Source organism: Callithrix jacchus, chromosome 4 (genome assembly GCF_049354715.1).
Source record: "Callithrix jacchus isolate 240 chromosome 4, calJac240_pri, whole genome shotgun sequence".
Lineage (NCBI taxonomy): Eukaryota > Metazoa > Chordata > Mammalia > Primates > Cebidae > Callithrix > Callithrix jacchus.
The window spans coordinates 59,574,296-59,635,243 of NC_133505.1; the positions used below are offsets into that span (position 1 = coordinate 59,574,296).

The window sequence follows — 60,948 nt, forward strand, 5'->3', positions numbered from 1 at the left end:
TTCTTTTTTTTTTAATTTTTTGATGGAGTCTTGCTCTGTTGCCAGGCTAGAGTGTAGTGGTGTGATCTCAGATCACTGCAACCTCCACCTCCCAGGTTCAAGTGATTCTCCTGCCTCAGCCTCCCTAGTAGCTGGAACTACCAATGTGCACCACCATGCCCAGCTAATTTTTGTATTTTTAGTAAAGATGGGGTTTCACTATGTTGGCCAGGATAGTCTTGATTGAACTCTTGACCTCGTGATTCACCCACCTCAGTCTCCTGAAGTGCTGAGATTACGGGCGTGTGCCACCATGCCCAGCCATTTATGTGCCTTCTATAAAAGGGGCAGTCGCTATGTGGCCCTTACCAATTTTACTGTGAAGAAATTTGAGCACAATCTTGCCTTGATTTCTGTGATTCAAGAAAAGCTAGAAATCTGATGAAGTATTGAGATTTTCTCGTTTTTATTGTGTGAGCCAAAAAGCAAAAAAATTAAAATGTGAAACAAAACAAAACTGGCTCTTGTGAGTTACGGTCTTCTGGCTTCTGGCTAGTTATTTCCACTCTCCTCTCCAATTCAATTCCCAAGCATCTGCTTGTGCCATACCTGTTTTCTGCCCCACCATACATGCTCACTGCATTCATCTCTGGAAACACTTCTTAACAGCTCCTTTTGCCTCCACATTACTTCCTGAATGCCTTTTTTAACACATTGATTCAGTCACATCATTTCCTTCTTTAAATCCTTGGGTGACTATCTGTTTCTCTCAGGAGGAAGACCAAACATACAACATGTTCTACAAAGCCTGCCCAACTGACCCAAGCCCCTCACTTTGTACTCTAGAAATGCTGCTTCATTTCCAGCATATGAAGTGCCCTTTTCCTTCCTGTTTCATATACTTTGCACATACTAATTCTAAGAATGCTGCTTATTCCCTGTACTGGGTTAAATAATGTCCTTCCTCAAATTTATATTCATTCAGAAACTGAATGTGACCTTATTTGGAAATAAAGTCTTTGCAGATATAATCAAGTTAAAATAAGGTCTGACTGAGTAGGGATTAGGGTCCTAAATTTAATGACTGGTATCTTTATAGGAAAAGGGATATTTGGACACAAAGACACACACAACTAGAATCTCATGTGATGATAGAGGCAGAGATTAGAGTTATGTGCCACAAACTAAGGAACACCAAAGATTGCCTGCAACCACCTGAAGCCAGGAGAGAGGCATGGAACAGATTTTTTCTCTAAGCCTTCAAAAGGAACCAGCCCTGCTTACATATTGATTTTAGAGTATTGGCCTTTAGAACTGTGAGATAATAAGTTTCCATGGTTTTAAGCCTTCAAGTTGTAGCAAATTTTTATGGCAGCCACAGGAATCTCATACCCTCTCCCCATGTGTCCATATCCTTCACTTCTCTGCTCATTTCCTCAGAGAAACATTTTTAGATTCTCACTTAGATTATGTGTAAGTTTCATACAATTGGTGAGGCAAAATTATAGAGTGATAGGCAATATATTTATTTATATTTATCTGGAACATTTTATTACTATTTGTCTCAATGGTTATCAGATTTGAACTCCAAATGGCAGGCAACAATCTCTCCTTTTTTGTCCTGCTTTTATTCCCCTGACCATTAAATGAGATGAACAAATGAATAAAATGGATGGCTATGGATGATTTAAGAAGAATCAAAATTCTTATTCTTCTTATTAATAGTTAATTTCCCACTTACAGTTTTTTAATTATTGTATATCTTTGAACAAGTCACTTTATCTCTCTAGGAATCTGTTTTCTCACTTATGAAGCAAGACAAGTGGACTAGATTATTTCTGAGCCTTGGTTCAACTCTGACATTCTATGGGTCTGTTGAGTTCTTCTGCTAAAAATTCTTCCAGAGACAATGGTCACATGGTTGGGCTCGTGCACCTGTGGAAAATAGGTCAGTTTTAAGTCTATTTTATATAATTTTACCATCCCTAGTAATGCATCATTTACTGTGACTTGAATGTGATGAACAATAAAAAATGTTTACATGCTGTATTTCCGAAGTCTAGCATTGTGCCTGGTAATTTTAGGCACTCAAAAACATTTGTTGCAATAATTAATTAAGGCAAGAACTAAATGTGCGCTTGGAATGGAGACTCTCTGGAACGCCACAATGTACTCAAATTCTACCATCACTGTTCTCTCTTACCCCAAATAGTGGTGACTGAAACCAATATGAGTTTAGAAGATCAATATTTTTCATTTTTTTTTATTATTCTGATCTTCTAAATGCCTTTATCATTGAAAAGGCCACAGGGGAAAAAAATCAAGAAAAGTTAAGACGTAAAACCAGATATCTGAGGTAATTAGATTCATTTCGCTTTACCTCCATCATCAGCTTGGTCCTTGGAGTCTGTCAACAAAGAGAATCTAGAAAGAAAAATGGAGATTTTTTTAAAAAGTTACTTGACTTCATGTAGAATTTTGAAAGCAACCACTTTGGGGCTTTTTATTTTCTTTTTTTCCCTGCCTGGTCAAGTCCTGAATCTTCATCCAACATGCTGTGATGCTGGTAATTTGTTAAATATCGTGCAGATCCTCAGTGCTGAGTGAGGCTTTATATGCTTTATATTTTGCACATGTTGGGTAGTAATTGGGGATTTGTATTTTCCATGGGGAAATTTATCTGAGTAGTGAAGTTTGTTTCTTTTTTATAAAAAGGTTACTTTTTTCCCCCCATGGCTTGGCTGTTGTGATCTCAGATTTTTTTTTTTTTTTAAGGATGACCTATGCCACCCCAGTATGGTGATTATGATTTCTAATGCTGATTATTTATTGCCTCAGGCAAGGGATACCAGGGTCCCATTCTGTAGAGAGAAGCATCTCAGGAAGTGAAATGCTGGCTTTTACATACCCCCAAACTGAAATAAATTGACTGATCTTCTTTGTAATATTTATTAGAAGAAATATATTAAATATTTATATAATTATTTGTGTCATGGTTATCTTTCTTGCTGAAATTTTAAATCCTTGAAAGAACCATGAATTTTTAAGAATGCTGTATGTGATCAGATACTTGGAGAAAGAAAGAATACCTATCTCATTCTTGGTTCAAATTTAGGCATTCTTGCTTTGGGTATGGGAGGCTCTCAAAGAGGGGAGTTCTTAGCCCACCTTACCCCCAAAAGCAGAGCCAGAACTAAAGGGTTATATGCAGAATGATTATTTCAAAATTGGCACCAGAGAGCAGGATTGAAAAACAGGGAAAGAGTAGAATCAGGGAAGGAAGAAAACCCAACATAAGGATTCAATATTGAGTTGATCATTCTTGTGGATATCTGGTGCACATTGCCACTGGGGCCTCCTGAGTGGTATGGAACACATTTCACATTTGTCTGCCCAGGTTCAAATGGATAAAGCATTTGCCACTTGCTATCATCTGTTGGTGGATAGTTGCCCCAAGTTCAAGTGTCTTATAATTTAGAATTGTGCCATATGAAATGCCAAGTGGGCTCTAACAAACATCCACACTGTGATGTCTAAGTAGCACTAGGATAGGAGAATCACTCTGTGCCAGAGATAGGCACTACCAGTGTGCATCTGGTAAAAGTTTGTACAGACCCATTGAGATTGAAAGGATGTGAGGTAGTGCCCAAGAACTTGCTTGATGACAATAGTAACTCTCCTCATCCAACAAGTGTCATGTTGACATAGAAGCTAGACCATACATAATCTGTAAGTTAGTTCTCATGTCTTTATGGTACACATTAAGTTAACCTGCTACTCTATTTGACAAAAATTACTAACAAAGTATTAATTCAATCTAGTAATTCAGCTTGTTAAGATTGTCTTGTCAGCCATCCGTGGGACTGGAATTTTGGTTTTATAAATTCCATGCACTCCAAAAGTAAAAAGATGGTGTCCAGTGATGTGCTGATAAATACTTTCCAACAAACGACCTAGAAGAAAAATAAAGCCTTGATTTCTACTTTGAAAATTTGTACAATACAAATATTCCCACCATGGCCAGTTTCAAGCAACCAGTGTTACGGCGCTTAATCCAAAGTTGGGAAAAGAGTGCACAATTTACTCTTGCGAGCTAGTATTAGTCAACTCCAGCGCACCAATGGAGGTGCCATAGGTACACAATTAATTAGAGCAAGAGGTTCTATAGCAAGACCATAGGATTTAATATCTGAATGCCAAAGTTTAAATTCTAACTTTGTTACTTGTACAACTTTGTCAAATTTCCTACCTCCTCTATGTCACAATTTTCCTACTCTAAAGTGAGTGTAATGAAAGTACCATCTGATAGGGTTGCTGTGAAAATTGAGATTATCCATGCAAAGCATTATCCATTTATTATATGGTATCTGGCATATGATAAGTGCAGGAGGGTGAGCCAGGTGGTGAAAGAGGCAATGCTGGGTATATATGAGTTGGGAAGTAATAAAAGGAGTTCAACTGAAATTTTGTACTTTAAAATATGTACTAAAAGCAATTGTGAGTAGCTTAGGAATATGGGAACTCTCATCCATTCTAACTGCATTGAACATATAATGTCAATTTAGAAAATGATTCTTATATTGTAAAGAAGCAAATAAAGCTCTTAGTCAATTGATGGGAATATTAATAGTAGAGAATATGATATCATCAAATCAAAATATACTTTTTCTATGAGCCCTCTTCAAGTTACCTGGATATTATTTTGTTATGAGGAAATTTAGTAAGGATTTTAGGATGTGTCAGCAAAATTTTGTCAAGAAAACCAAATAAAGAAAGAAAGCAAAAATAAAAAAGCTAATTTAGTAGTAAAACTATTTGGTGGCCACATTTCCATTTAAACAGTAGATTTACTAATTTTAACATGCATAATTACTAATATTTTTCTAAGAATCCTTAATACAGATTAAGAGCCTAGTACTTACCACCTGTTTTACTATATGAACTTGGATTAATGAGATTCTATTTTCTTCAAAATATTCTTCTCTGTCGAAACTTTCTTGTGATTCAGAATGGCCTCGCCATATACTAGTGCTTCTAATTATGGCAAATTAATGAGGTCTATGTATTTGACATATGGTATATGTCAGAAAAGGGATAATACATCCATTCTTATAATTGAGTAATCTTTTTACAAAAATAATTCAAAAATGATTTCAGCCCTGACAGTCTATTATCTCTGTCATATAAACGTGGAGCCCCAATTCAATGTTTGATTTTTCCCTCACCCTCCACAGTTAATCTCTATAACCAATTAAGTTGATATTAAATATTACTTGCGCCATAAGCTTGTTGTAAGTATTAGACTAAAAATACATATAGGGGTTTGTATTATATTTATATCAGGGTTTACAATGCCTGGCCCATTGTAAGCTAATTTGCTCTTTATCTACCTCATCTATCCATCCATCCATCTGTCCATCCATTCATCCATCTCTATTATTATAATTGTAACATTATAATGCCTCTTGCATGCAGCTCTTTTTGTGCTTTCAAAGAGCTTCAGCCCTTCACTTTTCAGTCTGAAGTACTTCATGAACCTTACAGTTAACACCTGGCTACAATTCTTCTCCTTCTCCAGGCTTTGAGTGAAATATAAGAATTCACCATTTTCTGCAATCTAGCCCCAAAGTGACATTTTGGCCCATCTCCCATGATGTGACTTGTCAACTAATTCTCAAGATCATTACTCTCAGCTTTTGTATTTTTTTCTCTGAGTAGTTTTAACATGATACCACAAAAACAAGATAGAGGAAATGTACAGATTAACCAGAGAGGGAGAAAATAAAGACCAAAGAAACAATAAAGAATGTGACATTTTTAGTCCTTAAAGTTCACTTTGATGAACTGTTGTGAAATATCGAGGGGAATCTGATATCTATGGGAACTTATGTTTTTTCTGTTGAAACTTTTTTCAAGATATGTGGCATGCTGTACATTAGGGAAAGAAAAGCAAACTTGTGCACTGATTGGAGCAAGGACCTGGAAGTCCAAATGCCAGATTTCCCTGCCTCATCATCTATTCCAAATGCAGGAAAGGAGACTGGAAAAATGAGTTGCCATCAGTTGAAAATTTTTGGTTATATTTGATAATCAAATGCAAGCTTATTTGGTACATTTACTTACCCAAAAATAAGGATTTAGCAAAGATTCAAAAGGATGCCTAATTGAAAAGAAGAAGAAGAAGAAGAAAAGATTGAGTGTTGCTTTGAGTCATTCTTTACCTAATAGCAGTGCATTCCAATGTTTTGAAGTGGTATAGGCTTCAATATTGTACCAGAAAAAAAAGTAAGTAAGCCAGCATATCATTACTCTGTATAAGATAAACAAACCTTCTGCTATTCTCAACATAACAAGTTATGCAAATTTTTGAAAGGGAATTGGAGTGACCTTACTCCTTGTTATGTAAATTCTATATAGATAATTATACCTTATAAAAATAGTGTTGAATGTGCCTAAATTTTGAGGCTGGCTGAGAAATTTAGTGAATGCACTTAAATGCTTAGAAATTTTTGAGTAGAGTAAAAATAATGTTATGAAGACACTAAGGAACAGCTATATATACATAGACTAATTTCTTAGTCTATATATGTGTATGTGTGTATGTGTATGTGTCTGTGTGTATATATAGACTAAGAAATTGGAGAAATGGATAGGATTATTTAGATTCATAGGAATTTACATATTACAGTGGGTTTTCTGGTTTTCTAAGAGAAAAAAAAATGTTTCTTTTACTCATGTATAGGGGAGCATTTTGGGTTTTGGTAGCAGGCACTTGGGATTTGGTTAGTCCCAGTTTCTGCTCCAGAGTAAAACCACATTGAGTGAGATGACCCTCCTACCTTAAAGGTTACTATTGCTTAACAGTTTGCAGATTTTTAACCTGGGGCCACAGCATGAGCTGGAAGAAGGATTTCAGAACCCATGCCCAACAACACAATCAGTTCCATTATGTGACTTGTTTCAAGTTACATTCATGCTTTATTTAGTCCTGCTTCTGACACATTTCTTTTAAAGGGGTTTGTGTGTTTGCTGCTTTATTCCCTCTCAGAGGTTGTGTAAGTTTCTGAGAAATCGTTGGTTTTCATCCTCACTTTTGAAAACATAGACCAATTTGGAGAAGTTTGTTTTGTGGGTATCATCATAGTATAATAGTAATTTTGAATTGCTGAAGTACAAATAGATAGAGTTCATAATATTTAAAAACTACGGGTCTAACGAGCCATTCTTGGTTTAGGAAAGGAGGTAGGTGCTTTGGGATAAGGATGGAACTGGTATAATTGACGAAGAGAGGTTTGCTCATAAGTCTATGCGAACACTTATGTCACGATATTAATTATCTGCTTATGTGCCTGTCTCCTGCATCTGACTATGAACTCCTTTCCAGTAGAATCCACTTATTATTCATCTTTGTATCCTGAGGACTGAGGATACAGGACCTCACCTGGTACATACTTGGTCCTCAATAAATGTGTGACAGGATAAGATAAATTTAAATGACTTGACTATTCCTTTGAGCTCTCAGGAGTATGCAGCACATGTGTTCATAGGTGGAATCCTTTCATATTTAACTACATCCACTCCAATGTTATGGCAAGAGTTTTATCTCTAAGCAAGGCTCCCTTTTATAGGCATTAACAGGTAAGTCCCAAGCCTTTGAGCACAAAAAACCTTGCAGAAGCTAAAGCCCATAATGCTTTAAGAACAGGGTATGTGGCATCGTAGAAAATGTCACCACTGTCTTGCTAAGAATGTAAGCTAGGAACAAAGCGAGGCAGTCTCACCACAAGGCACATCTAATCCACATCTAGTGTAAGAGATGATCTAAGGCTACTTGGGTGGGTGCCTGCAAGTTATTTGAGAAGTAACTATTTATTTACTCATTCATGGAACAAATGAGTCCATACTGCGTACTAGGCATTGTACTAGAAACTGGAAAAATAAAGAAAAATAAAGATGTAGTCCCTGCCCTCAGGAGGTCCACAGTTTTGTATAACACATAATAATACTTTGGTTCCACCAATGTTATAAAATAATATTAACGTTATTGTTAATACAGGTTAGGTATGACACATAATGTGCATGGAGTTTGTATCAAGTTTTTAAACATTTGGTGTTTGTATATGCTCTTTTATTCAGTATCTGTGATGCACTTGGCACTGTGGGTATAAAAATGAAGATGTGATATCTTCCTGAAAGTACTTTTGTTCCCTGTTGTTAGAGGAACACATTGAAGTATGCCTAATGCCAATATGGAAAGTTGTCTGAGTACAGAGACTGTGGACACAAGGAATGAGTGGACACAAAAGAAGTGGACACAAGGAATGAGACTTTCTAAAATACTATGGGCCAAGTATTTCTACTGGTTTGATGTGGTTCCTAAACAAAGAAAAAAAATAATTTTTTGTTCAAATGATGCTACGTTTGGGAAGAGAAAACTGTTTCAACATTATCAGTCACTGGCTGTATGATCTTGGATAAAATCACCTGAGCCTCAGATTTTTTTTCACTTGAGCTAGAGAAGCTCTAAGGCATCTTAGAATTCTAATAATAGTCAAATGTATTAGTCAGGGTTCTCCAGAGAAACAGAAGCAATAGGATATATATGGATATAGAAGAGGTGGTTTTTGATGAGAGTTGGCTCACAATATGTCACCTACCAGGTGGAGAGGCCAGAAATCTGGTGGGGTAATTCAGCCTGAATACAAAGGCCTGAGAATCAGGAAAGCCGCAGGTTTAAGTCCCAGAGTTTGGTGACCCAAGAACCAGGAATTCTGATGTCCAAAGGCAGGAGGAGATGGATGTACCACCTCCAGAAGAGAGTAAATTTACCTTTCCTCTGATGTTTTGTTCCATCAAGGCCCTCTACAGATTAGATAATGCTGGCACACATGTGTGGGCAGATCTTTACTCAGTCTAATGATTCAAATGCCAATCTCTTTCAAAACACAGACACACCTGGAAATAATGTTTTACTAACTCTGTGGCCAATCAAATTGATAAATAAAATTAACCATCACAGCTACTATAAAGGTACACACCGTAAAATAACTCTAGCACCATACAGAACAAAATATAATCAAATCTTAGAGTGGAGCTCATCTCCTATAGTGAAGCCAGACTCAGAATCTCAGAGTACATTTCTGATGTAAGGCAAGTTGAACTTTAAATCCCAAAAGAACAATTCAAGTGTATTACTCGTTGCAATTTCCTGATAACATGCCATTCAGAGAAAACATAGGTAATGTGAGGATATCACATTTTGCAAATTTTCTTCAGCTATAAATCAACATTTAGTGATTTCCATTGAGAAGTTTTAGAAAGCATGAGAATATGAACATCACTAAATCGTGTGGGGAATCATATTTTGTACACACATGCCCTCTTATCTCTTTTATAGTCATAACCTGGTGAACTGTTACTGTCATGCATTAATCTGTAGGTAACTGACCTACTGGGTAAAGGCAGTCAGCAGTGCCAAGCCTAAGGCATGTTTCTTTGCTGATAATTGTCTGTTACCCTCTTGCTCATTCCATGTTGTTTGGGGTTTTTTTCCCTTTGCTTTCAGCAAGGAAGATTTGGTGTATTAATACAAAAGAAGTTTGAACATTCTAAATAACCTCTACGGTATCGAACCCCACATCACAAATAAAGAGTCCTATACTAGGTCCTTATTTTGCTATCTGGTGGCTTCTTGGGTTACTATCAATCACTAAAAAAAAAGTTTAATCTACTCTCAGCCTTTCTACTGTAAACCCTCTCTATCCTTCACTTCAAAGAATAAGAAAAAACATGTAGTAAATTTTTATTTCAGCAAGGTATATGAAAATATTTCCCACATTTTCCTGTCCTAACAACACTAACTTAGCCTGGTAACTGTCTCAGAGGACACTGAGGTTGATTGGGTAGTATCTGCACTTGATAAAACTCTGCTTACTTGCATTTCTTTAATTACTTGCGCTGGAATTTTGCCAATGATTAAGGTAAATTGACTACTTTCACTCTCCAGAATAATATTTATCTTCTTTGTAAAAACTGGGTCAATACATGGCCATTTCTAGGTTATGAGTATCACAGCTATAGAATTTTTATATGATTCACAAATATTTTTAGGCCTTGAAATAGAAATTACAGTGTTTGGACACTGTCACTTAGGCTCTAAATGTTAGAAGGGGAGTGTGAAAAGTGCCTGTAGTTGATAATTGGCAAATTTAGTGCTTGGCTTTGGGCACCTTTCCTCACACTGAGCCTGGGCCCTCATTTTCTTCCTCTCCTTTACTCACTCTCTTCTCACCTCCCACTCCATTGTGCATGTGTCTGATGAAAATTACTCACCTTCCAAATTTCTGCTTAAGCATCCTCTTTTTACTTATTACAAGGATAAGTTGCCCAATCCACCACATATGCCTTACTATGTGCTACATATTGGCAGCATAGAACAGTTAACATCTTTTCAGTCCAGTTTGCTTACATGTCTAATGCCTTACCCCACTGCCAAGCTCACAATGTGTATGAACTTGATGAAGGCAGCAAATTGTGTCTTCCTAAAGTCCCTTTTCTCTACTGAGAGCTACAGTTTCTAACACATAGGGACAATAAAACTTATTGGAAGAAATAGAATTCAGCCTCAACCTTCATGCCCCAAAGATTCAGAAAATACTGATATAGATGCTCTTTGTTCCTTCTTTCTCTTTGCCTTAGTATAGAATTAATGTAACTTTCTAAAGGTGATAGAGAGATAAATTATATAATTTCTGAGATCTGACAATAAATTAATGAGGTTGCATTTTAAATCATGGCAGGATATTTGCCCAGATGAACACTGTCTGCTTCCACACAGTCATCTTGGAAGGTTAAATATTTGGCATGAAGTTGCTGTCACTCAAAACAACAGTTTTGTAACTTCTTTACAAAATTGCTTCTCCAGTCCTTTTTGAATATCTTCCACTTGGCAAATCTCTACTTTCTAAGGTTGAATTAGATTTCTTAAAACAGCCAAACTTTTTGGGAGCCAAGGTTGGCAGAAGTGAACGCTTAAACTGTATAATGTCATTTTTGGCTATTTTGGTACACGATGCCTCAGGAGAATGGTGCCTTATATAATTGTAAATTGCCTCCATTGGGAGAATAATGAGAATAATAATGCAACAGCTGGCCTGCTTCCTCTTATCCTCAGAGTTCCACCTTGTGTGGTCTGCTGTGCGTTGACCTATTTCTACACAGTTAATAAACAATTGCTTTCTTTTTTTATTAATGATTAGAATGTACACACACACACACACATATACACACCTACTGATTTTTTAATGATCAGAACATATACACACATACACACACACACACACACACACACACACACACACAGCCTCTTCAGGTCTTATTTGCCTAAATATGCTTTTCATAATGTCCAGCATAAAATACTAGAAAGAGCCTTGTTCATAATTTATGAGGGTGGACTCTGGAATATGTCCAGCATAATGTCCAGCACAAAATACTAGAAAGAGCCTTGTTCTTGTAAGTCATGAGGGTGGACTCTGAAACCAGCTTAGCCATTTAAAAGCTGTGAGCCTTTGAACAAGTGACCGAGTCTTATTCTTCCTATCTGTAGAATACACATCATTATATCAGGCCTACACCCTCAGAGAAAGGTTGGAAGGTTTTATGAGAAAGTGAATGTGAAGGTACTTCCTTTTAGGCACCCACTTTACTACATACATTGTTCCAACATAGTGTCCTTAGCCATATATGGCATTAGGTTTGTTTGCTTGTTTTCTTTCTCTCCCTCCCCTGACAAGGAGTTTGAGCTCCTTGAGATAAAGAAACATAGTAGACTTGCATCAGTGTTCCCTGCTCAGATTTTGGCAACTAGTAAGCACTCAATAAGAGGATTTTATACATAAATTTAGAAATGTATTAACTCTTTGATTTCTGTGGAATGAAAATTTCAATTCCAAGGGAATATACCCATTACCACTTTGCCATGTTTATTCTTAGGAATTTTAACATGTGTGGAAGAGATGCTATGTGTCCCCCATTGTCCTTTCTTCTTTGCTTCCCTTTAGTTATAGAAACCTATTAGATTTAGCAAGGCATGAGTCCAGTTAACTACAGACTATTAAGTGATAGGTGTAACCATATCACTACAATATGGTTAGTGATGTGTGAGCAGAAGTGATATGTTCAATGTCTTTAAAAGAAAGTAGCTTTCCCCTGGATAGGATAATTTTGAACCAGCTTTCAACATGTGGATGAGGGCTGCAGCCAGGTGCTGTAGTAACAAGACAGAGTCCCTGAATCTCTGAATGACCTCACAGAGCACAGCAATCTACCTCCCTAAACTTCCTGCCTACATCTAGGCTCTTATGAAAGAGAGAAATAGACTTGTGTCTTACCAAAAACCACTGTGTTTTTGGTAATATTTCTTATTGCAGTAGCATAAATTATACTGTGATAAATATTTTCAGACTATATAAAATCCATTTGTAGATTTCCTCAAATACATCGGTCACCTGTTCTTTTGACTTACTGCTTTTATCATTCTTTCCCTCACTGTACCTTAGATGGCCTTTGTCTCAGTCTCCCCCTTATTCTTATTGGCAATGATAAGTACATCAGATTCTAAGCCCTTATCTTCAGAATCTTTTCTATAACCACACAATTTTTTGACTGCATCTAACCATCTAATCTATTGGCACTGCTAATTTCTTCTTATCAATTCTTCTTCTGATTCTCACTAACTTACTTATCTCGATAAGATTTCATGTCTATCTCTAAAATCACTTCCTCATAGATACTTTTGCCCAGCAAATCTGAAATTTTGATGCATCCCAACACTCCACATCCTATACATATATGGATGGACATTGCTGGAGGAAGGAACAAGACTGAAAGACTAGGCTTATGCTGTTTCATATCCCCCCTTTTCTTTCGTTGGCTTTCTTAACTGCCATGCCACAACCCTTAGATAGAAACATTTCTTTTGAATTCATTTAGAAAAAGAAACTAACATATCACTTATCTGTCCTTTTTTGAAGCCAGCAATATGTCTGTGTCTCTACCCAAATGCTACTCTTTGCTACAAATAAGGTGTGCCTGTATCCATCAGAAGCCAACCCCATTCCTGTGCTTAGAGTCTCACCCCATCTTACAGTCTCAGGGCCTGCCTTCTTGTAATAATTATCAGTTTCTCTTCCACTCTACTATATTTTATGTATCAGCAAACAAGCTTGCTATTTTATCTCTGATATAGTTTGGCTGTGTCCCCACTCAAAATTTATCTTGAATTCCCACATGATGTGGGAGGCACCCAGTGGGAGGTAATTGAATTATGGGGATAGGTCTTCCCTGTGCTGTTCTCATGATAGTAAATAAGTCTCATGAGATTGGATGGTTTCATAAACTTGTGTTTCCCTGCACAAGCTCTCTCTTCGTCTGCTGCCATCCATGTAAGATGTGACTTACTCTTCCTTGCCTTCTGCCATGATTGTGAGGCTTCCCTCGCCACTTGAATCTATGAGTCCATTAAGGCTCTTTCTTTTGTAAATTGCACAGTCTTGGGTATGTCTTCATTAGCAGCTTAAAAATGGACTAACACAATCTTCAACCTAAAAAACTATCTCGACGTCTATTTCTCCTCCAAACCACCTCTCATTTTTTTACTTTTCACTAGTACAAAACTTAGTGGGAAAATTATCAAGGTCACCACACATACTTCCTTACATCATATTTTCTTCTCAATTCACTTAAATTGGACTTCCTTCTCTACATTTTCGTTGAGGCTAAGCATATGTATCAGGGTCATGGATGACATCTCTGTTGCCAAATCCAATAGCTTCTCTTTTTTGCTCCATCCCAGCAGCTTTCTAATAGTTAACTTTCCTTCTTTTTTGATGCGTTTTATTTTCTTTGAATCTGTAACATAATACTTTCCTAATTGTGCTGTTGTTTCATTGGCTACTCCATTTTTAATTTTTAAAATTTTCTGTTTTCATAAGTTTTTGAGAAACAGATGGTATTTAGTTACATGAGTAAGTTCTTTAGAGGTGATTTGTGAGATTTTGGTGCACCCATCATCTGAGTGGTATACACTGAAACTTCTGGCTACTGCATTTTTAACTCCTTTGTTGCTTCCTCCTTCTATCCTCACTTTCTAAATATTGGCATACTCTAGGTTGTGACCTGAGCTTTAATTTTTCTAAACTCTTCAGGAATCTTATCTTTTTGTCCTCTGTTACATCCCCAATACCTAAAACAGTGTATGTCACATAGTAGGACGTCAGTAAATATTTTTAGAGTGAATGTATATATTACCTAGCTCCTTGGAAAAAGTTAAAATAAATAATATCCCTCTCTTTTTATCCAAACATCCATTTTGGCATGTTTCTGGACTTTGGTCTATTTATGTCTTCCTCATTTGTTGGAGTCTAATAATTTCTCCGTGAGTGTGGGATGACTCAGCAACTGCTTTTAGATGAGCTTATGGAATTATGCAAACAATAAACTTAATGAACTACTGGCTTATGCACATATAGACAAAAACAATGGAGTATTAAACAATTACCATGTGAATTTGCTTTAACTAGACAATTAATATAGATAACTCAGATTTTAGTTTCATTTTCCTTAGCACAGTTTTTTTTCTTTTATATTATAACTTAACTTATACAAGCAACAATTCCAATTCTAAGGTTTCTCTAAAAAAACTGTAAATTCCAGCTTGCATTTTACTATGTTGTGCTCCACCCTTTCCATCTTTACAAAATGGAGAAAGCATTTTGTTTGCAACATGCTTTGAGTTCAGGAATGAAAGATCTGGTAAGTCCATGGTATTATGAGTACAATGTGTTTAAGGTGGCCTAAGCCATTCGCACAGGAAAATAACACGTTCTAATCCATTTAAGGGCCTTTGTAAGTAGTCAGGTCTCTAAACTTTAATCAACTTCATTATACCTAGGTAGTAAAGCATAGAGGTTTTTAGATTCCTACAATTACTGGCTGATAAGGTACAGTGACTATCAAAAGATGTATTAGGCAATGATATTCCTAAAGAAAGCACTTACAGCCTGTGACCACATGACATAGAGAAGTTTGGGTTGGGCTGAGTGTATGCTGAGGTAGCACATCTTCTTATATAACCTGGTCTAAATTTGTCTAAAATATATATTAGACCAAGCTCCCTGGTAAGGGTTGGTAATCACCATCTTCTTTGAGAGCTAGTGTCAGGCATTACTGATCCCTCCAGAAACTTAGGCCATAAATTGAGTATTCCTAGGTGGTAGTCACACATCTAGTAAGCTGATTTTTCTCACATTTATAACCCCCAGGTAATTGCACCAAATATTTTAGGTCCAAGGCATAACTCCCTGGTTTTTAGCACTCATTCTTATAGGTTCTACCTAATTAAAAAATAAAGCTCTGTTGATGACATCCTGCCACAAGAGGTATTTTGCTTCGTATCTGATTATTAAGCTGGGATTGTGGTCAGCAACTCCACAGTAACAGTTCCACCTGGATGCATCTGGAGTACAGACATGCAATGAAACAAGCTCAGCTCTCTATGTCCCCCACTTTCCTGGACTTTCCATCTAAATACATGAACTGTGCTTTTCCTTTATAAACTGACAAACCAGGTAAACAGGAAATCTTCAGATTTAGCTACTCTATTATGGGCCTATAATATTATCCCTTTGCAAGCAAAGAAATCTATCAAAAAAATATAAATTGTTTACTGGTCTTCTTGACATTTTCCTTTGTGTTTCACTTTGGGAAATAATTTGTTATAGCCTAATCTGCATGATGTCAGTGGTCAGTATAGAATCCTGGCTACTTTTTTAAGAAATAAATATTTGAAGATATTCATTAAAACTTTATTTAGTAGTCAAATATGGTTATCCAATATTTATTAGCTGTTTATTTTTCCTCATATATGTCACGGAATATTACTCATATTTAACTATCAGACTTGACTAAAGTTAGGATTAAATTTCTCCATGTCTTGGAATCTGAGGAAAGAATGAGTAAATTCTGTACTATATTATTTTGTTACAAATAGAAATTTGTAAGACCTTGTGAATTGTTTTATTGATTTGGTATCTCTTATAATTCAACATTTCTGATTCTGAAGTTTCCATTTTTTATATTTTCCACCTTTTAAGTGTTTTCTTATCAAAACGGGTATATAAATAAGATTATAGGTAAATTAATATTGATAATTATGATGTGGTTGTCTATTGGTTACCCTGGGCTTTGGAATGTCACTTCTTGGGAGGTAAAGAACGCTTAATTTAAGCTCCTCTGTCTTATGTATTTGAATGCAATGCAACACAACACAACATAATGCACACTTTTTATTAAATCAAACTAACTTTCCTCCTCTCTATACATGCATGTCATAGGAACAGACTTAAAGACTTTGATGCTGCAACAGCTGCTCAGGCATAGTCACCTAGTATATTCAAGTCCTCAAGACTGGAGGTAAAGGGGATTTCAGGTGAGAGTGTAAGGAAAACAACAAAGTATTTTTTGTGTCATTTAGTAGCTTTCTATTGGTGTTTTAAAAATCCTTCCAGCAAAGGCTGCAGCCTGGTGAAGCTGAATTTGAAAGTATTTTCTGGTTTTTGCCTATACCTCCTAGAAGCTGATAATCCACATAAAAGAGATTTTCTCAGCTCTTAAAACTTCCCATCCTTGCTCTTGGGGCATCTCATCCTTGTAAGGTAGGTACACTCTTACACGTAAGAATGTAAATGGGTAGTGCAATTGGATATGTTAGTATTCCACTCCATCTTTAGGAGGCTTTTTTCTACTCCACCACATGTTTCAAGGCTCTCATATATACTTATACTTTTCCATGCTTGTCAGGAGCCTCCCTAGAGACAAAGTTAATGCAAGAATTGCCATTTGCTCCAAATTCTGTATTTCTCATTTCTATCAAAATGTCTGCTTACTGTTAAGAAAATTCATAATCACATCCAAGCAAATGTTAAGAAGTTCTATGCAGTGATACTCCTCCTCCTCTTCCTGATAATGTATAGATTAACAAGGACCTTATCGAGACAATGATAGAAGATTCACATAGCTTGGCACCTGGTAAAAGAAACCTATTTGATCACTCCAGTCTCATGGTAGCTCTCATTGCACATCATAAAGGAGTGAGATACCACAGTTTAAAAGCTGGCTTGCGAAAAGTCACTATTCTGTCCTAAATAAGTGTGATTAGAAGAGAGCTGGCTTACAGAAGGAGTGGAATAGTGGGACATAAGTGGAACCAGACACTGACTCCTAGATCCTGGCAATTGTATTCATCTTGGACAAAGTAGACTGGACTTGTTGCCACATTCAATATAGAAAGCAAGGTGACACATTAATAGGAGAAGGTTCAGCAAAAATTGAGGGGGATGGATTAGGAGATGGTTGTAGTTAGGAATTTAATCAATGCAAGCCATGGTAAGAAAGCACAGTATTGCCTGTCCCAAAATTTATATTTTCTTATTTTTTTCACAACTTCTGTCTTAATTTTTATTATATCTTTGCATAGATTCTTCTGTGCCGCTAAAGAGATGTTAGAGGACTATATGCTTATGTTCTGCTTCCTGGTAATTTATATTTTTATAAGAACTTTCTGTAGGCAATCGTGTAACTGCAATAAGTGACTCTCATGGTAATTTTTTTGCTTTTGTTTTTGAGACAAACTCTCCTTCTGTTCCCCAGGCTGGAGTGCAGTGGTGCCTTCTTGGCTCACTGCAGCCTCTGCCTCCTGGATTTAGGCAATCCTCCTGCCTCAGCCTCCTGAGTAGCTGGGATTACAGACACATGCCACCATGCCCAGCTAACTTTTGTATTTTTAATAGAGACCAAGCTTCACCATGTTGGTGAGGCTGGTCTCAAACCCCTGACCTCAGGATATCCACCTGTCTTGGCCTCCCAAAGTGCTGGGATTACAAGCATGAGCTATGACTCCTGGCCTCATGGTAAAACTTTTATGAACATAGGAGGCTGGTAAAAGAGATATATTGGACAGGTCAGAGTCTTATATTACCCCTCATCATGTAGGAGTGGAACATTTGAGTTTGCTAGTAGGCTTGGGAAAAGTCCGTACCCTGTCTCAGGTGAGTCAGTTTGCAGCAGAGAGGACTTACACAGAGCACAGGTACATATCTACAAGCACACTCTTGTAGATAGAGGTGATTACACACAATGAAGCTAAAATGGCCAATAACATCAATCAGTGCGACATAGAGGTTTGGCAAGAACTTGGAGTCAAATGAGTGATGGATATTACTGGCAATCTGGGCAATGCAAGTCGTGTCTTGAATTCAGGTCAAGCTGGATAATCATGGAAGGACAGTGAGATGACCTGTTATTTGGAACATGTGATTGGGAGGTTACTGAGTCTACTGAGTCAGGCTAATCCTGTGGAGCCACTGCACACCTTTAGGAATAGCCAGGGTATGTACAGTTCTGGTGACCAAGTTGGTACACAGCTTTATCAAATAGGTGGTTACTGCAGTGAATTTGGTCAGCCCAAAACCTAACCTATGAAAAGCCAATATACAGGCAAAAAGGAAACAGACATCCGTCAACTTAATGGAGAACACCAATGAACTACTTTTATTCACTAGACTTTACTGTAGTAAGGTAGTGTTGGCAAAGTACTAATACTTGAATGAATAAATAAATGCAAAAGTCCAGATCACTCTTATTAGCAAAGTTTTCCACTTTCAATCTGTAATGTGAAGTGGTCTTAATTATGTTAAGCAGAGTTATTTTGAAATTTTTTTTCTCCAATATTATTGCCATTTCAATTTATAGTACATTTAGCACAAATGATTATGTTATAAAAGGGAGCTACACTTTTTTTTAGCTATTGTCCTATGCTTAATTATCCTTTAAGTAGGCTGGAAACCACCATAATATTCTTAGTGCAATTAAAATGATATTAAGTAGAATGTTGAAAGTCTATGTATTCAAATATATAAAATATTTCAGGTAGGATTTTCATGTTGTATTTTCTGCATGAAGTATACTTTAGGGTACATCTAAGATTGTGTAGATAGTGAAGTCGTTGCTGTTCGTATTTTCTTACTGCTCACATTTTCTTTGTGCTGATGGTTTTCACCTCCAAAGTATGTGTTACCTGACTCATTTTTACAGATCTGAATTATATCTCTAAAAGAAAAGGAAAAGAAAAAAGGAAATGTGGCTGTTCCACCAAGCTTGTAATATCATCAGAAAAATTACATTCCTATATTAAGAAAATTTAAAATAAACTCAAATATTTATTAAAATCAATGGTTGAATATAATATGTGATACTTTTAAGCCAATGAGCTCAGCATACAAAGTTAAAGAAAATAGAAAAAATGAAGGTCATGTCACTTCTGCTTGAGATTTTTTTTTACATTAAACTTCAAAGTGTCTCCAGTACTTCCTAGTTTGTGTGTTTTTTAAAACTTGATTTACTGTCATTTCAAATATTTGAAAAATTATGTTATGGTATGGCCACTTTGATCAATATCACTTATCTAGCATACATTATTTATTGAATTTGAAAATTGTTTTAAATCCTCTACAATTTTATAATGTTTTCCAAAAATCTTTAAGAACCCAGTTTTCCCTAAATTGAGAAACAGGAATATATAAAATGACTTAAGGGACTTATAGTTTGATTAATATTTTTATTCACTTAGGGTAATGGGAAGAATGTTTTATGAATGACAAAGTAGAATTTTTTGGAAGGTTTATCAAAGTTAAAACTAATATGTTCTTTTTTTGTAAATTTTAAAATTATCTGAAAATACACACATTTCTGGAGGTGGTTGTAAAATTATAAATCTGCTATTAAAAACAAATTGACATCTAGAATTGTTAAAGATATCTGTATTATTACAACCTCCCCAAATTATTCCACTTCAAATTATACACACACGTGCACGCGCACACACACACACAGTGTATATATATTATTATAGAAAACATATATAACTTGAAGTGGAATATATAAAACCTACAGTGATTTTTCTCAAATCTTAATGGTCATCCAAATCACTTGGAGATCTTGTTAAAATTACAATTCTAATTCAATAAGTGTGAGATGGAGTCTGAAATTCTCTATTTCTGCCAATCTTCTAGGTGATAAATATGAGGTTGGTTTATCTAAACAGGTTAATCAATTTATTTAGTTGATTGGGTAAATACATTTTAATTATTTATACAATGAAATGCTATACAGCAATGGAAATAAACAAATGACAGTTACCTACAAAAATACTGATAAAGCTTGTGAACAGTATTGAATATACAAAGTAAAACAAAGAATATATATATACATGTATATACATAAAGAATATATGTGTGTGTGTGTGTGTGTGTGTGTATATATATATACATGTTTGTATGGGTGTATATATATAAAATTTAACCTAGATAAACTTTTAAAACAGTTAACATATTTTTAGAAACTCCTACATCAGTAGTAAAATTATAAAGTGAAAAAGTGGTAATCATAAAGTCACCTCTATTTAAAAGATCACCCCCATTTAAAGTGAAGGGTTGTAATGTTACAGTGGGGGAAACCTGGGGGATCCTGGAGGAATGATCTGAGTAGTGGTTATATTGGCAGTTATATGAATCATTGCTTGGAACTTATTCATCCACTATTAATGTATGTTTTATGTCACTTTAAAAGTTGCAAAAATATAAGAGAATAATAAAGCACATTTCCACCAGATCTATTTTATAATGATGTTTTTCTTTGTTAGTAACTGATGAATTACTCTTAAGAGAATTACTTTGATGTCCACAAAAAGTTATTTCTGAAACAAACAGAAATTCAGTCTAGTGTCTCACAGCATAGTAGCTTTAAGATAGAATATTTATGGATGAGCAAACTTATCTATAACATTTTACTATACAGTATATATTGTTTGATAGTGACTAATCACAATAATAGAGATAGCTTTATTTTCCTATGTAACTATATTCTTGGTTTCAAAAAACAGGAAACTGGAGTACAATTTACCTATCACGGTAGATATATGATATTTGCCTACATTGCTTCTCTTCCTTTCATGAGCTGTGCTGTTCTGTTAGGTGGCTCTAATGGGACTCTCACTCACATGCCAGCCTGCCCTTAACACCAAAGAGGTCATATGGTCCAGGCCTGGCCAACCATGGTACCCTCTATTTCTGTTCACAATGTTAAGTCTCAAAGCAGGGTTAGCCCTTCTGTTAGATGTGCTATAAAGAGTCTGGAAGTGAAGGGTTCTAAGTCTCAAGGAGAATTATTTTGGGGACCACGAGAGACTGAATACCTAGTAACCATTTTTCCTCTACTTGGTGAGAAAGGGTTTGAAAATACAACAAAGAACACAAAGTGGAATCCTGTTGGAAAAAGGATGACAAAATTTTTTGAGCACCTGGATCAAGTGAATGGGCCAATAAATTATTGTTAATTTTTGTTTTGTGTTATTGCCTGAGCTACTTTGAGTTTCTAATAGCACTGAAAGTCCTGGTTAATTTATAAACACGGTCTAATATATTTTCAGTATTCACAGTCTAAACTTTCTAATTTCTTTGTGTATTTTATCTTTTTAATCAATTTTTTAGAATAAGTACTTACCATTAATTGGTAATGAATGTCCTAAAATGTGAAAGAAAACACGTTTATGGATAACTGATCATCACAAAACTTTGCTATATTCCTCTGGTTAAAGGGATTGCTTTCTTAATGTGAATATAGAACTTGTAAAAGACTAAAATAAAAAAAGGTTGCTGCTAATAAAATGAGGTGATGTGCTGATCAGGATTCCATCTTCCACTCTCATTCCATAACTATTGAAATTTTGACTTCTCAGTTTCACAGCCTCGCTAAAAGACTCATACATGACACAGGAAATGTATACGCTTAGTTCATGGGTAAGATCTAAGTGAGAGTACTAGTGTCTAGAGATTTCAGGCATACTGTCAGGAAAGTTTCACCAAAAAGGGCTGTAAAGCAGTAGCTACACCTTGAATCTCCTGAGGAGCTTTATAAAGCTACTGATTGAATTCGTCTGGGACATGGCCAAGGTATCAGGATTTTAAAAACCTCATCAAAGCGATTTTATTGTGTAGCCAAATTTAAGAAATGTGGCATAAAGTAGCCACTGAGCCTATACAATTCCTTAGCTTTAGTCCCAATGCAGAGGTTTTCCATGGTCCCAACTCCTAGGTTTTGAAGGACATGGACTAGTTAGCGCCAGCGAAGGTGGCATATGGAAGAGCAGATAGCCCTGTCTTCTGGGAAGACCTGGGGTTATTCTCAGACTTGACTACACCACCCTGCCCTCGGGCTACTTATTGTTACTCACCTGAACCTTGTTTCTTGTAAGTTCCCCCGGGATTTCTCAGCTGAAAAATAGGGAATCACTCCTGGGCCTACTCTCATTTATAGCTTGCATCTGAAATCATTCTCCATAGATTTCAACTGCCTTCCAACTCTGAAGGAGCTTTGCTTTCCGTCAGGGCTCCTTCTTCCTCTCTCCTTATTAGAATAACCACAGTGAAAACAGCAACACAAAAGCAGAAACAAAGAAAAAACTACAAGGTAATGTTCTTAACCAAAGATTCGGAACCCCAATGGACAGAAATGATTACTTTGGAGTAAGTAAGCAAGGCTCACCTGTAAAGATTTTTTATTTTTAAATACCACCCTGTCTGCTTTCCTCTTGACCTAATCTCTATTGCAGGGGTGTCCAATCTTTTGGCTTCCCTGGGCCATGTACGAAGAAAGAGAATTGTCTTGGGCCACACATAAAATACACTAAAACTAATCATAGGTAATGAGCTAAAAAAAAATTAAAATAATCTTAAAATGTTTTAAGAAAGTGTACAAATTTGTGTTGGGGTGCATTCAAAGCTGTCCTGGGCCTCATGTGGCCTGCAGGCTATGGGATGGACAGGCTTGATCTGTTGCTTCAAACTCAGGTAAGTTTCACAGGTAATTCTGATAAGCATATCTGGTATAATTATTCATTGCTAAGTTGGCCCCTGGATACGTTTTAAGAATTCCATGGATTCTCCCTCCTGCAAATGATAAGCAATACTTTATGCTTGTTCCTTTTGTTTGTATACACAAATAGATTATTTAAAAAATTAAATTAGGAAGTGGACCTATTTAAAATCACTTCAATACATTGGAAGTGTAAATTCTCACTGGAAGATACTCACTTTTCTCATAAAAAGACAGTTATTCTCCTAGCTGTTATAAATAAGACTTTGTAACAAGACTTTCTACCTAGATGAAACTTGAAATTTACCTTTTTGAAAAGGTTACTTCAGTTCAGTTATTAAACACTGGTTAATACTAATCATTAGTCACATACTTTTCTATGGTCCTTCGAAGACAAGGCTATCATGCTCTGCAGGATATGTTTAGTACTGTGAGAGGATTGTAAGTTTACTTCAATGTAATCATAATTCCTTCATCGTTTTATTAGAATCTCTAGTTTTTTTTAATTATAAAAAAGTATACTGGTAAAATAATGTAAATATAGTTGATATAATTTGGATATTTGTCTCCCCCAAACCTCATGCTGAAATTTGATCTATAATGTGGAGGAGGGGCCTAATGGGAGGTGTTTGGGTCATGGGGTGGATCTCTCATGAAGACCTTAGTGCCATCTTTGGGGTAATAAGTGAGTTCTCTATTAGTTCCTCTGTAAGCTGACTGTTAAAAAGAACCTCCCCGCCTCACCTTCTCTCTCACTATCTGATCTGCACATGCTGGCTCCCATTCACCTTCCACCATTAGTGGAAACTTCCTGAGCCCTCACCTGATGCAGACGTTGACACCATGCTTCTGGCATAGTTTATTGAACCGTGAGCCAAACAAACCTTTTTTTCTTTATAAATTACCCAGGCTTAGGTATTCCTTTATTCCTTTAGATGGCCAATATGAAAGTTTCCAATATATCAGGCAAGTGCAAATACATACTCTGTGTGTGTGTGTGTGTGTGTGTGTGTGTGATTTTAAAAATTCAACCAGATAATTTAATTGGCTTTTATCACTGAATAACATATCTTAAATATTTTTCCAGGATACAAAACTGCTTTTGAGAGTGTATACAGTTTTATTTTCTGAAAGCATCAGGATCTCTTGTAATGAGCATGCTTTCTAAAATGGAAATAGCCTTGTTATATCGAAGTCAATTGTTTTTATCAAAAGCCAGTATTCTCTTCTCTCCTGGCTCCTTCACCTGCACATGCTCTATAGATAGTCCTCCACCCTCTATCTCCCTTCATTCACTGCAGGAGAGGATCGTGCCCTGTTCTCATTCAATTTGTGCAGTCTTTCAGAAGACATCTGCAAGGTTCTGAGGTTGCTTCATACATAGGTTTGCTTCTAATACAGACTTCATTCAGAAACTATTCTGTCAAGTGAGCTTGCATGCATGTTTTCCATTGTGAGCAAAGAAAAATAGATTAACACTAAAATGTACCATCTGTGTCAGTGTGTGTCAATATGTGATGGCATAGATTTAAATCTGAGCACATTTGTTAGTTTTAATCCTAAGGCATCCAGGGCTGTAGCCATTGTTTTCCCAGCCTTCTGAAGAAAGATCTTCCTGAGATCATCAAATCCTTTCTTAGAAGTTGGGTCAAAATTCTACTGAAAAGGGTCTCTTTTGGATAGGAGCTACCCAAAACCTTCCTGCCTGACCTGCTCACTGAGTCCTTTTACACCTACAATGGCACTGTGTAAAAGGCTACTGAGAACAGAGTTAAAAGTGAGATCTTTTTATCTCCCATACCACAAATCCTTTCTCTTTTGCTTTATGCTTTATATCATGCTTTGCTGTAACACAAACATTTAAGATTAGTTTTTTACCTCCAACATGCCCCCTTCATTGAAAAGATTCTTCCTAGTTAGAGCCAGTATATCAGGAATGTGGAAAAGCCAGTGAAGTTTTAATTGGATTAAACTCTGTGTGTCCCTCCACCCCATAACCTCCTCACTGGCAACTTTCTTGACAGCTTAACTAATAAGATAATATGCAACAAAGAGATGTGGCATTCACCAAGGCCTCCTGCCTTACCTGGGGGGAATACACCTGGGCCAGCTGTGAGTAGCAACAGGATAACGGGTAACTGACAACAACCCCTACTCTGATACTGTCACCAACTCTCAGGCTTTATACATTTCTAAAATGAAATTCAAACCTGAAATTTTAGCTGTTCAAAGTGATCGGATTCAGCAGGCATCTCCTGAACTTGCAGTGGAAGCGCCAGCGGGGGGCAAAGCCACTTCCCTGGTCTTTAATTCCCTTGGCCAAGAAAAATCAAAATCTGTCCACTTGGCACCTTTGAGAGGAAAAAGGGCAATACAAATTTTCCTTAATAAAATAATGCTGGCTATTAAAGAGCAGTCTTGCTGATGTCATTTGACGCCCCTCTCTCACAGGGCTGGCGGGCATGAGGCCAGGGTGTGAGGAAGTGCAATTGGAGACATTAGTTACAGCACCTTAGGTACGGTAGCAAAATAATATTTGATAAATGAAAATAAATCCAGGCAGATACAATTTCCAAATAGTTTTTAGAATTACCTGTCACTTCCAGACTGGCTTCTTAAGCGTAACCTTTAGTAAGCGAATCCATTTTACCGCTTCTTCTGGGCAGAAAATTTGTGTGCCCTAAAAGAATTCAGTATTTCTAGAAGGAGATTGACAGCCACATCTTCATGAGGATAGGAAACTCTGCAAAAGCTCATTCCAGATAGTTTTCATCTAAAACTGGAGTTATTGAATGGCTGTACTTTCATTCTAAAAGGCTTGGGAGGAATCAAGTGATCCCCAAAAATGTTGATCCCCACAAACAGAAGTGAAGTATCTCAAATGTCTTTCACAGGAAGACACCCATTTTACGTCATGAGAAGGCATTTGAGGTGTCTAATGTGTAGACACTATATTTTCCCACTTAATCCCTGTAACAACCCTATCACATTGGTATAATTAGCAGGATACAAATAAGTGAATTAAGGCTCACAGAGGTTAAGCAACTTGTCCCATGTAACATAACTAGCAAATAACAGAGTTGAAATGCACGTCACAGTCTGTATGACTTCAAAGTTCAAGCTCTTAACTACTATTCTGTGGCAGTAGAATGATTTATATTAGATTGTAAAGTACCCTACAGTTTTGCTTATCCCTAGTTTATTTTAAAAGATGTTCAACTGTTTGGTTTGAAAGGATGTTCCCTAAATAGAAACTGCCTGCATATTCCAATTACTGCAAGGAATGAATACTCCTATGTCTCTAAATGGCAAGTTACAAACATAGATACTGAAAGATAAGAGACACATGAATGAAGTAGCTAGGGGGTATTGTGAAATATGGCTGTATATTACTATTTTTTTTATTGTACTTTAAGTTCGAGGGTACATGTGCAGAATGTGCATATTTGTTACATAGCTATACACATACCATGGTGGTTTGCTGAGCTCATCAACCCATCCTCTATATTAGGTATTTCTCCTAATGCTATCCCTTCCCTTGCCCCCTACCACCAGACAGGCCCCAATATGTGATGTTCCCCTCCCTGTGTCCATGTGTTCTTATTGTTCAACTCCCACTTATGAATGAGAACATGTGGTGTTTGATTTTCTGCTCCTGTGTTAGTTTGCTGAGAATGATGATTTCCAGCTTCATCCATGTCATGCAAAGGACAGGAATGCATCTCTTTTTATGGCTGCATAGTATTCCATGGTGTATATGTGCCACATTTTCTTTATCCATTCTAACATTGATAAGACTTTGGGTTGGTTTCAAGTATTTGCTATTGTGAATAGTGCTGCAATAAACATATGTGTGCATGTGTCTTTATAGTAGAATGATTTATAATCCTTTGGGTATATAGCCAGTAATGGGATTGCTGGGTCAAATGGTGTTTCTAGTTTTAGATCCTTGAGGAATTGCCACACTATCTTCCACAATGGTTAAATGAATTTATACTTCCCCCAACAGTGTAAAAGCATTTCTATTTCTCCACATCCTCTCTAGCATCTGTTGTTTTCTGACTTTTTAATGATTGCCATTCTAACTTGTGTGAGATAGTATCTCATTGGGGTTTTGATTAGCATTTCTCTAATGACCAGTGATGATGAACATTTTTCATATGTTTTTTGGCCACATAAATGTCTTTTTTTGAGGAGTGTCTCTTCATATCCTTTGCCCACTTTTTGAAATGGTTGTTTTTTTCTTATAAATTTGTTTATGTTCGTTATAAATTCTGGATATTAGACTTTTATCACATGGGTAGATTGTAATAATTTTCTCCCATTCTGTATGTAGATTGCTTGTTAGCTCTGATGATGTTTCTTTTGCTGTGCAGAGGCTCTTTAGTTTAATTAGGTCACATTTGTCAATGTTGGCTTTTGTTGCCATTGCTTTTGGAGTTTTAATCATAAAGTCTTTGCCTATGCCTATGTACTGAGTGGTATTGCCTAGGTATTCTTCTGGGGTTTTTATGGTTTTAGATCTTATGTTTAAGTCTTTAATCCATCTCGAGTTAATTTTCATGTAAGGTATAAGAAAGGGATCCAGTTTCAGATTTCTGCATATGGCTAGCCAGTTTTTTCAACACCATTTGTTAAATAAGGAATCCTATTCCCATTGCTTGTTTTTGTCAGTTTTTTCAGAGATCAGATGGTTGTAGACGTGCAGTGTTATTTCTGAGGCCTCTATTCTGTTCTGTTGGTCTATATATTTGTTTTGGTACCAGGCCATATTGTTTTTGTTACTGTAGCCTTGTAGTACAGTTTGAAGTCAGGTAGTATGATGCCTGCAGCTACTTGCTTTTTGCTTAGGATTGTTTTGGCGATATGGGATCTTTCTTGGTTTCATATAAAATTTAAAGTAGTTTTTTTCTAATTCTGTGAAGAAAGTCAATGGTAGCTTGGTGGAGATAGCATTTAATCTATAAATTACTTTGCACAGTATGGCCATTTTCACTATATTAATTCTTCCTATCCATGAGCATGGAATATTTTTCCATTTGTTTTTATACTCTCTTATTTCCTTGAGCAGTGGTTTATCATTCTCCTTGAAGAGGTCTTTTACATCCCTTCTAAGTTGTATTCCAAGTATGCTATTCTCTTTGTAGCAATTATGAACAGAAGTTTACTTGTGATTTAATTATCTATCTGTTATTGATGTATAAAAATGCTTGTGATTTTTGCACATTTACTTGCATTCTGAGAATTGGCTGAAGTACCTTATCAGCTTAAGGAGATTTTGGGCTGAGATGATGAGGTCTTCTAACTACCCAATTATGTCATTTGCAAGCAGAGACCATTTGACTTCCTCTCTTTCTATTTGAATACCTTTATTTCTTTCTCTTGCCTGATTGCCCTGGTCAGAACTTCCAATACTTTATTGAATAGGAGTGGTGAGAGAGGGCATCCTTGTCCTGTGCCAGTTTTCAAAAGAAAGGCTTCCAGTTTTTGCCCATTCAGTATGATATTGACTGTGGGCTTGTCACAAATAGCTCTTATTATTTTAAGATATGTTCAATCAATACCTAGTTTATTAAGAGTATTTTGTATGAAAGGGTGTTGAATTAATGATTATCTCAATGGATGTAAAAAAAGGCCTTCAATAAAACTAAACACCCTTCAGGCATGTATATTATTTAAAAATTTGTTATTCATGTAAATTTATGGCATACATATTCTCTAAATTAAAAAAATTAGTTATCTAAAACATTAGTTATCCATGTAACTAATGTTTTAAAATACATCCATGTAGCCAATATTTCATGGATATATTGCATAGTGGTGAAGTCAAGGCTCTTAATGTCTCCATCACTAATTTTTGACAATGTTGACAAAAACACTCTTTTCAATAGATTTTGCTAGAACATTGGGATCACGATATGCAAAAGAATGAAACCTGACCCCTATCTCTCACCATATACAAAAATAAACCAAGGTGGATTAGAGACTGGAATATATGACCAGAAACTATAAAAACACTAGAAGAAAATCTAGGGAAATTTCTTCTGGACATTGGTCCAGACAAAGAGTTTCTGACTAAGACCTCAAAAGCATAGGCAACAAAACCAAAAATAGCCAATGGGACCTGCTTAAACTAAAAAGCTTCTTCATAGTGTAAATGATGTTTTTTGTATTAGTTAGGATCACAGTTAACAATTAACAGAATATGTGAAAGACTACATCTTAAATAAATGAGGACTTTGATTTTCATACTTTAGAAGTATATATGTGAGCCATCCATGGCCAGTGTGGTGGGCCAGCCTCCTTCTGTCTTTGCCGTTTGCCATCCTTAGCCTATTCTGTCTTCATATTCATATAACAATGGCTGCACCTCTGGCTGTTGTTCTCATGTTCCAAGAGGAAAGGGCAAAGAACAAATAGAGAACTGGAACCACAGCAGCCAGGTCTGCCCTGCTGCCAGTCACACAGCCATTTCTAGCTGTAAGGGAAACTGGGGAGATGAGTATTGTTCCTGAGCACTTAACATTGTAAACAAAGATGAGGCTATGCCAGTAAGGATGAAGAAGTGTATAGTTATTGGGCAATGGCTACAGAAGCAGCAACAGTTCACAAAGGGAAATAGCCTCAAGGCAATTCAGGGGAAGCTCACATTTCTCTAGATGCAGGTCAGTGTTGTCACTCTAGCTACCTCACTCCATGACACAAACCCTGGGGTATAACATAGCTGGGGACTGTGTAATGTACAACCCCAGGTTTCTGTTGTGTGCTGTCCCAGTTACAAAGAACTCACTAAGAAACTGGGCTCAATGCTATACAACTGAAAAAGCATGGGCTTGGATTCAGAAGACCAGAGTTCAAGTCTTCCATCTGCCATTTACCACCAGTGTGACTTTTGGCAAGTCATCAACCTCTAGTTCTTCATGTGTAAAGTGTAGATGATAACACTGTCTTAGGAAATGGGGTTTCTGGGAGGTTTAAATGAGATGATGTTTATAAAAACACCTTATGGGAATTTGAGTATAAATATTACTATGATTATGATGATTTTTAATGGAGCCCTCGATTTGTTCATATATTTTGTTATGGAAGTCACTTCATTTTAATAATAGTATATCAAGCCTTTGTTCTATCTACACCAGGGGTGTCCAATCTTTTGGCTTCACAGGCTGGGAGTTGGACAGGTTTGCTCTACACAAAGCATCATGCTATGCAGTGATGCAATAGAAAATATATGGAGAGGTTTAGATAGCATCATTAGGGTGCTCACATCTTACAATGCCTTTCTCCCTTTCAGATATGCCCTTCCCCATCTTCTTCTGCAGAATAATTTCTCTTTGAAACTCAGCACTCAGCTCAGAAGCATCTTCATGGCCTTCCCCAAGTTCTCTGTGACCCTTTGGCTTCCAAAACATTGCACTTTCCTGGTTCTTCTCAAAGTGCTGTCTTTTGTTATTGCTTTTTCCTCTTGTCTCTTTTGTATTTGGACTACAGATACTCTCAGGTTCACTGTGCCTCAGTCATGAGTCTTCTTAATTTGGTTAACCTATGGGTTAACCTCAGCTACATTCATGTTTTCTTCTATTTCAGTGTGCTGATGACTATCTAATCTGTATAAGTGATTCAGACCTGTGTCCCAAGCTTTGGAACCATACCTCTGGCAGTTTGCTAGACATTGCCAGCAGATATCCCAAACCACTGCAAGTGCAAAATGTTAAAAAGTAAACTCTTCCTCATCCCGTGGACTCTGATCCCAATTCTGTATTCTCTGTTTCAGTTAGCCTTACTTTCTCCTACTTACCTGAGCTAGAACACTGTGAGTAAATCCTCATCCTGTTTTCTGTTCCATATCCAATCATTTATGAAATTTTTTCTTAGCTCTAACGTTTTCTTCTCTTCTTTTCATTACCACCACTGTTGATTTGAAAACTTCAATTACCCCCTGTATGAAGGATCTTAACAACATCCTGTCTCACTCCAATGCCATCCTACTGGTTACAGCTGCCGGCATGAGTGACTTCACCAAAACAAAACTGACCAAATCGCTCCACTTCAAAGCCATTGGCAGCTCCCCATGGTGTCTCCCACTGAGCATTTCTACTGCTCACTCTCCAAGACAAAGATTTTTACCCAGGATATCCCTGAGTTGCCTGAGGACTCATCCAGCATGGGGACCTCTCTATTTTGGAGGGTCTATATGGGATGGAGACCTCCAAAATAGAGGAACCCACATTCCTTAGTCAAGAGCTGAATTTGCTGGACTCCACTCAGTATTCTATATATATTTTTGTGGTATGGTTTACATTGACTATACTGATATTAGCAGTGAAAAAATTGGAAACACTTTTAACTCTTAAATGAACTGCACTTAAATCTAGGTGTATCAAGGGTAGGTCTTTTTTGCCATTATATTCTGTAAACCCTGTGTAACATTCCCAAGTGGAACCAAGGAAGAATGTGACAGTTGGAAAATTGATCAGAACTCCTAAGCAGTTACTTGGACTCCATCTAGATTTTTTTCCCCCTCACTGCTGTAACAGAGTTCATTAATATAGAAGAACTTGAATAGTCAAAATTAAGTCTGCAGGTAGGAGAAGCATGTCCTTCGATGTAAGCCTTCCTGCCATGCTTAGATTCTCTAACTACAGGCATGGTGATGTCACCCCTTTGTGTTTGGGTGAATGAGCTAGATTAAGGAGATTAAAAAAGGAGTGGGTCAGAGGTAAATGTGGTTGAATGGCAATGGAGGGGGTGGGGCAGCAAATCCTCCCCATCTTAACAGTTTTCATTCATGTCTTTACATGTATTTGGAAGCAGAGCAGTAGGTAGATTTTTGAATCACATTCTCTGCTCTGGACTCTGTTCAGTTTTTAGCTTTGGCTCTAGCAAATGAAGGATAAGGCTCATTACTACACACATTAGGTTTTGTTTGCTTTTCAATCAAAGAGGAAGAAGTATTAGGTCCTTCTCACAAGATGACACAAAAAGCTTATTGAAATGCCTTTGCAGATAGTGAGGGGAAATGTTGCTATCTAAATTTAATGATTAAGTGCATGACATATTAAACCACCCTCCTCTGGGACTTACATGCTAATGAATAGTTCCAGCATTCATTTTAGGTTTTTAGGTACCTAAGGCAAAATGATACATACTCTACAGTGTATATAAGAATGTCAGCTTTACATATTATGTTTTCTAATTTTTAAAGAAGTTATCCAAATGTACAGACATTCCTTTCCTCACTAGTAATGTTCCTGTCTAGTTCATTAGTGCTGCCAATATGACTTGTCAAAAAATGCAAATCTATCCATAGCATTTTCTGGTTTGAAACCTATCAACATAAGATATATTCCAAGCCTCAAGTATGAAATCCTTTACCTTCTGGGCTCTGAGTGCATCCTTCCATACTTACTTTCTGTTCTCTCCAATTTCCTTATTTATACCACATGCAAGTAATATATACACACATGTACAAAGGCACAGGCACACAAGCACATGCACATGGGCACACACCTCACACAAGTACACAAATCTGTTTGCACATTCACAGCTTGTACATGTATACAAGGATGCATATATACAAATGGGCAAACATATAAGACATATAGGCACATATAAAAGAGAATGCATACAAATGTGCATATAGGCACATGCATAGAGTTGCCGACACACATGGGTGCATATACACAAGGGTGCATATACACAAGCATTTATGCATCTACCCACATGGGCACACATACATGTATATACACACATACACATGGGTATGTATTGACAGGCATACATGTAAGAAAACACACAGGTGTGCATATGCACATACACTCATGGAGCTATGTAGAAGGACACACAAAGGGACCTTCACACATACACACATACAGACATCCAAGGACACACAACCTGTACTCCACTTTATGCAGATTAATTCATGTTTCTTCTCTGATTTCACTCCCAGCAAGGTAGTATAGCCTTTTATTCAGTTCATGAACTAACCAGGCTTCTTGCTTTTCCCAAGAGAACATTAATGCTACTCTCATTTTAGCTGAATGCTAAAACACCTGGCTCTTTCCCTCACCATGCACATAGAAGTACTCATCATAGAAATTTGTCAGGGAGCATCATTTGAATTCACCATTGTTCAGAAATAGGCCTTTATAGAGGATCCTACAATCATGTGCAGCCCAAACATTCTCCTAGACCACAAATGTTCAACAGAAATATGAGAGCCACAGATGTGAGAGGTACACATGAACTTTAAAGTGTTCTAGTAGCCACATTGAAAACAAACAAGAAGAAACAAATAACCTAAATTTTAATAATGTAAAGACTGCAAAATTCTCTCTGGATCAAATCAAATCAATAAAGAATTAAGCACTGAAGACTTGGAAGCTTAGAGAGAAATGTGTGGTTCATCTCTGGCAAAGGTTTGTATGGAACTTGAAGCAGGTCTTTTATAAACTTACTTAGCATCAGATTTATTCATTTTGCTCTTTTTATTTTTCCTTTGCCTAATTTTTAAGTTGTTTTTTTATGTGTTTTGCCTTGATATATTATATCCATTTTCTGGCCGGGTACTGTGGCTCATGCCTGTCATCCCAGCAATTTAGGAGTTCTAGTAGGGCAGATCACTTAAGGTCAGGAGTTTGAGACCAGCCTGGCCAACATGGTGAAACCTTGCCACTACTAAAAATACAAAAATTAGCCAGGCATGGTGGTATACACCTGTATTCCCAACTAATCTGGAGGCTGAGGCAGGAGAATCTCTTGAATCCAGGAGGTACAGTTTGCAGTGAGCTGAGACTGCACCACTGCACTCCATCCTGGACAACAGGGTAAGATCATGTCTTTAAATATATAAATAAAGCATTTTACAAGCCATTTTAAGTCCTTTTTTGTTGTCTGGTTTTATAGCAAGGCAAGTTAAAAAGAATGAAAATAAAAGAAGATACTCATTTTTTAAATATTTCCATTATTATCCATGTTCACCTCTTTGGGAAGCCATTTCTGGAGCATTCTCCCCTTTCCAGAGTGAACAGCTCCTTTGTTCTATTCACTCGAGGGGCTTATAGTACAGTTCGGTCTACTGAAATAATTATATTATGTGTTGCTAAAAACCGCTGTGTTATACAAAATCAAGCAATAAAAACCTCAGGACTTATGGGAAAAATTGGATTGAGGCACAACATTTTAAAACTTTGTTAGTGACACATTAGCACGAAGAAGATAGAAACCTAATAAAAACAACAGCAGTTTCACACATATGAAATGGTTAAGAAACACATAAATATTATAATCGCAAAAACCACAATCACTTTTGCATTGACCTAATATTGGCTAGTGGAAGTGGGCATCTGACAGGTTCAGCTTGAGAGTTACAATAAAGAGATGGAAAGAGAATTATCTGAAATCAGATGGAAAGTTGAAACACTATATGAGAATAGGTGTGTCTCATAAGTCATAAGGTGAGTTGAGGAAGCTGATGCATGTTCAGATGTATGCATGTGTGCATTTTTGCAAACCCACATGCTGCTCAATTCATCTGGGTTCAGTTTTCAGTGTTCATCAAGTGTTCCTTACATATGCAAAATTCATTTATGCTCACGTTCCCTACTTTAACTGTCCTTGGAACAAATTTGTGTTTAAAAATGAGCAGTGTAACCTAACTGACTGCAGTTATTTCTATTAGGACCATATTTATATCTATTTTTGGGTGCTTTCATGTTGTTCTCCTTTTTCTGATCTAGATTGTAGATCCCTTGGAGGTAAGAATCACATATCATCCTTGAATCATAAAGACACATGTACACATATGTTTATTGCAGCACTATTCACAATAGCAAAGACCTGGAACCAACTCAAAGTTCCATCAATGTTAGAATGGATAAAGAAAATGTGGCACATATACACCATGGAATACTATGCAGCCACAAAAAAGGATGAGTTCCTGTCCTTTTCAGGACACATGTAACAACCCTATCACATTGGTATAATTAGCAGGATACAAATAAGTGAATTAGGGCTCACAGAGGTTAAGCAATTTGGCCCAGGTAACATGACTAGCAAATAACAGAGTTGAAATGCATGTTACAGTCTGTATGAGTTCAAAGTTTAAGCTCTTAACTACTATTCTGTGGCAGTAGAATAATTTATGTTAGATTGTAAAGTATCCTACAGTTTTGCTTATCCCTAGTTTATTTTAAAAGATATTTAACTGTTTGGTTTGAAAGGATGTTCCCTAAATATAAACTGCCAGCATATTCCAATGACTGCAAAGAATGAATACTCCTATGTCTCTAAATGGCGAGTTACAAACATAAATACTGAAAGATAAGAGACATATGAATGAAGTAGCTAGGTGGAACTGTGAAATATGGCATGTATATTACTATTTTTTATTGTACTTTAAGTTTGAGGGTACATGTACAGAATGTGCAGGTTTGGTTCATAGGTATACACATGCCATGGTGATGAGCTTTGTTTCATATGTTTGTTGGCTGCATAAATGTCTTCTTTTGAAGTGTCTGTTCATATCCTTTACCCACTTTTTGATGAGGTTGTTTTTTTTTTCTCAAAAAATTGTTTAAGTTCCTTGTAGATTCTGGATATTAGCCCTATGTCAGATGGATAGATTGCAAAAAATTTCTTTCATTCTGTAGGTTGCCTGTTCACTCTGATGACAGGTTCTTTTGCTGTGCAGAAGCTCTTTAGTTTAATTAGATCCCATTTGTCCATTTTGGCTTTTGTTGCAATTGCTTTCTGTGGTTTAGTCATGAAATCTTTGCCCGTGCCTATGTCCTGAATGGTATTACCTAGGTTTTCTTCTAGGATTTTTATGGTTTTAGGTCTTACATTTAAGTCTTTAATCCAACTTGAGTTAATTTTTGTATAAGGTATAAGAAAGGGGTCCAGTTTCAGTTTTCTGCATATGGCTAGCCAGTTTTCCAACACCATTTATTAAATAGGGAATCCTTTCCCCATTGCTTGTTTTGTCAGGTTTGTCAAAGAAGAAATGTTCGTAGGTATGTGGTTTTATTTCCAAGGCCTCTGTTCTGCTCCATTAGTCTATATATCTGTTTTGACACCAGGGCCATGCTGTTTTGGTTACTGTAGCCTTGCAGTATAGTTTGAAGTCAGGTAGCATGATGCCTTCAGCTTTGTGTTTTTTGCTTAGAATTATTTTGGCTATATGGGATCTTTTTTGGTTCCATATAAAGTTTAAATTTTTAAAATTTAAAGTAGTTTTTTCTAATTCTGTGAAGAAAGTCAATTATAGTTTCATGAGAATAGTTTTGAATCTATAAATTACTTTGGACAGTATGGCCATTTTCACAGTATTGATTCTTCCTATCAATCAGCATGGAATGTTTTCCATCTGTTTGCATCCTCTCTTATTTTTTTAAACAATGGTTTATAGTTCTCCTTGAAGAGGTCCTTTACATCCCATATAAAGTGTATTCTTCATTATTTTATTATTTTTGTAGCTATTGTGAATGGGAGTTTTCTCATGATTTGGCTGTTTGTCTATTATTGGTGTATAAGAATGCTTGTGATTTTTGCACATTGATTTTGTATCCTGAGATTTGCTGAAGCTGCTTATCAGCTTAAAGAGCTTTTTTGCTGATACAATGGGGTCTTCTAAATACACAATATGTCATCTGCAAACAGAGACAATTTGACTTCCTCTCTTCCTATTTGATTACTTTTTATTTCTTTCTCTTGCCTGGTTGCCCTAGCCAGAACTCTCAATACTATAGGAGAGGAGTGGTGGAGAGGACATCCTTGTCTTGTGCCAGTTTTCAAAGGGAATGCTTCCAGCTTTTACTCATTCAGTATGATATTGGCTGTGGGCTTGTCATAAATAGCTCTTATTATTTTGAGATACATTTCATCAATATCTAGTTTACTGAGTGTTTTTAGCATGAAGGGGTGTTGAATTTTATCAAAAGCCCTTTCTGCATCTATTGAGATAATGATATGGTTTTTGTCATTGGTTCTGTTTATGTGATTGATTCTATTTATTTATTTGCATGTGTTGAACTAGCCTTGCATCCCAGAGATGAAGCCAACTTTATGGTGATGGGTAAGCTTTTTAATGTTCTTCTGTATTTGGTTTGCCAGTATTTTATTGAGAATTTTTGCATTGATGTTCATCAAGGATATTGGCCTGAAATTTTTTGTTGTTGTTGTATTTCTGCCAGGTTTTGGTATCACGATGATGCTTGCCTCATAAAATCAGTTAAGGGGGAGTCCCTCTTTTTCTGTTGTTTGAAATAGTTTTATAAGAAATGGTACCAGCTCCTCTCTGTACCTCTGCTAGCATTCAGCTGTGAGTCTGTCTGGTCCTGAGCTTTTTTTTCCATTGGTAGGCTATTAATTACTGCCTCAACTTCAGAACTCATTATTGGTCTATTCAAGGCTTGACTTTTTCCTGGTTTAGTCTTGGGAGGCTGTTTGTGTTCAGGAATTTATCCATTTCTTTTAGATTTTCTAGTTTATCTGCATAGAGGTGTTTATAGTATTCTCTGATGGTAGTTCGTATTTCTGTGAAATCAGGGGTGATGTCCCCTTTATCATATTTTATTGTGTCTATTTGATTTTTCTCTCTTTTATTATTAGTCTGGCTAGTGGTCTATTATTTTGTTAATCTTTTCAAAAAAACAGCTCTTGGATTCATTTATTTTTTGAAGGGTTTTTCATGTCTCTAACACCTTCAGTTCTGCTCTGATCTTAGTTATTTCTCCACTTCTGCTAGCTTTAAATTTGTTTGCTTTTGCTTCTCTAATTCTTTTAATTATGATGTTATGGTGTTGATTTTAGATCTTTCCCACTTTCTCCTGTGAGCTTTCAGTGCTATAAATTTCCCTCTAAACACTGCTTTTTCTGTGTCCAGTGATTCTGGTACTTTGTGTATTTGTTCTCATTGGTTTCAAAGAAATTATATCCACCTTCATTTTGTTATTTACTCAGTAGTCATACAGAAGCAGGTTGTTCAGTTTCCATATAGTTGTGCAGTTTTGAGTGAGTTTCTTAATCCTGAATTCTAATTTGATTGCACTGTGGTCTGAGAGAGTGTGTATTATGATTTCTGTTCTTTTGCATTTGCTGAGGAGTATTTTACTTCCAGTTTTGTGGTTGATTTTAGAGTAAGTGTGATTTGTTGCTGAGAAGAATGTATATTCTGTTGATTTGGGGTGGAGAGTTCTGTAGATGTGCATTTGGTCTGCTTGGACCGGAGCTAAGTTTAAGTCCTGGACATCCTTGTTAATTTTCTGTCTGGTTGATCTGTCTAATATTGACAGTGGAGTATTAAAATCTCCACTATTATTGTGTGAGAGTCTAAGTCTCTTTGTAGGTCTCTAAGAACTTGCTTTATGAACCTGGGTGCTCTGTATTGGGTGCATATATATTTAGGATAGTTAGCTCTTCTTGTAGCATTGATCACTTTACCATTATGTAATTCCCTTTTTTGTCTTTTTTATCTTTGTTGGTTTAAAATCTGTTTTATCAGAGACTGGGATAACAATCCCTGTTGTGTGTGTGTGTGTGCGCGTCCGTGTGTGTGTGTGTGTGTGTGTGTGTGTGTGTGTGTTCCATTTGCTTGGTAAATCTTTCTCTATTTCTTTATTTTAAGCCCACCTGTGTCTTTGTACATGATAGATCTCCTGAATACAGCATACTGTTTCTTAGTTTTCCTTCTAACAGTGAGATTCCTCTTCTGCAGCTTTGGTGGTGTTTGCTGGGAGTCCACTCCAGACCCTGTTTGCCTGGGTATCACCAGAGGAGGCTGCAGAACAGCAAAGATTGCTGCCTGCTCCTTTCTCTGAAAGATTCATCCCAGAGAGGCACCTGCAAGATGCCAGCCAGAGCTTTCCTGTACAAGGTGTCTGTCGACCCCTGCTGGGTGGTGTCTCCCAGTCAGAAGGCATGAGGGTCAGGGACCCACTTGAGGAGGCAGTCTGTCCCTTAGCAGAGCTCAAGCACTGTGCTGGGAGATCCACTGCTTGCTTCAGAGCTGGCAGGCAGGAACATTTAAATCTGCTGAAGCTGCACCCAGAGCCACCCCTTTCTTCAGGTGCTCTGTCCCAGGGAGATGGGAGTTTTATCTGTAAGTCCCTGACTGGGGCTGCTGCCTTTCTTTCAGAGATGCCTGGCCCAGAGAGGAGGAATCTAGAGAGGCAGTCTGGCTACAGCAGCTTTGAGGTGCTGTACAGTCTGAAATTCTAGGTGGCTTTGTTTACACTGTGAGGGGAAAACCACCTACTCAAGCCCCAGTAATAGTGGACACCCCTCCCCACATCAAGCTTGAGCATCCCAGGTCAACTTCAGAGTGCTTTGTGGGCAGGAGAATTTGAAGTCTGTGGATCTTAGCTTGCTGAGTTCTGTGGGGGTGGTGTCCACTGAGAAAGACCACTTGGCTCCCTAGCTTCAACTCAACTCTTTTTCCAGGGGAGTGAACAGTTTATCTCACTGGCATTCCAGATGTAACTGGGGTATATAAAAAAAACTCCTGCTGCTAACTCAGTGTCTACCCAAACAGCCCCTCAGTTTTGTGCTTGACACCCAGGACCCTTGTGGCATAGGCACCCTTGTCTGTGGGTTGTGAAGACAGTGGGAAAAGCATAGTATCCAGGCTGGAATACACCATCCCTCACAGAACAGTCCCTCGTGGCTCCCCTTGTTTAGGGGAGGGAGTTCTCCAGCCCCTTGCACTTCCCGGGTAAGGCAGTGCCCCACCCAGCTTCTGCTCACCCTCCATGGCCTACACCCACTAGTCTAACCAGTCCCAATGAGATGAACCAGGTACCTCAGTTAGCAATGCAGAAATCACCCATCTTCTGTGTTGGTTTTGCTGGGAGCTGCAGACCAAAGCTGTTCCTATTTGGCCATCTTGCCCAGGAATCTGACTGTCTTATATTATAGTTTGGGTTTTTCAGGGGCAAATGCCATGTACTTATTCACATCTTCAGGCTATTTTTCTTCCTAAAACTTGTAAGTTTAGAATAAAAAGGAGACACCCACAGTGGATATACTCTGCTGCGGGTACTCATTCACTACAACTGTCTCTTTCCCTTATCTCTAGGAGACTTATCCTGTGCTAGGAAAATGTCAGTGACTTAGTCAATGGATTCAGTGTCTTCACAGAGCAGACTGAGGGGAGCCAAAGCAGGCTAAGGAAACAACGGTCCTTGTTGTTTCTCCAAGTCTTTCTCCAGACCCTCCCCCACCATGGAAACTCTTCTAGGCCTCTCTCCAATTGAGGCCACACCCTCACCAGTTCTATGGAAATTCTTCTGCACAGGACCAAGGTAATGAAACCAGTGAAAACAGTGGTTTTTCCCATTGGCTAAGTTGGAATAATTCCTCACTTTTAGCAAATGGGCAAGTGGAAATTCTAGTAGAGAATTTAGAACACAGGTCTACACATTGGAAACCCTCAAAGGAGTCTAAAATTCTTTGTATACATATCAATGTTATAGATAAAAGAGTAAAAGAAATAAAATCAGCTGAATCCAGAAAGATTGTTTTATTTTGTTAGCATAATACCAAAAGCATTTCTCACTTAAATTTGTGGTTTTTGAAGTCTTAAAAAAAATATTAATATCCTTGTGTGTGTGTATCATTGCCCTCTACTGGATAAGATGGGTAATGTTGTGTCACAAGTTGTCCATATAGTATTGTATGTGTGTGTGTGTGTGTGTGTGTGTGTGTATTATATATTATATAAAATATATAATGTATAATATAGATAATATGTTATCTATATTATATATATGTATATTTTATTGAGCTTTAAATTCTGAGATGCATGTGCAGAACATGCAGGATTGTTGCATAGGTACATACATGGCAATGTGGTTTACTGCCTCCATCCCTGTCACCTATATCTGGCATTTGTCCCCATGTTATCCCTCCCAAACCTCCCTACCCTGGCTGTCACAACCCTAGTTTCCCCAACAGACCCCAGGGTGTGATGCTCCTCTCCCTGTGTCCATGTGTTCTTATTGTTCAACACCCACCTATGAATGAGAACATGTGGTGCTTGATTTTCTGTTCTTGTGTCAGTTGGCTGAGAATGATGGTTTCCAGATTCATTTATGTCTTTATAAAGGACATGAACTCATGGTTTTTTATGGCTGTATAGTATTCCATGGTGTATATGTGCCACATTTTTCTTGTACAGTCTATCATCAATGAGCATTTGGGTTGGTTCCACGTCTTTGCTTATTGTAAACAGTGCTGCAGTGAACATACATGTGCATCTGTCTTTATAATAGAATGATTTATAATCCTTTGAATATATATCCAGTAATGAAATTGCTGAGTCAAATGGAATTTCTTTTTTTTTTAATTGCATTTTAGGTTTTGGGGTACATGTGCAGGACATGCAAGATAGTTGCATAGGTACACACGTGACAGTGTGATTTGCTGCCCTCCTCCCCTTCACCCACATCTGGCATTTCTCCCCATGCTATCCCTCCCCAACTCCCCGCCCCCACTGTCCCTCCCTTATTCCCCCCAATAGACCCCAGTGTGTAGTGCTCCCCTCCCTGTGTCCATGTGTTCTCATTGTTCATCACCCGCCTATAAGTGAGAACATGCAGTATTTCATTTTCTGTTCTTGTGTCAGTTTGCTGAGAATGATGTTCTCCATATTCATACATGTCCCTACAAAGGACATGAACTCATCATTTTTGATTGTTGCATAATAGTGCATGGTGTATATGTGCCACTTTTTCCCTCTCCAGTCTATCATCGATGGGCATTTGGGTTGGTTCCAGGTCTTTACTATTGTAAACAGTGCTGCAATGAACATTCGTGTGCATGTTTCCTTGTAGTAGAACGATTTATACTCCTTTGGATATATACCCAGTAATGGGATTGCTGGGTCAAATGAAATTTCTATTTCTAGGTCCTTGAGGAATCACCACACTGTCTTCCACAATGGTTGAACTAATTTACACTCTCACTAGCAGTGTAAAAGTGTTCCTATTTCTCCATATCCTCTCCAGCATCTGCTGTCTCCAGATTTTTTAATGATCGCCATTCTAACTGGCATGAGATGGTTTCTCAATGTGGTTTTGATTTGCATTTCTCTAATGACCAGTGATGATGAGCATTTTTTCATGATTGTTGGCTGCATTTGTGTCTTGTTTGCAAAAGTGTCTGTTCATATCCTTTGCCCACTTTTGAATGGGTTGGTTTGTTTGTTTTGTCTTGTAAATCTGTTTTATTTCTTTGTAGATTCTTGGTATTAGCTCTTTGTCAGATGGGTAGAGGGAAAAATTTTTTTCCCCATTCTGTTGGTTGCCTGTTCACTCTAATGATTGTTTCTTTTGCTGTGCAGCAACTCTGGAGTTTAATTAGATCCCACTTGTCTATTTGGGGTTTTGTTGCCAGTGCTTTTGGTGTTTTAGTCATGAAGTCCTTGCTTACACTTATGTCCTGAATGGTTTTACCTAGGTTTTCTTCCAGTTTTTATGGTGTTAGGTCTTACATTTAAGTCTTTAATCCATCTGGAGTTAATTTTCATGTAAGGTGTCAGGAAGGGGTCCAGTTTCTGTTTTCTGCACATGGCTAGCCAGTTTTCTCAACACCATTTATTAAACAGGGAATCCTTTCCCCACTGTTTGCTTTTGTCAGGCTTGTCAAAGATCAGATGGCTGCAGATGTGTGACATTGCTTCCAAGGCCTCTGTTCTGTTCCATTGGTCTATATCTCTGTTTTGGTACCAGTATCATGCTGTTTTGACTACTGTAGCCTTGTAGTATAGTTTGAAGACGGGTAGAATGATGCCTCCAGCTTTGTTATTTTTTGCTTAGAATTGACTTGGCTATGTGGACTCTCTTTTGGTCCCATATGAAGTTTAACATTGTTCTTTCCACTTCTGCAAAGAAGATCATAGGTAGCTCGAAGGGGATAGCATTGAATCTAAAAATTACTTTGGACAGTATGGCCATTTCACAATATTGATTATTCCTAACCATGAGTATGGAATGTTTTTCTATCTGTTTTGTTGAGCAGTGGTTTTCAGTTCTCCTTGAAGAGGTCCTTTACATTCTTTTTTAGTTGTATTCCTAGGTATTTTATTCTCTTTGTAGCAATTGTGAATGGCAATTTGCTCTTGATTTGGCTCTCATTAAATCTGTTATTGGTGTATAGGAATGCTTCTGATTTCTGCACATCGATTTTGTATCCTGAGACTTTGGTGAAGGTGCTTATCCATTTCAGGATATTTTGGGTTGAGACGATGGGGTCTTCTAAATATAGAACCGTGTTGTCTGCAAATAGACAATTTGACTTCCTCCTTTCCTAATTGAATACCATTTATTTCTTTTTCTTGCCTGATTGCTCTGGCTAGAACTTCAAATACTATATTGAATAAGAGTGATAAGAGAGAGCATCCTTGTCTAGTGCCAGATTTCAAAGGGAATGCTTCAATTTTTGCCCATTCAGTATGATATTGGCTGTGGGTTTGTCCTAAATGGCTTTTATTATTTTGAGATGCGTTCCATCAATACCTAGTTTATTGAGAGTTTTTAGCAAAAAGTGCTGTTGAATTTTGTCAAAGGCCTCCTCTGCACCTATTGAGATAATCATGTGGTTTTTTTCTTTGGTTCTGTTTATGTGGTAAATTACATTTATAGATTTGTGTATGTTGAACTAGGCTTGCATCCCTGGGATGAAGCCTACTTGATCCTGATGGATAAGTTTTTTGATGTGCTGTTGCAATTGGTTTGCTAGTATTTTATTGAAGATTTTTACATCTATGCTCATCATGGATATTGGCCTGAAGTTTTCTTTTCTTGTTGAGTGTCTGCCAGGTTTTGGTATCAGGATAATGTTGGTCTCATAAAATGATTTGGGAAGGATTCCCTCTTTTTGGATTGTTTGGAATAGTTTCAGAAGGAAAGGTACCAGCTTCTCTTTGCACGTCCGGTAGAATTTAGCTGTGAACCTGTCTGGACCTGGACTTTTTTTTGGTTGGTAGGCTATTAATTGCTGCCTCAACTTCAGCCCTTCAGCCCTTGTTATTGGTCTATTCAAGGTTACAACTTCTTCCTGGTTTAAGCTTGGAAGGGTGCAAGTGTCCAGGAATTTATCCATTTCTTCCAGGTTTACTGGTTTATGTGCATAGAGTTGTTAGTAGTAATCTCTGATTGTAGTTTGTATTTCTATAGAATCAGTGGCGATATCCCCTTTATCATTTTTTTCTTATTTTTTTAATTGCATTTTAGGTTTTGGGGTACATGTGCAGAGCATGCAATACAGTTGCATAGGTACACACATGGCAGTGTGTTCTGTCCCCTTTATCATTTTTTATTGCATCTTTTTTATTCTTCTCCCTTTCTTTTTTATTAATCTGGCTAGTGGTATATCTATTTTGTTGACGTATTCAAAAAACCAGCTCCTAGATTTATTGATTTTTGAAGGGTATTTTATGTCTCTATCTCCTTTAGTTCTGCTCTGATCTTAGTTATTTCTTGTCTTCTGCTACTCTTTGAGTTTTTTTTTTATCTTGCTCCTCTAGCTCTTTCAATTTTGATGATAGAGTGTCAATTTTAGATCTTTCCTCACTTCTCATGTGGGCATTTATTGCTATAAATTTCCCTCTAGACACTGCTTTAAATGTGTCCCAGAGATTCTGGTATATTATGTCTTCATTTTTATTGGTTTCCAAGACCATATTTATTTCTGCCTTCATTGCACTGTTTATCCAGTAGACATTCAGCAGCCAGTTGTTCAGTTTCCATGAAGCTGTGGTTCTGAATTAGTTTCTTAATTCTGAGTTCTAATTTGATTGCACTGTGGTCTTAGAGACTGTTTGTTATGATTTTCATTCTTTTATATTTGCTGAGGAGTGATTTACTTCCAATTATGTGGTCAATTCTAGAGTAGGTGCAGTGCAGTGATGAGAAGAATGTATATTCTGTGAATTTGGGGTGGAGAGTTCTGTAGATGTCTATTAGGTTTGCTTGGTCCAGATCTGAGTTCAAGTCCTAGATATCCTTGTTAATTTTCTGTCTTGTTAATCTGTCTAATATTGACAGTGGAGTGTTAAAGTCTCCTGATATTATTGTGTGGGAATTTAAGTCTCTTTGTAGGTCTTGTATTGGGTTTGTATATATTTAGCATTGTTAGCTCTTCTGTTGCATTGATCCATTTACCATTATATAATGCCCTTTGTCTGTTTAATCTTTGTTGCTTTAAAGTCTCTTTTATCAGACTAGGATTGCAACTCCTGCTTTTTTTTGTTCTCCATTTACTTGGTAAATCTTCCTCCATCCCTTTATCTTGAGCCTATGTGTATCCTTGAATGTGAGATGGGTTTCCTGGATATAGCACACTGATGGGTTCTGACTTTTTGTCCAATTTGCCAGTCTGTGTCTTTTGATTGGGACATTTAGCCCATTTACATTTAAGGTTAATATTGTAACATGCGAATTTGATCCTGCCATTTTGATGCTAGCTGGTTGTTTTGCCCATTAGTTGTTGCATTTTCTTCATTGTGTCCCTTGCTCTTTACCATTTGGTATGTTTTTGGAGTGGCTGGTACTGGTTGTTCCTTTCTATGTTTAGTACTTCTTTCAGGAGCTCTTGTAAGGCAGACCTGGTGGTTATGAAATCTCTGAGCAATTGCTTATTCATAGGGGATTTCATTCTCTTTCACTTATGAAGCTTAGTTTGGCTAGATATAAAATTCTAGGTTGAAGGTTCTTTTCTTTAAGGATGTTGAAGATTGGCCCTTCTGGCTTGTAGGCTATCTACTGAGAGATCTGCTGTGAGTCTGATGGACTTCCCTTTGTGGGTAACCCAACCTTTCTTTCTGGCTGCCCTTAGCATTTTTTCCTTCATTTCAACCCTGGTGAATCTGATGATTATGTGCCTTGGTGTTGCTCTTCTTGAGGAATATCTTTGTAATGTTCTCTGTATTTCCTGGACTTGAATATTGGCCTGCCTTGATGGGTTGGGGAAGGTTTCCTGGATAATATCCTGAAGAGTGTTTTCCAGCTTGTATTCATTTTCTCTGTCACATTCAGGTACACCTATCAAATGTAGATTAGGTCTTTTCACATAATCCCATATTTCTTGGAGGTTTTGTTTGTTTCTTTTTACTCTTTTTTGTCTAATCCTGCCTTCCTGTTTTATTTCATTGAGTTGATCATCGACCTCTGATATCCTTTCTTCTGCTTGGTCAATTCGACTGCTGAAACTTGTGTATGCTTTGCCAAGTTCTCGTGTTGTCTTTCTCAATTCCATCAACTTATTTATGTTCCTCTCTAAGCTATTTACTCTCATTAGCATTTCATCAAACTTTTTTTTTTAAAGGTTCTTAGTTTCTTTGCATTGGGTTAGAACATGTTCTTTTAGTTCAGAGAAGTTTCTTATTACCCACTTTCTGAAGCCTGTTTCTGTCAATTAATTAGACTCATTCTCCATCCAGCCTTGTTCCCTTGCTGATGAGGAGTTGTGATCCCTAGGAGGAGGAGAGGTATTCTGGTTTTGGGTATTTTCATCCTTTTTGCACTGGTTTCTTCCCATCCTTGTGGATTTATCTATATGTTGTCTTTGTAGTTGGTGACTTTCAAATGAGTTCTCCAAGGGATGTCCTTTTTGTTGATAATGAAGTTACTTTTTTCTGGTTTTTGTTGTTGTTGTTGTTTTAGTTTTCCTTCTAACAGTCAGAACTCTTTGCTGTAGGACTGCTGGAGTCCAGTCCAGACCCTGCTTGCCTGGGGATCAACTGAGGCAGATGGAGAACAGTATAGGTTGCTGCCAGTTTCTTCTTCTGTTATCTTTGTCCCAGAAGGATACCTGCCAGATGTCAGCCTGAGCTTTCCTTTATAAGGTGTCTCTGGATATACTGGGGTTGGGGAGCTGCTTGAGGACACAGTCTGTCCCTTATGGGAGCTCAAGTGCTGAGCTGTGAGCTCCGCTGTTCCATTCAGAGCTTCTGGGCAGGTAAGTTTAAGTCTGCTGCAGTGGAACTCATAACCGCCTTTTTTCCCCAGGCACTCTGTCCTGGGAAGGTGGAGCTTTGTTTATAAGTTCCTGATGTGCTGCTGCCTTTTGTCGGAGATGCCCTGCCCTGCGAGGAGGTAACCAGGTTACAGTCTGCCAGCAGAGGCATTGCTGAACTGCTGTGGGCTCTGGCAAGCTGCAGTGCGAGCTTCCTTGTAGTTTTGTCTATAGAAGTATATAGTTAGAACTGCCTCAGTAATGGTGGACTTCCTCAGTAATGGTGAACTGCCTCAGTAATGGCTGACTGCCTCAGTAGTGGTGGACTGCCTCAGTAATGGTGGACACCCTTCCCCCCACAGAGCTGGACCATCCTGGGTCCAGCTATTTGGAGGCCAAGTCAGGCAGATCACTTGAGGTCACTAGTTTGACATGGTGAGCCCCCAACATGGTGAAACTCTGTCTTTACTAAAAATACAAAAGATTAGCAGGGCATGGTGGTATGTGCCTGTATTCCCAGCTACCTGGAGGCTGAGGCAGAAGAATCTCTTGAACCTGGGAGGCAAAGGTTGCAGTCATCCGAGATTGCACCACTGCACTCTAGTTTGGGCGACAGAGCAAGACTCCATCTCAAAAAGAAAGATTGGCAAAAAAGGGCAAATGTCAGAAGGAAGCTTTGCTCATGATATTGGCAAAGTGTAAGACTCACTGGGGGCATGACAGGTCTTGCAGAGAGAGTAGAGCCTGAGCTATGGGAAAGAAATTATTCTTTGTGCAGAGGATATGTCCCAAGGAAGTCTTGGGAACAAGCAACTAAGTCAGAGCTGGTCGAGATCTGCTCCATTGTGCAGTAAGGAGAGAGCTCTTGAGAGGGTCTGGCCTTCAGGTGGTCCCTGTGCTGACAAGAGGCAGTCATGCTGGCCTTTGTGTGCAGTGAGGCTGCCAGCTATATAGCCTGGTTTCTGTTGCTTATGGATATGGTCATAGGTCAATGGGAGGTTAGTGTGAGAAGCCTGAGCAGACTATGGCAACCTGTGCTCCTGATAGTCAGTAAAGAGTGTCACATAACAAGGAAAATTCTGAAAATCATTCAGCTTCATATTAGAGTTTGCTGAGCTGTGGCACCTCCTCCTTCCTTTAACAATCTGGACCAATGGTCTAAAAAGCAGAATGTGAAAAAAAATAAAATAAAACTGAAGATACTGTAACAAATGAAACAGGGCTCTGTTTGTCCTTTAAATGTTTGGCTAAGCCTCGTTTGGTATGTGGGTGATTTTTGCCTAGAGTTTTCCTTTCATCCCAACAATTCTGCAAATCTTCTAGGGTAAACTCTTACCGCCTTCCATGTATTCTGTTCCTGGTGGTCTAACAGAGAATTTCAGGGTCAAAGTAAATGACAGGGACCACAGAGAGTTCTCACAGTTTACAAGGCCATGGTCTTGCTGTCAGAGGTCTAAAGGGGCCAGAGACAAGGGCTAGAAAAGAAAGAGAAGGAGCAGAAAAGCTAAGTAAGTTACAGAAATGGATCTAATCTTGTTTGACAAAGGAAACACTGACCTGTACATAGTTTCCTCTGAACCTTTTCTGTGTGGCTTTTTTAAGCAACTGAGAAAGAAATACAAGCAAAAAAGACCCAGAGATAGGTAGATAAATATAGATAGTTGCAGAGACAGATGAACAGACACGCATAGGAAAAAAATGAACTATAAGTAATCATGACATTGCCATATATTTTCCTAAAAAACAAAAAGGCCACTTCTATTGACTCAGTCTTGATTTTCAAATAACAGATTAAACCAATACAGTACATTCAGTTCTTTATTCTATGCTTATTTGCTGAATACATTTTACACCTTTCTATGTACTTATGCATTAAGAATGTATTAAGTACCTACTAGTACTAGAAACTGTGCTAGGAGTAGAAAATACAAAGGTAAATATACAAAGTCTCTTACCTTACTTAGCTGAGAGCCTTTGCCTCAAGGTGTGCTGAACCCGTGGGATGTTTAACAAATGTTGGATTGAGTTGCACTGGTATTGTCTCATCTTCAGTAGGGTTGGGACCTGGGACCTGGGAGCACCTGTTTCACCACTTTCCTGGCATTAACTGAGATAATGCATAACCACAAGTCAGATGATGTATGTGATCCTTTGTCCTTCTTGTTAGAATCTATCTCTAAGCTTTGAATTTGAGAGAAGGAAACACGTCATTGGCATAAAAACCACTAGAGCAGAAGAGTCCAGGTTCTTGGCTCTCTGGCTGAGGCATAAACTTTTCTTAGCAGAAAGTCACCACCTTCATTACCAACACTACTCTGTCTTCATTATTTGCCGGATAGACTCATGTGGTGAATGCCACTAAAACGAGATTAGGTTTTTAAAAAAATTATCGACACTAGGATTCCTCTCCCTGCCCCACCAGATGCATACATGTTTGGAAAGAGGTGAAGACTAAATGTGCTGTCGATATCGAGGTGGGATGCAGTTGACAGCTGCACTGTAGTTTCATATCATCAAGAAAAGCAAACTCAAGTGGATAGGGCTGTGTTTATCCTTTAAAGTAGAAAAGTAAACTGATTTGAAGTAACAGTTCTTTCCTTTGGCATACTTTGTGACAGTTTTGCCTTATTTTCATATAAGTGGACCTCATTTTTCATGTTGGCTTTTATCTTTATATTTATGCAGGATGTCTAAGAAGTGTGAGGTTCCAGGGGTATTTTCTTATGGTTTGTGCAATTTGTTAAAAAACTGTGGATGAATAACAGTTTGAAAATTATATAAAGCTAAAGCCAGTCTGTCCAGAATTTTTTTTCTCATTTAAAAAATTCACTGAAAGTCCAGAATTTTTCATATCACTACACCTTATGCCAAGACTGACCTCAAAATGATCAATTTAATTAACGCTTTCCAGATTTCAAGCACCATTTAAAGGAAAAAAAAATCAAAATACTAAGTGAAGAACAGATATCAAGAACCAATTTTAGATTTAGTTTTCTAGAAAATAAAAGCTAAAAAAAGTAACAGCAGCTACCATCAACTGCCACCATTATTTTCCAAATGACCTTTGACATCACAAAAGGAAGAAGAAAACAGCTTCATACAAATGGACAATCCCTTCAATTTAATCAATTCAGAGTTTTCAAAATCTCACAACATTGGCTTATGTTTCCCATTTTGCAACAAACCAACGACAGATTCTCACGGATCACTGAGGGAGCAGCCTGTGGTAACTCCTGCCCAGCATCACGAATTGCAGTAATCTGGAAGGAGAAAGTCTGGCACAGAGGTCGAGTCCCACAGGCCTTCCTAGACAGAATCCAGACTCTAGCCATGAGTAAATCTTGGATGTTACTCTGAGCCCCAGTTTCCTCATTCATAAAATGGAGTTACTGGGAACTACTGGACTTTACCCTGGGAACTACTATGTGTGATCAATCAGTTAATGGACGGAAAGCAACAAGCAGAGGGCTTTGTCACAGGCCCACTACAAGAAAATTTTCTTTATCTCCTTCTCTGTTTAACAATAAGGCCTGAACCTTACTCCTTTTTTTCCCTAGAACATCTTACAGTGAGCTTTGTATTAAGGAAGTAGTCAATGAAGATTTGCCGCATTCAATTTGAATGAATGTGACTCAAAATGCAGTGTTTGTTATGCCTTGTTTATAGTAAATCACCTTATTAAATTTATAATAAATCTCTTATTTAGTAATTACTCCTTGTCTTGTCTCCCTTACAAAGTCTGTGTAACTTTTGGATTTAGGGATGATATCACTCATTTCTCTGCTATTACCTTCCTCCCAAGTACCTGGCACAGTATAGGTTGTATCCTAAAGGCTTTGTAAATACTTGATAATTAGTTGCTGATTAAAGGACACAGTCTTCCCTTTGTCTGGGTGCACTGAATTGTGTATGTATGTGTGTGTCCATGCATCCATTCTTATGAGCCTTTTTTTTTTTTCTAGAAATCTCACTCCAACTTGGAACTTGGGTGATAATTCTGAGTTTACAGACATTCAGCAAGGATGATCAGATTGCATGTTTGGAAAAATCTATTTCAAGTGTGATAGCTTGTGTGCCTAGGGCAAGCATTCTTTCTTTTCCTACTAATAACTCAACAGGGACAGCAGGCAATAGCACTGCTTACAGGTTCTTCATTCTTCACAGGTGAGGACAGTATTACCTTGTATAGGCAACTGCATTTTACTTAGTGGTGATCTGATTACCTTGATCTTAAGCATTTTAACTTTGCACTATCCATGCCCACAGAGAGTTGGCAAAATGAGAAGGGCCTGTGGAAAATACACATCTAATTTTATATTGCAGTTGTATTGGTAATTGCCACTTAACCAGCTTTACTGCTACTTCTAGAGGGAAGTGAAATTACATGCACTAATAAGATTCTGGAGAAATGGATATGATACATAATACAAGAGTCTTCCTTGATGAAATAGCTAATACTAAGTACATATATGGAAATCTAATAAATACATTTTTTATTAAGGATAATTTTTCAATAGTCAATAACAGAATCACTGGGAAAGACCATCTACGGAGTGTATGCTATGTTCCTACATCTTTCTGAATTAAAATGGTATTTTTCTCTTTAATGTATTTTTGGTGAAGGTTCATCAAGACTGGGATGTGGGGAAAGAAAGGATGCTCAAAATACTTTCTAAACCCTTCGAGACTTAGAGTCTTCACAGTGACTTAGATCTAACCATATCAAAACTTAGGAAATTCTAAGAAAACGATTCCATGATATTGGTAAATTGAACATGATTACTATGATTAGTGTTTTCTTTTTATCTTATTAGATATCATAGTTTGATTAAACTGTTTTGAAAAGCCAACTCACTGCAGTGATTTATAGCAGTGGTGTTAAATCATGTTGAGTTTTTGAAAGCATCCTCTGTGAACCAAATGAAAAGTACCTGTGTTTTCTGTTATCCAGTTTATTGTTGAATACTATTTATTGAGTGTCTGCTCTGCTTTCCATGTAGCTTGATGCAGTGGTTCTAATCTCAGTGAATTAGCCCTCGTGTCCATTCTTGCTTAGCATATCAGGGCACCAAAATGCAAGTACAAAAGTAAGTAGCTATACCTATAGATAGGAATGGAAGCACCAAATTAAATATAACTAATTTCTATCAACCCCTTACTCAGATCTTTTTTTTCCTTCCCCACCCTTCAGCTCTTAATATTGGAACTAAATGACTTTTTAGGGGGAAAAGGAGAGTTCACCTTTTTTTTTTTTTCAGAAATTATAGGCATGCCCTGAACCACTCTAATTTGCTATTAACAATTTGTTATGCAGCTCTCATCTTTGAATTTATCTAAACCCTTCCTATGCCTATTTCTACTTTCAGTTCATATAAATAATTGACATAATAAATTCCACATGTTAACTAATTTGCAGTTAAAAACTTCCTTTCAAACTTCGGCAATGTTCCCCCAGATTTGCTATCACAGGATAGAGTAAAAAACAGTGTCTCTAATCATTATCCCCACTTCACTTCCATCACTTTCAAACTGTAGTTTTATAATCTTTAAAATGTTCTTGGCATTGAAAACAACCACAACAATAACAACATTTTATGGAAGTGATTTTTTGAAAGATAACTTTATCTAAATGTAAAATTCAGCCAACACTTATAAAATTGATGCTGGTGGCCAGGCAAGGGGATACAAGGTAGAACAAAATATAGTTCCTGTCTTCCAGGAGCCCTCAGTTGAGCCAGAGAGACAAAGTATAAACTGATGAGTATAACACAAATACAACTGAGTTGTGTAAAATGTTATGGTTGGCAACATAGTTGGAAGAGAAATTACTCCTGAGAGGTAGAAATCAGTGAGTTATTCAGAACTGAGGTGATACTTGAGTCTTAAAGGGAGAGAAGCCTTGTCACAAAGATAAACAGTGATAAGCAATTAGTACAGGGGTTAGGACATGGGTTTGCAGTCAAAGAAAGCTGCATTTGACTTGTATTTCTGCTGCTTCATAGATGTGTAACCTTAGGTAAATTGCTTTACCTTCTAAACCTAAGTTTTCCTCTGAAGCACCATGAAAATAATGATGATGCACCTCTATTTTTGTTGAGAGGATTACCTGCTATATGTATGCATAGTTTGAATGTATGTGTTCCTCCAAAATTCATATGTTGGAACCTAATACCCGGCATGGTAACATTAGGGAGGTTGGGGAGCTTCTGGGAAGTGATTAGCTCATGAGGACTCTGGCCTCATGAATGGATTTATGCCCTTATAAAAGAGCTTGAAGGGAGCACCTAAATGCCTCTTCACCTCTTCCACACTGTGAGGAACCAACAGCACACCCTTACCTAACACTGAATCTGCTGGCACTTTGATCTTGGACTTTCTAGTCACCAGATCTGTGAGAAATAAATTCCTCTTATTTATAAATTATCTAGTCTATTTTGTTATAGCAGAAGGAATAGACTAAAATAGTGTGTAAAACCTTTAGCATTGTTCCTGCTACATTTAAGCATTTATGAGATAACTACCATCATCGTCATCATAACCATCATCATTTTGACTATTCAGATAGAGATCCAAGTTCTGTCTTCACCTAAAACCCTTAGAGTAACCTTCAGTTGTCTTTTGCTCTTTCATGGTTCCTAACGAAATGTGTCTAGAGCCTTAACTCTGTGAATGGACTTGATGAATATTTACTGGAGGCTGAAGGCTGGAGTCTGGGGCTATGGGGACACTGAGAAAAACACAAAGACATCACAGAGCATGCTGCTGAAAGCATGGGCCGTAAACTCTATATTTGAATCACCAAGGACACTTGTTAAAATTCAGATTGGTAGACCAACCCTGTGTACCTACTTAATAAGAGTCTTTGGGATGAGACTCCAGAATATATTTAATGAGCTCCTTAGGGCAGTTCATATACATACATTCTAGCATATGAACATATTTTTCTATGTTAGCTCCAGTTTGCTCAGGATCATTTGTTTACTAGAGGTTTTTCAAAAGCCCTTGAGTTCTTTTTTCTTTACAGCTTCTCACCACAACTTCCTGACAGAATCATTTCTAATTTCATACAGTTTCCTTGGGTACTTTCTTACCTTCAACTACAAGTTACTCTAAGTGAAACTTCAAATTCTTATGCAGTAGATACTTTGCCTTATCTTCCCGCTTAGGCATCCTGCATCTAGCTTGATGCAAATCTATTGCTAATATCTCTATCCTTCATTTGTTAGATATTAGAGATTTCTAATATCTGTTTCTCTATCTCTGACAGCTTAAACACACACCTCTTTGGGGGAAAAGCTCCATAAACTCACACTGACTCCTTGTCAGTGAGAAATTCAAGTGTGTTTATTGTTGTACAAATCTTTATCTGCAACATGGTTTTGTCCAAGGTCCTTTCCATAAAAAATTGTTTTCTGTTCTATTAGTTCTATTCTAGTCTATTAGTTCATTTTGCATTACTATAAAGGAGTACCTGAGACTGGGTGATTTATAAAGAAAAGAGGCTGTCTGTCATAGTCTTCCCCAAAGAAGGATAGTGGGACATGAATATGCATGTAGGAATGCTGCATAGGTATCAGTTGCAACAGTCTTATACTTCACCCTTTCTGTCTTAGGGACCATTTATTGGCTACAGAATTAAATAATTATGCCTTAACTCTTTTGTATACATAAGAATTTTACAACTATTTGGTGGTTTCTTAAACTGAGAGCTTTCAACCCTTCCAGGAATAGTGGATAAAGATATGCAGAATAACTATGCAAAATCAAAGATCCTGACTTTAAATTTGATGCCTTCAAAGGAGAAGCCAAGGGGTATAGTAAAAAGACCTTGATTTAACATCTGTTTCTCAGGGTCAAGAGAGTAGGGTTCAAGTGTGGCTCCAACTCTAGCTGTAGGAATAGATTCAATTCACTTTGTGTTTCAGGTCTTCGGAGTATCAGTGTTAGGGGTTGAATCAGAGGGTTCCTAAGGGTCTTTCCATATTTACCATTCTATGTCCGTGTGTAAGCTTATAATTCCTCCCTATTTAGAACTCACTGAACTGTCAATATTATGGTATTGTAATTGAAGGACAAATTATTGATATACACCTTGAAGTTAATATCTGTGATTATATGTGTGTGTGTGTGTGTAGTGTTAATTATGAATTTAAAAAAAATTAAGCATGTTAAATTTAAGTTTATTTGAGCAAATAACAATGATGAATTAGGCAGCACTAAGAACCAGAAGAGACTCAGAGATCTTTTCCCAGCAATGTTAACAGTGAGCTTTTTTTGTTTGTTTGTTTCAGACGGAGTCTCACTCTGTCACCAAGGTTGGAGTGCAGGGACTCACTGCAACCTCTGCCTCCCAGGTTCAAGTCATTCTCCTGCCTCAGCCTCCCAAGTAGCTGGGACTGCAGATACCTGACATCATCCCTAGATAATTTTTGCATTTTTAGTAGAGACGGGGTTTCACCATATTGGCCAGGCTGGTCTCAAACTCCTGGCCTTGTGATCTGCCTGCTTTGGTCTCCCAAAGTATTGGGATTACAGGCATAAGCCACTGCACCCAACCAACAGTGAGTTTTTATAAAACTGAACATGAAAGCAAAGTAGAGAAATCACCTAATTGTCTATCGCTAGGTAACTGCCTTACTTGGGGATGGTGTGATGAGTTGGCTGCCTATGACCGATAGAAAACCAGGCTATTTATTCGTTACAAAAACATAATAGTCCCAAGTTAGGTTTTAGTTTATTTACTTACCAAGTTAGATTGTGGTTTCTTAGGTAGGAACCTAAAGTATGAGAACAGGCTCAAATTAATGGTCTCCTGCTTATTTAATAATAATATATATTTTTATATGGTATTTATATATTACTTTATAGTTTCTACATTTTTACATACCCCAGTTTTAGAATAAAAACAATGCTTTGAGACAGGTTTTACAAAATTATTGTCTATTTTTCAAACAGAGAAACTGAAGCTAAGAAAGTTAGATGATTCACTCCATGACACACTGTTAATACATGACAGAGATGGAACTTAATCTAGTAATTTTTGCTCCATGCCACATAGCTGCTCAGATTTGAATAGAGAAGATAATGTTTCTTTGAGCATAAAGTAGGCTTAACAACTGTGAAGCCAAAACTTCACCCCAAGAAACAGCACAATGAACTATAGTATCTAATGAAGTTAACAAAACTACAACAATCCATGGCTCTCAAGAAGATGGGCAGGTCTGTTCAGGCTGCTAGTATGTAAGATAAAAATGAAAATATCTAACATTTTTATACAACATTGCAGTTTTCAAATGACATGCAAGTGTCTTTTAAAGAAAAACTCAAGCAAATTATTAAAGGCTGAAACTGAAGCTCAGATAAATGCCATCAGATAGAGAGATTCCAGGTTTTTTGACTCCCAGACTCGAGTCCCACTCCACATGTGTTCCTAATATCTCTATCCCTCCTTCGATCACTCCCCTCTTTCTGTGAATATCTTATCCCCCACTTCACTGCTTGCATGTCACAGTTTGCCTGAGACTGACAAATTTCCCAGGACATAAAATGTTCAATGCTAACTCTGTGAAATTCCCAGGCAAACTGAGATAAGTTGGTGACCCTACCACCACATTTTTAAAGTTCTGACACATAATGGCACAATTCGCATTTTACACCAGGCAATCAATGGTTAAGTCCACAGGTCTCTGGGATCACTAAGTGACCCATCTTGTTATCAAGATGAAATAGGAATAATAACGATAATTGTGTAACCAAGATCTTGATTATGATACTAATCAAAACATTTGCCATAACAATGTCAATTATCATTAAATAGCATTTCCTTACTTACAATGTGGGAACCAAGCCAACAATATAATAAACCACCCACGATGGAGTGAGGAGATGTTATCTTTGTTCTGGAAAAGGACCACATAAAACAAACTCTAGAAAATTATTTATAAACTGATGTGATAATTTGTGTGTGTTTTTGAAAATTGTTAGGTCCTTAAAGTGCACTTTCGTTAATTCCAAAACAGAAAATGTCACTCACCCAGAACAGAAATTTTCTATAAAATGTAGCCACTGGAAGACATGATACTCTTTCCAGTCATATATAGAAAACAACTTTGTAGAATTCTTATTTCTATTACTTATTTTATGACATTTATATAGCTATCAAATGCTTTGAAACTACCCTGACTATAGATGTATTTCTCTTTTGTAGTCTCTCAATTCCAGTATCATTGGTGAATTTATTATAGTACTGAACTTTTTAATTCCTGTCAGATTAGATTAAGTCAAATTACTTCTCATTCTAGTATTGATAAAGATCTTGTTTGACAGCAAGAGTGACCTCTGGTTTCCTCCCAAAGACATCTTATCTGCAGAATAAATTGTCAACTCTTTCTTAAAGGATGGCTGATACACATCTTAGGTGTTTCTCCTTAAAGAGAGTCAGAGAACACGAGGGAAAGGGCTGAAAATCATGGCTCAGCACATCTAAGTTAGACACAAGGAGGGACTACCTGGTTTAATGTTTGGGAAATCCTGGGATTTATTCCTAACTTATGCCAAAGAATTTCCTTACATGGAAATATTAAGTAGAATCTATAAAAACTAGGTAGATTTGAGAACAGTTGTGACCAAAGTTGTAGTGAATCGTAAAAGTTTGATTGGAGGGTAAGCAGTGAAAGTTGGGGGATAAGAAATTCGTGGGAAGAGGAGAGTGGTTACATTTGAAAAGGTTATGATGTCATGCATCTCTAGATTTGAATGTGTTTGGATCTAGATTCAAAGCTGAGTAGCATCTCTAACCAGCTTCTTTCAGTCAGGCTGCTAAATTTCTAAACTTTCATATTATTTATATGAGATTTTTTTTCTGCTTTCTTAATACAATATGGGAGTAAAAACAATAATAGATATTAATAACTAGTTGCATGCCCCTATTTTTTTTTTAGATGAGAATACTTGGGTTCAAAGCTGTCAAATGGTTGACTCATAGCTATACAACTGGGAATTCGCAGAGGATTTCCAAATCCAGGCTCCTTGTCTCTTTTCACTGTGCCTTTTCATTGAACCTCTCTTCTGATCTCATTTATTACATTTAAAAGGTGTTTTCTCCTCACTATGTGGTAGTCTTACTTCTATACAAATAATCATGGCAGGTTGCTGGATTAAAAAAAGCTATGTCATCTGTCTTATAGATTTCCTATTCTAGGTTGGAAATTCTGGTAGTGCTCTGAGTCTCTAGTCTACGAAGTTCTTGATGTTCTTGATGCTGATAACTCATTTCACTCATGTTCAGAGTGAGGGGACCACTTGGTTCTGCAGAGTTATTAGAAAATAAAATGTATATCCCCAAATAGGAAGCACACAAAGGCTATGATGCAAATTGTGTGAATAGACACAAAGTGTGCTACAACATAATAAAATTAATTTTGAAGAGATATAACGGAAGGTAGATGTTCAAAGGAATATTATTCTGTGTATCTAGTCAAATGATGTTTGTACAGTGTTTGGACCCCACCTTAAAAGGCACCATCAGTTTCAGTTTCTTGAGGCACAAGGGCTATCAGTTTGAGAATCATAATCACATCTAAATTTAAATGAAGAAAACTGTTACCAAGAAGGATCATCTATCTTTTTTGCAGATATCCGCCTTGCTCATTTCTATCCTGTTACATGCTGTGAGCAAAATATTTTTGCTTAATTCAATCAAATTGAATGTAATAGATGAAGAGTTGATGCCATACAACTCTTTACTATTACTCAAAGTTAAATGTTTTCACAGAGAATACATTTGAAACTACTGAAAAGAATTCATGGTCTGAAAACATTCACAGAGAGGAATGACAAATGCATTTGCCATAATTGGGAAGCATTTTTGGAATGTATGCATCACTTCAGAGTGACAGATTTGAAAGGTAACGTTTTTTGGTTCTGGTGTATTTGTTGAAACCTCAAACTGCATTTGCTATACATGATAATTTTCAAATTGTTTGTGTTGAAATATGGATGGCAGGTTTATCAAGTGAGTTAGAAAACATGTTAACATTTCAATCTTATCAGGCTCTGAAAATTATAGCAGTGACTTTAAATTAAAGGTTTGATGACATACTCTTGTTTTTACTAGTTTAAAAAATATACAATAAAATCGGTCTTTTTCTGAGATCAGGAATTAGACTCTAGTTGGTCAAATATCCACATTTTGGGATGGAATTATGTTCAATCACCCTCTCTAGTTTCAGATATTCTTAATGGCTGGTATAGAGATGTGTTTGATTAAAATACCAGTCAGCTAAATTAACTACTTCTTAATTCATAGTTTGTTATACAGAAATCACTCAGCCTCTAGAGTTTAGTCAAATGTCTCTGAAAAGATGTGTGTAAGTACTAAAGACACATTGTATATGTGTGCAGAGCTGCACTGAGCTTTGCATGGTGGGTGGCATTCCATCCCTGAGCACACACTAAAACCCAGAAGGACTCAGGCAAAAGTGTGATAAACATAAATGCTCCACACATTTCCAAACATTTGTTGATAGCAAGAGAAGAGGTACTGACTTCGGCTGAAAACTTTTGATCAGACAAAAATAATATAAAATACGAAAAGATAAAGAAGAGCTGATGAGGGGTTATATAGCCTAGAGAAAATTATTTATCCCTGGGCCTCAGTTTCTTCATTTGTGTAATAAGGTTAAAAATACGGAACCGCATAAGATTATTATTAATGTGATAATAATTAATGTGATAACACATATAAAATTCCTAGTGAATCTCCTCATAAATAATAAGCAAAGAGTATATAATTAATTAATTGCTATTGCTTCTTTCTTTTCCTAATTTTAAATGTTCTTTTCATAGAAAAGGCTAGACTTGATTGCTAGGCAAGGAGGGCTATTGTGGCAGATGCATCCAGACATGAAACAAAGGGCCTCAGAAAGTGGGATCGGGGATGTAGCTGTTTTAGAAATGGAATATATTCCTACAGCAGATTTGAAAATTTCACTTGATTGAAATTTATATGCATAGTTCACTTACTGAACATTTAATTTTCACTTGAAAAATAAGTTTTTCTTGATGTCCAGCAAAAAGTTTTCAATGCATAGGTTTTATCTGTTGCAGATTGGTTATAACCAGCAGTAACCTCTGAGGAGTAGATATGACCCTCAGATTTAGATATTTCAAACTGCTCTTCCTGATAGAAAGAAAAAAATAGACTAAGTAGTTACTGGTCACTTTTCTGAAAATTTGGCTTCTAGAGGAGCAGCAGCCTTAGGTAGGTGTCTTTCCAAACTCTCATGTATGTTAGTTATTTATCAGTTTTGAGTGTTATAAATCCTGTATTCTCTTATCTAACTCTTCAATTCTGTGTGTTTTTCTAAAACACAATTTCATGTACTGGAACTGCAGGAAGTACTTTTTTTCCCAATAGTGTTTAACTTGTTATAACTTCTTAAACCTGAAAGAGTTTGCCAGAGATTCCAAAGTGCATCAAATATCAGTGTCTGATTCTTTGTTGCCTCTTCAAACATACCTTCACAGAAAGGTCAAAATGTTCTCAGCCTTCAGTGTCTCTTTGGAAATGGAAGCATTTCAGAGAAGAAACTGTTCACTACAGGATTCATTGTTTCCAAGATTCAATAAACACTTACTGAAAATCCACTTGTGCTAGGCCAAGGTCAGGAAAACCAGGATGGGTCTCATGGACAAGCTAGTGAAACAGATAAAGAATAATAGTGGTAACAATGACTCTAGTAATAATGCTTATTGACTCAAATGTTCTAGGTAGTTTTCTGAGCACATAAAAGCAATAAACAATTTAACTCTCCCATTAATTATATGAGGGGCTTATCATTATTGTTTCTGCTTTACAAATAAGTAATTGAGGCTAATGGAAATATATTAATAACTTATTTAGTGTCAGGCCAAGCAATCATTTAATGGTGGCTCCAGGATTTGAACCCAGGCAACTTGGTTTAAGACTTTAGCCCAGAGAAAGGTGTGATTTGCAGCCTAGAGGACCAGAGGGGGAGGTTTCACAGAGGA

General features: G+C 37.2%; 1 long non-coding RNA gene across 1 annotated transcript; it reads right to left on the bottom strand.

The window, feature by feature from the left end:
- Positions 1 to 48,894: 48,894 nt before the first annotated feature.
- Positions 48,895 to 60,639, bottom strand: LOC118152683 (uncharacterized). Its single transcript, XR_004741413.1, has 3 exons — positions 60,555 to 60,639; positions 55,664 to 55,694; positions 48,895 to 49,024 (listed from the first exon to the last, which is right to left on the bottom strand). It is a non-coding gene; the product is annotated as an uncharacterized LOC118152683 (long non-coding RNA).
- Between the last annotated feature and the right edge of the window lie 309 nt (positions 60,640 to 60,948).